Raw genomic sequence first — 56,506 nt, forward strand, 5'->3', positions numbered from 1 at the left:
ACAGCACACCACAAGAGGTGCCATGGAACACATACTAAACAAAATTTTTTAGTCAGGACTAAAAATTCAGGACAAAATTTTAAGTCAGGACTAAAAATTTGGAACAAATTCAGGGGGGCTGAATATTTATGCAATGTACTGTATACAGTCTTACAGAAGCAGGACATAGTTGTATTTTGCCCCAGAGATGATGTAATGGTTTGACTTTTGGAATGAAAAATATTTCGCAACTGATGAATGATCGGAAAGATATAAGACTATAAAGCTTTTATTTCATGTGTGTAGAAAACTAGATTTAAATGTAAACTTCAGTGCTGGTGATCTTTAACTTCTCACTGTTCTTCCCTCCTCGACAGCTTCCCCTCTCAGTTCTTATGTTAAAAGCCTGCCAGAGCTAGATTAGATTATTAGATTAACGTGTAATGTAAGAGTTCTTCAAATATTGATCAAGTGCAAGAGAGTGCTGCTTCTTTGGAGGTGTCTGCCCGGGCTACTTCCCATCAGGAATGAGGAGAAAAGCTTACCGATGCCCTCATCTATCTGTCACTCATCATTCATTTCACTGTGCATAGAACATGTTGCAAACTTCAAACATTCACTATTGAACATGATAACTGATGGGATTGTTTATAAATACATGCTGTGGGTTAATGGTGTTTTATAGTATTTCACAACACAAAAAAATCTATTCAAGTGGGCGGGAATTGTGTTAGAATTGTGCTTTTGCGAGTTGTCTGGCAGTTCTGCTTTGTCCTGGATAAAATGGAGTAAAATTGCACACGTTTGCAAACGGATCAATTTGTGGCCCCGGAAGTCCATGCATCATCAAAAAAATTGCACAAAGGGGGCTTAATTGAAAATGCTTGTAAAGTGGGAGATAAACACAGGCATTAGTGTTTAATCAATTCAAAAAGTTTAGTCTTTGAACCGAGCTGGTTCTCACATTCGCTCTCCAGCCCATCAGGACGTCTTCATCAGAGCATAGCATTTTCTCGCTTTTTTGTATTACGATTTTTGGTTTTGTCCCGGAGCAAATGTGCATTTAAGATCTGAGGCAAATTGAAGGAAAAGAAAACTGCAACCTGCATCCTGCAATCACCAATGAACTGAATAAGTAAGTTTTCTGTTATGCTATGTTTTTTCTTTTTTAACAGCTAAAGAATCCATAATTTTGTGCTGTAATAACACTGTCTTGTATACAATGTTGTTTTGGAGGCTAAAAGTAGCATTGCTATTTTTTTGACAGCTGAGATCTAAGAAAACACAGAAAATGTAAGATATCACAATGCAAAAAAAAAAATCTGGAATTTAATCATAATTTTGCATTAAATGATTTTAAGAAGCAAAATGCTTCATTTTGCTTCTATCTAGAAATATATGTTTTACATTTAAAATTAGTGGTAATAGACAATTTCAAGTTTGAAATTAGTAAAACAAATACATTTTAAAAATGAATTTAGAAATCTTATGTTGTAACTTTGTAACAGAAAATAGCATCCTAGATACACTCACTGGCCACTTCATTAGGTACACCTGTTTAACTGCTTGTTAATGGAAATATCTAATCAACCAATCACATGGCTTCTTGGGATTTTAGCATGTAGACATTGCCCAGACAATCTGCTAAAGTTCAAACCAAGCATTAGACTGTGGAAGAAAGGTGATTTAAGTGACTCTGAACATGGCATGGTTGTTGGTGCCGGACGGGCTGGTCTCAGTATTTTTCGAAACTGCCGATCTACTGGGATTTTCATTCAGGACCATCTGTTGGGTTTACTAACACTGGTCTGAAAAAGAAAAAATATTAAGGTCAGAGGAGAATGAACAGACAGAATAATTGAGTTCATAGAAAGACAACAGTTACTCAAATAACATCTTGTTTAAACTGAGGTATAATGAAGGGCATCTCTAAACTCACAACACATCGAACTTTGAAGTAGATATTCTACAGCAGCAGAATACTGCACCCGTGCCTCTCCTGTCAGCTAAAAACTGAAAACTGAGGTTCAACAAAATTGGACAATAGAAGATTGGAAAGCATTGCCTCATCTGATGAGTCTTGATTTTTTCATGTGACAATCGGATGGTAGGGCCAGAATTTGGTGTAAACAACATGAAAGCATAGATCCATCCTCCCTTGTATCAACAATTAAGCCTGCTGCTGGTTTAATGGTGTAGATGTTTTGTTATAACGCATCATGTCACAAAGCTAAAATGATCTCAAAGATGTTTTGTTAAACATGACAATAAGTTCACAGTACTCAACTGGCCTCCACAGTTACCAGATCTCCACGCACTAGAGCACATATGGTATGTGGTGGAACAGAAGATTCGCGTTGTGGATGTGCAGACAACAAATCCGCAGCAACTGCCTGATGCTATCATCTCAATATGGACAAAGTCTCTAAGGAATGTTTCCAGCACCTTGTTGAATTTAGGCCTTGAAGAATTAAGGCAGGTTTGAAGACAAAAACGGGATCCAACTCAGTATTAGAAAGGTTTACCTAATGAAGTGGCCGGTGAGTGTATATTTTAATTATAAATATTATAATTTTAATTCACTTACTAAGTTGCAATTTTTTTCCGATACAAGAAAAGTTTCATTTATTGCTAATTTCTTGTTACGCTTTTTTTTTTACGTAACAGTTTTTATGGTAAAATCCCTTACAATAAAATACCAACAACTTGACTGCATATTGTCAATGAAACAGACTTTGTTAAATGTTTTTAAGGTTAAAAAGAAAATCAACATAAACTGAAAGACTTTCAGATATAACAATTCACCTTCATTCAGATCAAAAGAAAAGATATACAGTATTGATCTCTGTGGAAGGATTTTGCAGGAAGGATGCTTGTCAGTTCTTAATGCATTCTTCAGTCTTTTGGCAATAATTGGAAAATAATCAGCAAGAAGTGAAAGCTATTTTGTTTACACTGTCCATGTTATGGCAGTGCCTATGACGTAATCAATCTATGGTGAGAAATATGTGCAATCTGAGAATCTGAGAAATAAAGGGGTGAAAGAGGAGATGTTAAGGCATCGCATTTTATCTTATTTGGCATGCCTGAGGCTGGAGCAGGATGGGCTCATCATGAGCTGCTGGATCATAGTTGTAGTCTAGATTGGCTCAGATCTGGAAAATCTTTCTATCTCTTCTTCTTCAAAAAAACAAACAAACACAAGAACAAGGACATTTTTGGTGCTATGACTTGAGAAATCTCTTAGAAAGAACACTAAACAGCAAGTAAGGCTTGCTCATTTCTGTCTCCTTTTTGAACACTTCAACATTGGACAATACATTTCAAAAAGTTGTGTCGGACATGAAGATGTTCTTGAAATTCACTTCCGCTGGAGAAGATGGATTTACACATACTGCGTTTTTCCCCCCATAAAATAGCTTTACCAGGATTTACCAGGTTAAATTGTAAAATATTTACATTAGTAATGGTTGCTCATTGATTACAGATATTTTAGGAACTTTTTGAAAATCAGATTTTATTTTATTATGCAAACTGTAATTGGTCTGTTAATTTGTTTCTAGGTTTAACATTTTTAAATCCTTTATTAGAACTTCTTTTAGTATCTCTTGTATTGCCACAAAACATTTCTAAGCACTAAAGAAACAAAAAAAAATTCCAGGCAAATGTACACAGGTTTTTTTTATTTTATTCCCACTAGCATATAATTTTGCTTCTTTCTAGAAATAAATAGAAATAATGCTAGAAATTAAAAAAAAGGATCTGCCAAAAGAATATAACATTTTCGATTTTTATATTAGTACTATAAGTTTAATTATCATTTATTTGGTTGAAAACAATAAACGTCTTAGCAATGTTTGAATTCTATATTTATAATGATTTAGTGTAACTATCATGTAATCAACCTACAAATGTAAAAACTGCATGACTGCAGCATATCAAAACAATATTAACACAATTTCCTAAAATAATAAACTCTGATTTTCTGCTTCATTATCCCCAGATATACAGTATTTCACTGCTTTACACTGGATATTATGGATATGTACGTACAGTATGTCATTAGGATATCATTAAATTAAATGCAAAAATAAAGTTTCAGATATTTAAAGAAGGTGTTACTTTAGTTTAATTTCTGATAGTTTAAGACATATTATCAGTAATATTCTTATTCTTGTCAGTAGAAGAAGAAACCATTAAATTGTTCAATGTTTTAAAAGAAATAGTTATGATATTAAGTGGAAACAACAATGACTCATTAAATGATTCAAATTGGATTTTGCATAACAATTTTCAACTAACTTTCAATTTAAAATTTTATTTTAAGACCTTCAAAAAGCTGGTGTGTGTGTGTGTGTGTGTGTGTGTGTGTGTGTGTGTGTGTGTGTGTGTGTGTGTGTGTGTGTGTGTGTGTAATGTGTGGGTGTAATGTGTGGGTGTGTCAGTCTGTGCATGATGAGTGAATGTGTTTTTGCGTCTTTGTGTGTAGTATGTAAGTCTGGAGCACTGTGTATTCTTTTTCATTTTAAAGATACAAAAAGCATCAAGTATTGTTTAATTGAACATGAAATCACATTGTGTTATCAAATCATAACCACTTTGACAGACAAGAAAGACATCACTCTCAACTTTGATGTGAAGAATTACTGCTCTGGCCAAAACCTCAAGTAGATCTAATTATAGACGTCCCGAGTGATCTTTCATACTGGGATATAATGACACTTGTTAAAGGAGCAGATGACATATCCTTGCATCTCCACTATGCACTTGTACCCGTGTCGATTTCAGCGCTCGGCCCTGCAATGTCCATGCTAATGCATTGGCTGATATTTGGGAAGCGCATGAGGTCATCTTGCAGAGGTTGTCTGATTGATGTCCAAACGCATATTGTTATTGGTCCTTCAGTGGCAGGTGATGTTTATTCGTGCCGTTGGTCCACTGACAGGATGCATATAGCCCAGGTACATAGCGCTGCGGGATCAATTGCCAAAGTAAATTGCAACTTCAAGTTTTATTTCATTGAATGACACCTCGGCGCTCATGCTTTGATCCACGTGGTTCCACAGACTGCCAGTACAGTTCCATGTCCAGTCTATAGACCACGCACATCTTTTCTAGCATATCATATTTCCATTCCTCATTCAAAACTACTTTTGCTATCTCACTCTTCCTACATGAGCAAATCATCACGTTCTACCACTGATCAATTTTTATAGTTTTTACATTTAGGCGACCTGTGAATCAGCTCGCGAGACAACAGTGATTTACCGCTGTCTTCCCTGTGAGTAATAAGACTCCTGTTTAACAGCTGTTGAATCACATCTAAAGCCTGGAAGAGAAGAGAGCTAGAGACTCTCACACAAATTGCATTGAAAGAGCAAAGTGGGCATAAAAGTTCACAACAAACTGAATCAAGCTGCAAATGGAAGTTGTGCGGAACACTTCAGGAGCTGTCAGGATGCAAGCAGATACTGTACATACAATCACTGATTTCAGTTTCGAACATGCATGACTCATTTTTTTGGTCTGAACTTCACATGACTTTTTTTTTTAGATTCTACAGTAGATCTACCTTAGATGGTATATGATTGATGAATGACATTGCTGAGTAGTGTCAGGGCAGTTTCCATTTCCATCTTTTTTACAGACAGCAACAATACCTTTGGGATATTTAGCGAACAACTGAAGCACCTTAGTAAAAACGACCAGGCACTTCGCATATTTCATTTTTACTGAAAATGGCACTGAGCCCAGTATAAGGAGCATGGCAATACATCAGTTAATTACAAACCCAGTTGGTCAAATAAAGTGCCACAATACAATACATTTAATCAGTCTATCACCGTTGTACATAACCAGCACAAAAAAAAAGGATGAGTCTTTTATATGTGCCCAGAAAGCATGTGACCACTTTCCAGTTGGTTAAAATAGACAGAGGCAACTGTTGTTGTTTACTTTCATTTATGGAAAGATAAGATGCTGTGGTTACAGTCAAACCCTCTCAGGAGTATTACTGTAGACCATTCGTCCATCATCTCCAACTGGTTTACTCTCTATTACAAGAGGATTTGTATCCCCAGTAGCGGTTAAGATTGTCCCAGGACAGCTGTCCCCACTTCAAGGTAACCTATTTAAACAGCGGAGAAAGATGATTGTACTATGTAAAGAAGATCACAAGTACGGAAAGTAGATGATGCGGTAATTTTTGTAGTCATGGAAGTGTAGTGGTACAGTACATCATCATGAATAATAGAGCATCACTGATGTACTCACGGTTTTGAAGTGTAATTGCTGGAAGGCTGCCGACTGGTATTGATTGTTTTATTACATCTGTTTCATTTACTTTCATTTTTTTGTTATAAAAACGTATTTAACAAAAATAATTGATTTTGATTGATGAATGTGATTTTTTTTTTTTGGAAGTCGTACATCTGAATCAGAATGTATTATTTCCAAAGTACAAGACACACTGTATACTATCTAAATACTGCCAGTGGTAAAAAAAAAAAAAAATTATACAAATGATGTAATTGCTATTATTAATACTAAGTGTTAATTAATAACAAAAATAATCCATCCATCCATCTAGTAACGTCTGTCGTCCAATGTGGAGGCCAAGAATAATTACCATTGTATTTATTCCTATTTTTACAACCATGGTAGGACAACTATGGAAAAAAAATTGTGCAATTTAATCACTTATATTGATGAAGAAGAAAATGTTCTGGTCTAAGAAGTAGTTGTTTTGTGTAGTTACATGTTACACATTACATCAGAGAGGAGGGATGTGGAAATGGTTCTAGTTTCATCGGATTGCCGCCTTGGGAAAGAAGCTGGGACAGGACTTAAAGCCATCGAGTGAAATGCTGGATTAGAGTGTGGGTGTTCTGCAATGTTTTTACCTCCTACTTCCCTCCTTGCTTTGGACAATGTAATGTAGCTTTTGCCTCATTCGTGAAGCTGCTGAGTTGAACCAGACAGGGATGTTCTTGAACCAAGATCCCTTAATATGGTTACAATACACTACACAATATTACAATTCTGCAACAGTATTCAATTTATTCTTTCAGTGTCCTTATTGCATGACTTCTCTCTCTCCCATTGCCCCGTTATCAAAGATTTATCTAAGAACATTGCCTCTAGATGCCTTAGATGACTTCCATATAGGACAGCTATTGTGTCACTAAGCGTTTACATTAAATGGTCACTTTAACAGGAAGGGATGTAAACCTGGTCATTCATGTAGTTATGTATTTAGCCTTAAATCATACAGATACAGTTCAGGTACATGTTAAATTAATTGAACATAAGAATTTGGGGAATGTAATTTATGAGACTTTGATCATTATGGGAATGACTGTTGGTACCAGATGGGCTAGTTTGATTATTTTAGAAATTGGTGATCGCTTAGGAGGGCGCCATGATGGCTTAGTGGTTAACACTGTCGCATTGCACCTCCTGGGTCCGGGTTCGATTCCATCTTTTTGATTGGTGTTCTCAAAATTGCCCATAGAGGTTGTATGTGTGTCCTTTAAGGGATTGGCAGCCTGTCCAGGGTGTACCCTAAGTCTAATGGATAGGCTTCAGGCCCCCTGTGACCCTGTATACAGGATAAAAGCAGTATGGGCGATGAGTGAGTGAGTGAGTGAGGGATATCTTAGGTTTTCATGCACAACAGTTTAAAAGGTTTACACAGATAGTGATGAGGAAAAACATTCAGTAAGCAGCAGTTCTAACAGGATGGCTACTGTAACTCAAATAAACACTCTTTACACCCATGGTAAGCAGATAAGCATCTCTAAATGCAGAACATGTCAAACCATGGAAAAAAAACAACATCTGGCACATCATGTCAACAAAGAAAAACAATCAGAGAGCACAATGCTCACAGTAGAAACAGTATCTCAACTCTCGACTATTGTCCAGAAAATCATTTAATTTCTGAAACACTCAAAGCAGGCCATTTGTATACTAGTATGCCAGTACTCTTAATTGACCAGGCTCATGATTACATCTGAACTGCAGTTCATAGCTTTATTGGCTTGATGTGAAGGCTTCCATTCCAACCACGCCTGTTTAATTCTTGGCTTTCAGTAGAGTATCAGGTGTAGTTTCTGCTTAGTTGGAATGAACCTCACACGGTCATTTCTTAATCCAGTTTGACACCCCTCCTCTACAAGGTTGCTGGAGGTCTGAAGCATATCCCAGGGGACTCGGGTTACTTGTTGGGTAGAGTACATAGGACAAGTAATCTGGAAACACTAATTAGGCTAATCTTCATGTCTTTGGACTGATGGTGGAAACCAGAGTATCTAGAGAAACTCCTCACAGACAGCCTCGAAGGTGGGACTCTGGAGGTGCAAGGCCAATGTGCCAATCAGTTTGCCACCATGCCACCTTGGGATTAAAGTAAATAAACCAAAGTAAATGATCATCATTGATTAGAAGATTAGATCAATTCAAAGGTGCACTAAGATGACATTTAAGGCAGAAATGTTGTTTCAAAAATAGTATGATTAACTTGAACCAGGAACTACATGAAGATGTCACATTTACTTATTTGTGGTGAACTTGTGGCTATTTTAGCATGCTGGAAACCGACTCAATTAAAATATAAAATGTGCTTTGAAATGTGAGGCTTGCTTGAAACAACATCAGTCTGTCAACCCAGGAACAACAGTGATTAGAAGGTCTGCAGGGAGGTTGTGACACAAGCTACCAGATGGCTTTTAAATCAGATGGCTAATGCTGGTATGTTCAGATCAGTATGTAGCAGATTGCAATATGACTCCAGGTTTAAGGATTTACGTCTGGCATGACAGAAGCATGTCTGGCACAAAAAAAGTTACCACAGGTATGCTGAGTTGAAAGTAACACTGCTACACACAGATAAACTGTAAAATAGTATAGAGTGTGTGTATATATATATATATAAATATACATTAAATACAGAGAAAGGCATAATGAGAGAAGGGGGATAAATAGACTATGCAGTGATGTGAAGGTGCCAGTAAAAAGTGTAAAATTTAAGGTTATATAATATATACAGTATTAAATTATAATTTATATATATATATAATGTTCCCAGAACATTGTTGTTTGTGCTCTTACAAAAAAAAGTCTAGAGCCTTTTAGAGATATTAGATTTTTTCAATTTAGATTTCATTATTGAGTGTTTAAATAAATCATTTAATGATGATGATGATGATTATTATTATTATTATTATTATAAACCAAACATCACAATGTTACATATAATTCATAATCTTAAAAAACAAAGTATAAATTGTAAAAGAATAAAAAAAAGTTATACTCAGACATTAAATGAAATGATAAACCACCATTATTTCTTAAGTTATTGTATATATATTTTCTCTTTATATTTTGCCATTACACTAAAACCACCCATCTAATCCTCTGTTCATATTGATGTGCATCTTAATTTCTAATTCTAAATTTATTTACACATCTTAACTTTTTGAAACTGTAACCAATTAACTTACAGTACTGTGCAAAACTTTTACATTAATTAAAATTATGCGGATTAAAATAAATAAATTTGAACAAGTGTTTTACTGCGTCAGGCTGCAAATTGCCTAAAGATGTGTTTTTTAAATCGGTTGTTTATGTAACAAACTCAGCAGCAACCTCATTTCCCCTCTCGTCTGTTCCAACCACTCAGCATTCAGCATCACCAGTGGTTTTACTAATCACCAGCCTGATCATCTGTCATCACCTGCACCTATTTCTCATACTCAGTGCTTAAATGATTCATAGGTCACAGTGTGGCTTAACAAACCGAGAACAGAAACAGAAAGCAGGAAAACTATTCCTTAAGACTACATTAATATATAAAGCTGTTTTGTGACAATGACTATTGTTAAAAGTGCTATATAAATAAAATGTAATTGAACATATTCCATATTTAACAGTTAAGTGAGATTCTAAATCACAACTTGTAAATTGCGTGTGCTTCGACAGAGTGGAGGTTTTACAGATGGTAAGAGGGATGACTGGTCCCTGTTTCTATCTCGGTAAATATTTCATAGAATGTCTCCGAAAACAGCCCTGCCCACGTCCACTGGAGGAGCAGTGAAATACCAGAAGAAGAAAAAAAGCAAGACAGAAACACAGCTAGCTCTGTCAGCCTGAGAATATCTGCATCGACCCCTCCCTTTATTTCTCTCTTGCTCTCTCTCGCTCTTTGTATCTCTCTATTTTACCCTCATGGTAGCACCTACTCATTTCTCCCCTCTCTAGTTCCCTGTCTGGCCCACCCTCTTTCACGGAAACACACCCGGTGCACCACTCTCTTAAAACTTGAAGGCAATTTGATTGAGTATCTTTTTATTTCTTGGGCGCTCAGCAAAGTCTCTCTCACACACACACACACACACACACACACACACACACACACAGCCAGCGACGCGCAGTGTCTATCTGGATAGAGTCCTACAGTTTGTGGTTGCCTCTTTGAATTCCACGGACCATTTACTCTAAGGTAGGAGATGGACACAGACGTGAGCATCACAGCGTGAGTGTCTATGTGCATGATTGTATCCTGGTTTCGGAGTACGCTAGCCGTGGAGGTTGTGGTAGTCATGTTCATGTATAAGATTTGCTTGTAACTGTGCAACTGTTTTGCTTGTAACTGTGCATGTTGTATACTTAAGATGACTTTTTATGCTGTGCATTAGAACATGTGCAACTGTACATGTGCAAGCTTGCGTACACCACTTAACGAATGGGCATAAATATAAACTTGTGAGTAAACCCATCGGTATAGCTCTCGAACATGCGCCGATGCCATTCCATAGAGATAGTGTAATACCCCTCGGGGTAATGGGATATGTGCAATAAAATGATGTGTACAGTGCAGTTCGGGTTTTTATGTTGATCTTGCAGCTGTAGAGTCAGCAGCAACTCCTGCTATCTGAATTAGGTTTAGCCTATTAAACTGTCACACAAATGTGTTTCTCCACCTCTGGCATCTAGACCGTCACACACACATAAAGCTACAAACAGACCACTACACACCATTCCCATATCATTTATCAGGTGTTGGCTTACCACTTAAATCTTTGCCCCTCTGTGAAATCTGATTACAACGTGTGGGTTGTCAGATCATTTATTTGTGCAACATTAGTAACATCAACATCATCGCTCAAGTGAGATACTCCGTGTCCCAGTGACAGACCATCACATTAACCCCAAGCTTATTCCTGTATGGACCTCCAGAGTTGTTAATCTGTTAAAATGCTATTCCCATTCTTCGAGTTTTGGGTAATTATTTATGCAAAGCTAACGTGCCTTTTTTTCCGTCACTACCCTGTACATGATCGATTAACTTTGCATGCCTCTTCTGACTCTCTCCAGAGCTGCTGAAATGCTTTTATTCTAAGGAATGGTTAACCTTTCTCATTGGATTCTGCTGAATGACATATGGTTTATACACCTTTCAACTTATCACAGGTGCATCTATGGTTGTTCCTGCACAATGAATGCTGTTCCAAAACATGACTCTCTAAAGAGGTGTCAAGCACGCCGTGTACAACAGTCTCAGAGACGCCTGACAATGAATTAAAAAAACAAAAATACACAGCTTTATTGCCACCCATGCAAGGGGTGGGATACAGGGCAGGACTATTGTGTAAATAGTTTCCAATGTATTTCATGAAAAGGTGTTACAACCCACACAAAGTTTTTTTTCCCTCTCCATATAACTTACAAATCTATTAACACATGCTTTTATTTTATGATGTGTTTTTATTTCTTTGGCATTAGTGTCTCCCCGGTCTGATTGCGAGGATTTCCCTGTCAATTACGGCTCCCGGGATTCCATCCTCAGCCACAAAACCAGCTGGAGAAAGCAGAAAAGAAAAGATAGGTAAATGCAGTATTTCCAGCCTTTTCAGTGTCATCTTTATTGAGTGCAGATGAAATGTATGTATCTATGTATCTATGTATGGATGGATGATTAACAAAACACTGCTTATCCTGTGCAGGGTCGTGGGGGGGCTGGAGCCTATCCCAGGGAACTTAGGGCACAAGGCGGGGTACACTCTGGATTGGGCACAAGCACATACACAAATTCACAATGATATGTTGGCAGTTAAACACCAAACAGTCAGCGGGCTTGCATTTGGACTGTAGATGGAAACCGGAATACCCTAAGGAAACCCAACTAACATGTGGAGAGCATGCAAACACCACACGCACAAACCGGAGGCGAGATTCATACCAGGATCCAAGGAGGTGCAAAGTGATTGTGCTAACCACTAACCTACCATGTCGCCATGGAGGAAAATCGTCTTTTTAAATCCATTTGTAAAAACTAAGGGAAAAATCCATATCTACAACATTAACAGATTATTAAAGGCACTGGTATCATATGTCAACGTCTTCCCATAGCTATTATTATGTGGTTTTAGCCACCCTTCCAGCAATGGAGTAATTATATAGTTACATGTAATTTCCAAGTGCTCTCACAGTATATCAGTAAGCGGGTACTTCACCTGCCATGCAGAAGGCATGAATTCCCAGACAATGCCCCAAACCCAGCCACTGGTTGCAGAGCATCCTTCATGCTGGTCCCAAGGCAAAATTTAAAAAAGAGAGATTAGTTCCAGAAAAGGACAAACCTGTGCCACGTTTAGTTCTTATTCCATTAACTTGCATAAATCCTTGTTAACATTAGTGGAACCTATCAGCAAGACTTACCTCAGCATGCCTTTTTAACCTCCTGAAGATGCTGTAGTTGCTTTCTAAGTAAGAAGGAGCTTTATACAAGCATTTAATTACTTCAGCATCTTCATCCTCAGGTTTAGGATTTACTCCTAGTTATAGCTCTAACTGCACTGAGTAGCATGAGCAGAGGTGGGTAAAGTAGAGAAATCCTGTACTTAAGTAAAAGTCGAGATACTCTAGGTCAGATGTTACTCAGATGAAAATAGACATTCTCTATTTATGTCAATCCGAGTGAAAGTACAAAAGTATTCGCCTCAAAATTTACTTAATTATGAAACGTTCTGAACTTGCACACAGTTATAGTAAAAGTCTCTTTCTCTCTCTCTCTCTCTCTCTCTCTCTCTCTCTCTGGTCTCCAAACATCTTTACTTCTGATTTCAAACACCTATAACATTATTAAGAATTAACATTATCAGCAGTTGGCAATTTTCCTGCTTCAAATACTATTCAATATTGTATGTAATGCAATGCCATGCAAATTTGTAGTGAAGTAAAATTACAGGTTTTCGTTATATGATGTAGTGGAGTAAAGGTTCAAAGGACCTTTTAATGAACTACTCATGTAAAGTATAGATACATAAAGTATGCATTTGCGTACAGTAGCTAAGTAAATTTATTTAAATTCCACCTCTCCACCATCTCCTCAAATTTAGTTAAATTCCACCTCTGATCATGTGAAGGTAACCAAAGATGATAATTCTTTCCTCACTGATAAGCTTCATTAGATGTTTTAAATTAAAAAATTAATTAAATGAGAAGGATCCACCTAAAATACTGTATAAGCATACAGTTATTGACTGGATGAGAGAAGGGACTAGGGGTGGGAATCACCAGTCACCACCCGATATGATTCAATTAATATTGAGTTTTTGTATTACAATTTTATTGAGATTGTGTATTACAAGTTTATAAATTCTCAATTCAATAATATTTTTGGTTAAAATTTTAAGACCTTAAATTTTTTTTTTTTAAATTAACTCAAAAGTTTTTTTTTTTTTTACCTAAGCTTTATTCCTCAGCTTCACAACTGAATTGAACGTGAGTAAGTAAATGTAGCCCATTCTTTATAATAGTTTTTTCATTTAAAAAACAAGTGCAGCATTTAAAGAATTTAACATTTAACTTGATTTTAAATTTAACAAAAAAAACTGCAGTTTTAATAATCAGCGCATATTTGCTGTAATTATTATTTCTAAACAAACATAGCTAATACTGTACTTCACTCCTAAAAACATGAGTTGCCAATATGTAAAAAAGTTTAAAGCGTACCACCTATAGGATTACAAAAAAAAAACCGTCATGTTTTACCGCCTTAAATGCCTCCAAATTCTTGAGCGCTTGTTGAGCAGTTCCAAGCATGTGGTGGGTGCATGCAGCGTCAGGCACACGTGGCTTCTAACACACAATTTTCTAAACTAATTAGCACTTGAGGTATGGTGTAAGCGTGGGCAATGACTTGGTCGGACATTGATCTTGTTGTTGGGCCTTTTTTTTTGCGTGCGATATTTGATCATATAGCCCTATAAAAATGTGTTTCTTTTGCGCCATTTGGAAGCTCATTCACTCAGCACTGAATCTGTTATATGAAAGGATGATCGTCATGACTGATCAAGCTGACAACTAGCCAGTTATGGTCACTGGCTGGTTGACCAGAGCATCTCTATTATAAATGTAAAATCTAAAAAAAAATCGAACAAAATACTAAACAAAAGAATCTCAATTCAATTTTTTTCCCATCTCTAGAAGAGACCTTTACGGCCTGTAACTAAAATGGCTGCCATGCATACCATGATAAATCGCCATCAAAATATGTGATAACAATAATTTAAAAAAAGGAACATTTCCAAAAGGTGTACTTAGTCACAGGACTAGGACTCATTATAATATCTGTGGATGAAACATGGCTGATATAGAGCTAAAAAGAAAAACATGCAAGTAAGTAACAGATTCTGCAAAGAAAAAACATGAAGTGGCACAAAACATTTTTTATTTAAAGTACAGATCACATAGGACAGCAGTTTGAAAAAGGGTAATAACATGACTATTACACACTCCACATACATTTGTGTAGCCTGTAATCTCCTGTAATACTCTGATATTCATTTTTGTACATAGTATCAAAAAACAATTTGTATTTATTTAACTTATTTCATGTATATGCAAAACAAAAATCCATATTTAAATATAGTAGCAAAGTACAAATATTCAAGTATTAATCATGCATGTATAGACATTAGACTAATGGCAAATCTATGATAAAATAAATGCCAATGAATAGACACTATAGAAATCTATTGGTAAGACTGCAAATAGACATTATACATGGACAGCCTCATTTCTTTTTTTAGTCTGTACAATATCAGGGAAAGATTTAGGCAGATTGGCGTATATAGTCTGATCCATGATCGATCTTTGGGTGTCGATGTAATAATCAAATAATCAAATGTCAACTCTGCTATCCTTCTGTGAATAATTTAAAAAAAGACTGGGTAAAAGGTAAAATCTATTAGTAAGCTAATTGGACTATCAGTCATTATTGACTAACTAAGCTGATGATATAACAAAAAAAAAGGGCAAATTTTTGAACTTGTTTTTGAGTGTGTTGTTGATTCTTGTTTAGGCCTGGTATAGACAGGAGCAGCACTGGCAGCAGGGGTAGAAGGCAGGTGCCCTCTGGCCTGAACGGAAGAACAGCCATGCGCTGCTCCACGCTAATATGCATCCTGACATCTGTGCTGGCCTACCTGGTCATGGGAGCGCTGGTGTTCCACTACCTAGAGACCCCGCGTGAAGAGGAATTCCACATGAAGCTTCTGGACACACGACGGAATTTCCTTGACAATTATACCTGTGTGAGCCCTGATACATTACAAGCACTGATAGAGGTACAGGAAACAGAAAAGCAGTTATTCTCATTAAATTAAGTGTGTCTAAGTGTGATGTAAGTGTTTAGTTAAATTTTTCATGCCTAAATGGAATACTAAATGTTTGCAGATGTAAAGAACATTGTCAAATGCTTGGTTTTAGTGATGTCTACATTGGTGTTCCATATGATGGCGTTTAAGTCAGACCTGGGTTTTTATTACATTAACCCACTTATCCCAGTGTTTTACTACTGATGAAATACTATCAAAGTAGAAAGTCATCTCAGTACACCGAAGCCATGATCAGACTGCCTGCTTCTTGTCTGAAATGCTGGCCTTTAATGGTCCAAACATGTGGCTTGGACTGAAGTCAAGACTGTGCGGGAGATGTGGCAAAAAATCCCAGACAAGTTCCTGTAATGTGCAAGTGGTGTTGGTGGTGTGTACAGTTCCCACAGACAGATGGGTTTCTTTTCCAAGTTGGCGAAAAGTTTTCCGCAGATTTTCAAGGATCAGTCATTCCACTCAATGAATGTTTAATGGAATAATTTCAATAGGGCCAGAGCCACCTCGGCCTTCTTTAAAACGTTTACATCATACAAATGTTTTATTACAACTAATAGTTCCATCATCATTTTGTGCTCGAAGCCTTCTGTTTTAGACCTTCATTCACCAGAAAGTCATCACAAGTCCCAGTTTGACTTGAACGCTCCTTGTACCACTTAAAACATGAACCTGCATCAATTTTCACAGGACGATTAATTCTTTTTTACACAATGCAAATTAAATAGAAATGCAATATATCTTTTAAATGTCACAATTCAGCAATTAATGTTGTTTTATTTTAAAATATTTCATACAGTAGATTACCTGTAAAATGTATCACATTTTTCTGATCATTTAATGGTATGCTTTAGTACTGATACTGAATCACATCTGCATAGACGTTGTCTTGTCCCATCGTGCGTAATGAAAGAATATGTTCAACACTGTACAAGCAGTTGGCACACTAAGGGTACATTTTCAGTGATCAATTTGCTCATCTTGCTTCCCAAAAACCAGGAGAATTTCATTAAAGAAAAGCACTTTGAGCGGCAACTGTCCAGATCCAGAACCAGCCAGAATGCCAGTCTAAAAATGCCAACCAGTCAAAATGTAATAAAAGAACGGCTGACTCTAAACAACAAATACTCTAATAAAATAATGAAATAAATATAAGTCTTGTTTATGGTGAAAACCTTTAGACGTTTGCACTTGAAATGTTTGTTCCAACAGTATGTGAGAGGAAGTTAAATAGCAGCGTCCATTTATCCTGTTTCTTTTTGAAGAGAGACCACCATAACGCACCATTGGGCACATATTATTTTTTATCAGGTGCTCCGGTTAGTTGTGATTTTACTTTTTTTTTACTCCACCATACATAATATATCAGGTCTACCTAATAAAATGGCCAAAATACACAGATGCAAGGTGACTGTACATACAGTGTACAGAGTGAAAGGAATCACCTGCTGTTAGGTTTATTTTAAATTGGCAGCCAGCTCTCATTGTTACATCCATGACATTTGTCCTAAGCTAAATAGAACAAAGTAAAAGTAAACTGATGAGTGGAGATATTTTCATAGCCACGATTTCAGCATGCGGTTAAAGGATGACGCCTTTTACACGGTAATCTCATCGAGTGGAAAGAATGCCAGCCTGGTGTGTACTTGGTTGCTGTCTAAACATACCAACCGTCTAAACTATTATTCTTTATGCCTCCGCAGAAGGTTACAGAGGCCATAGGGGCGGGTGTCGACCCAAAGAACAACGACACGTTCAGCAGCAGCTGGGACCTTGCGAGTGCTTTCTTCTTCTCTGGCACGATCATCACCACCATTGGTATGGCATTTCCACAATGTTGCATGAGCCCTGCTCCTGTGTAACTCAGAGGCATTGGCCTGTACCATGCATTGTGTGGATTATTCACCCTGTAAGTTCTCTATAAATATCAGGGCCTTAAATCACACAGTGTTTTCCTGTGGGCTCCAGGTTATGGGAACATCTCTCCAAAGACAGAGTGGGGAAAACTGTTCTGTATCTGCTATGCTCTGCTGGGGATCCCCATGTTTGGGTTCCTGCTAGCTGGAGTAGGGGACCATTTAGGAACTGGGCTGAGAAATGCTGTTACTAAGATAGAGATGCTCTTCCTGGTGAGAGACTGAGAATATGATGATAATGATGATAAAAAGCATTGCTGACTAATTAAACCTTTACTCTGGTATATATTTTCTTACACACCTTGTATGAATGTTATGGATATTTAAAAAAAATCCTTGATGTCTGTAACTTTTACATTTTCAAATGTTCTGATGCTGACAGAAGTGGAAAGTGAGTCCAACTATTGTTCGGGTCATCTCCGCTGTGCTGTCCATCCTGCTGGGATGCGTACTCTTCGTCTTTGTGCCCACACTGGTCTTCCAGGAGGTGGAACAATGGTCTTTGCTGGAATCCGCCTACTTTGTGGTCATCACGCTCACCACTGTGGGTTTTGGGGATTACGTAGCAGGTATACATCAAAGCCTCATTTTCGTCTATTATACGCAATATTACACATATGATATGAAAAGCTGCTATAAACTTCAATATATAATAATATTACAATATAACACTCTATTTTTATCCATTTCAGGGTTAAAATAATCATACTCGCATATTTTGGTTTATTTAAATTTTCTACTTAAAGTTTATTCACTTAAAACATTATTTATAATGATACAGCTAATATTATTATATTGTTATTTTAAGTGGGATAAATTAGTGAGGTAGAAGTAACCATTGTTTATTTTAAAGCAGTACTTCCGTCGTTCTGGCAGCAGACAGGACAGTTAATCTGGGCATTGGTTTCAAAACACTCGGCAGCTTCAAAGATCATGCTATTATCAAAGTGGTGACAAATGCATGTGTGAAAATGATTCCTCATGCTCCCAGAACCACTCTTTCACAATATGACACCTGGAATATATCCGTGCCATCAAGAAACAAAAATCCATTCATGGTATAACCTGGTAATTTATCTACATTAATCCTACAATGAATCCATCACACTGTGGGCACTAAACATAATAGGTACACCGCTTTGTGCGCTTTTCTTCTTGTCCTGACACACCCACTCTCCTCACTCTGGAAAACTGTCAATCTGGACTCATCAGCCCATACAACTTCTCCATTGCACCTAAGTCCAATCATTATGCTCCATAGCAAACCGAAACCTTTTCTTTTAATTCTACTCACTAGCAAGTTTTTTTCTCCTTTTGTGTGTGTATGAGGAACCGCTTACTATTAACCAAAGCTATGTTTTTTACTGTTGATTTTCTACCAAGCATTTAAGGAGATCATGTGGTCATTAATTATTAATTGTCATTAATTATAATCATTGATTATTTTTTACTGAACACATTTCTTCCACAAAGTTCTTCAGTCTGGAGAATGGTTCATTTCTCTCCTTGCAGGTTTTAAAGATGTATTGGACATTAACCCAATTCCATGCAGATCCTTCTGTGTATTTCCAATATATATCCCCAAATAAAGTTAAAGTGTTAATACCGACACTGTAATATCTATAATGTACACATTTCTATTCTATTCCATTTCTAAGGCACTGTGTATTGCAGTGATTGGCAAAGGGAAAGTGTGGAAGTGTGGAATGAATAATGCCTGCTTAACATTAGCCTATAGCATAAGTTAATTGTAATAGCCTTTCAAAATATTTTTCTTAAAGGTTAGATTTTTTTTTTTTTTTATCATATTGCTTCAAAATGTATAGTCACGAGCCATATCTGGTTGTCAGATTTTGCTCTGGATGACTACGGATATCAACAGCTACTGTAATTCTTCAGTGGCCTGCTGTTAGCATATTGAGCCTAATTAATTGCTTTCATACTTTTTCCTTAGGTGATGGAGGGGATAACGGCACAGACCACTGGTATAAACCTCTGGTATGGTTCTGGATCCTACTTGGATTGGCCTACTTTGCCTCCATCCTTACCATGATTGGGAATTGGCTACGAGTCCTGTCGAGAAAAACCCGTGCTGAGGTACTATACAGGCGGAATGTTGTGCACTCAAATCTCAATACTTCCTTTTACAACACCAATTCCAAAAACGTTGTGACGGTATCAAAATTGGCAATAAAACCAAAAGACCACCTTTTACTATATTGAAAACTCTACATTGATTTATAATTACTTGATTTACCTTGTGAATTTTATTGTTTCCTGAGAATATGCACTTCTTTTAAATCTGTTTCAAAAATGTTTGAAGAGTTAACTGTTTACCAATGTGTAACATCACCATTTATTTTAATAACACGTTTTAAGCATTTGGGGACTGAACACACCAGATGGTGAAGTTTAGCTAGCGGGAGTTTCTCAAATTCTTCCATTACGTGGGTCTTCAGCTGTGTAGTTGCACCACACATTCTCAATTGGATCAGGCAAGGCAGTCTATCACCTGTACTCTGTGTTTAGCAGACAAGCATGTGTAATCCAAGCAGAATGCAGGTGTTGCTCCAAAACTATATATTTTTTTGCATTAACTGTGCTCTCATAGATATGCAATTTACCCATGCCACAGGCACTGGCACATCCTCATACCATGACTGATGGTGGCTTTTGGACCTGATGCTGACAACAGCTTGGATGGTCTTTTTTTCTTTGACCTAGGGAACATGACAGCTGTTGTTTTTCAAAAACTATTTGAAATGTGACTCATCAGACCACAAAACATGTTCCCAGGGTGCCACTGTCTACCTCAAATGATACAGAGCCCAGAGAAGTAGTTAATACCTCTGGACAGTAACACTTATTTCTTAAACCTTAGGTTGCATTTGTAAATGCTGATAGTAATGATGTTAATGGATAAAGGTTTACCAAAGCCCACATCATGAAATCTTCTACAAAAGAATGACAGATCGGAGATTTCTTTGAAACTCCTTGTATACTATAACATAATTGATAAGAGCACTTATTTTTCATGACAATATTTTTAACAAATAATTAAATTCGCATGGTAAATCATCAAATAATGAGCTGTTGTAGAGTTTTTAATAGTACAAGGTAAAGTGATTTTTACAGATTGATCCATTTTTTTGTTTTTACTGCCAATTTCCAGACTATCCCCCTTTTTTTGGAATTGGGGTTGTAGATATTGTGTTATTCATTACTTTAATAAGAATGGTAATATATGGCATATTGAAACAAATGGAATTCTAGCACAGTTCAAAGCTCTTCAGGGTTTACCTGCAAAACATACAGAAATGTTAAAGGGGTAAATACTTATTCAAGGCAGTTTATGTACCTTGAATAAGTATTCACCCCTTTAACATTTCTGTATGTTTTTTTTCACATAGTCCATCATATTAAAAGGATGATAAAAGTATACAAACCTACTTCTTTTATTTTTATTTTTAATATATTTAAAAGTTGCGATTGCATATGAATTTACTCTCTGTTGCTGTGAATGACATGAATTCACTGAGTAATCCTCCCTTTGTGGTTGCATAATAGTATATATTTTTATCAACGGATTTATGGTGCTTCATACGACGTTCAGAATTTGAGATATCATTTATAACCAAATCCTGACTGATTCTTTGTCCTAGACTTGCTTTGATAGCTCCATAGATTTCATGATGCTGTGTACTCATATTAAGAACATTTGACATTTTAACTGCCCTCAGATGGACTTCGTTCAACTAATTATGTGACTTTTAAAGGCATCTGGTTGCGCCAGAATTAGTTTAGGGCCTTTATTTCATTAGGGATAAATACTTCTAAATACAATACAGATATAATGATTTTACTGTTTATTTCTTTATATAGTTAAGAGTTTGTTTGGGTTTTTTTTTTGTTCTTTTGTGGGGTTCGATTTACACAGCCACTGAATTATGGTTAATTTTTGCATAAATTCATATTAATCATATTTAATCATATTTAAATAATGATTAGTGGTTAGCAGTGTCTCCTTGCCCCTCCAGTGTTTGGGTTCGATTCCCACCTGAGGTCTGTGTCATGGAGTTTGCATGTCCTACTCATGCTTGATGGGTTTCCTTTGGGTGCTCCGTTTTCCTCCCACAGTCCAAAGACCTGCAGATTAGGCTGATTGATGTTCCTAAATTGCCCGTAGTGTGTAAATGAGTGTGTGAGTGTGTGTATATGTGTGTGTGTGTGTGAGTGGCTTGTGATGGATTGGCACTCCATCCGGGGTGTACCCTGCTTTGTCCCCCATGCAAACCCTGTATACAGGATAAAGCGGTATAGATGATGAGTGAGTGAGTAAATGATGATTAATATTAATAATCCTATATCATATTTAATCCAAATTAAGGTCATTTCAATACCAGGTTGTAACAATACAACATTCTGAAAAAAATTATAATAGAGGGTTAATACTTTATATAGTGAAAAGCACTATATAAATCTGTCATCATAGATTTCTATATAAAAGTATAGTTTTATATAACATATTTAAAGTATAGTAATATAAAGATATTTGTTACTTGCTAAAAGATAATATATAATTAAATGCAAACAAATTACATTTATTTTGACTCACTGGCAGCCTATAACTTTCCTCTTATGGTACCTATGGTAAATGATTGATCGTATGCCAGTATGTACCTCAGATGGAATTTACCACTCACTTTGGACTGCTTCCAGATCAATCTGACCAGACCTCATCCTGAATGGTGCTAAATTTTCGACATAAAATAAATCATCATAGCATAAAAACATCTGCAAATATGTTCCCCTTTCTTAGATGGAAGGGCTCAGAGCACACGCCACTGACTGGACCCAGAACATCCAGAACATGTCCGTGGACTTCCGCATCTCTGGCAAACTAGACGACCCATTTAAGCGGCGACGCAGAAAACGACGCCACGGTCACAGAAGTCATGGAACCAGCCAAAGTGGTCCAGGTAATGGCGGTCCAGGAGAAGGTAGGAGACAAGAGGATGGATATTATGATGACCAATCTGAATCTGGATCCTCCTCATACTCATACACATCCAATGAATCAGACTCGGAATCTGAGACGGGCTCAGAGGCAACTCAGACGGAGCAGGTGCCAGACATGGTCGGAAACAAGAAAGAAAAAACAGACCCCACATTCTCACAACCACTGGATTACTTTGGAGAAAACCTAGCCTATATTGATGAGTCCTCAGATGCTGTTAGCGGCAAGCTTCACCTGGACCCGCTCCTGGACAGGCCTGAATTGCAAAAGGCTGCACTGCGCAAAGCTAAGAGGAGGCGTCAGCGGAGAACAGAAAGGAAAACACCCAAAACTAGCCCCACAAAGCAGCAGCACACAGCACCTAATGGAGGAATTCTTCTAACACCACCTAATACCACTCCACCCGCATCACCACAGCCTTAACTAGCAAGCACCTAATGGGAGAGAACGGTACTCCCTCAAAAGTGCATTTAAAAAAATGACTGGAAAAACTTCACTAGTTTACACTTCCCCTGTCAGTGACTGTTAATGTCCCAGCATGTGAGAAAGGCCGATGACACCGGGTGGGAGATCAGACCTCACACGTGCATACACCAGACACCAAAGCAATGCTTATAGCTCCATCTCCTGCCTGTTCGTAGAGATGCAGCTGGATTGCCTGTGTGGTAAGTTTGGGCATTCAGCTCTTGTCATAGTGGCCTTTAGCCTGCTTTGTTGCTCTTTATGACAATTTCTTAATTAAACCAACTTCAGTGTACTACAAATCCAAAGATTTTCTGCCATTACATAAACGTTATTGACCCAAAGTTTGGCGCTTTTTGATATTTTGTGTAACACACTTTTCTCTTCCCCTCAAATCATTTAAAATGGACACAGAGAATATGACCACTATTATCAGTGATTACATTTTTGGAAATTGTTATGAAATAAATTTTAATATTTAATATCAGATTAAATGCGCCTCCGTGGTCGGTGATTCCGGCCTTGGGTCTGCAGGCTCCTGCGTGGAGTTCGCATGTTCTCCCCACGCTTGGTGGGTTTCCTCCCACGGTCCAAAGACATGCAGATTAGGCATTCCCAAGTTGGCCATGGTGAGTGTGTGTGCCCTGCGATTATCACCCCAACTAGGGTGTACCCCGCCTTATGCCTGAAGTCTCCAGGCTTTCTGCGACCCAGAACAGAATAAGCTGTATAGAGAATATATTAATGTTTAGCTGAGAGAGTCTATTTGTTTAATTATGAAAGTTAATAAGATTAATGATTTATTAGTATTTTTCTTTAACCCATAAACTCAGGGTTTTTTGCTTTTACTGTCTACTGATTGCAAATAATATGCTTATTGTAACTTTTTCCCACTAAAATTGTTTGTATTTATGAATAGAAAGCTCATATATTGTGATCTATAAACATCCTAACAACCAGTAAGATCAGATTGCATTAAAAGGTTTACATTATCGGGTCTTATTGATGAAGAAGTATGTGAGCCTCCACAATAATGGGTAACAAGATCTGATGTAGAATTACTGATTGCAGGTGTGTGGTTGACCAGCCTTGCCAAAAAAAAAATTGTATAGGATGTCAGAGGAAACATGGTTAAAGCTTTCAAAAGGACTTCCTGTGCTTCCATCAGCCCACAAACAATACCGGTGGAAAGAAAAAACTAAGCTTGAGGTTGTTTTTTTTTAACTCCTTCTGTAGAAGAATAACTGTTGGATCCTTTGGAGTATGTACACAAAGTGTTGCTTGTACAAAACAAACAGCGAATGTCATACCAACAGAAAACCCTCATCTGAGCACGGCGGAGGCGCTGAGCCATGGCCGACCCTGTCCACTGACTGCGTCTAGGAAATGCAAAGACAAAATAGTTGACTGTATAAATACTGTATGTGTATATGCCTTAAGACAGTAAAGTGTGTCTTTCTTCCTGAACAACCAATATTTCAATTCTACTAAAAAGCTGTGCAATCTACAGAAGGCCAGTCAAAGATGCTCAAAAATATGCAAGAAGCAATGTGGTTTATATTGAACACAGCACTGTTCACATCTTCATTCTGTTTGGTCAGTAAGTGCTAGATAGTTTTTGCAAATCACAGGTTTACATCAAAACACTCATTCTAATATGCTATAATTTCTATAGTAATAACTTATACAAGGGCTTCTGTGATGGGTGATTGACATGACTGGATTTGAAATGGGTTTAACAACTGACATGGTTTTTCTGAGGAAATCTATCTAGCATTTTTTGAAGATTTGATAAAGTTAACCCCCCAAAAAGCTTTAAGTTATATACTCTGTGATGGGATGAGCTGCCTTTTTTTTTTTAGTAAAGGAACGACTGTTATAACATATGTTGTAATATAATGTTCCACAAAACTATACAACATGCAATATGTCGTTCATATAACAACAAAAAATAAATTTAATGTTGTTAGTGCTGACAAATTCTGGTTGTATAAGAGAAATAAATCATCCTGTTTTAGGAAAATGTCCCAGGGTGGTAATGCATCACACCAACCTGTCATTGATTGTTTTTCTATAACAGCATAATTTATTGTGTTTTATTATCTACTTATACTTGACTTACACTTATGACAGGAACCATAGGATCACTTTAGGAGCAATATATGGTGAAATCTATATAAGTAAATGTAGCAAAAGTATTTGGCCAAACCTGTTAATTATTGAACTCAGGTGTTTCAATCGCCCAGTGAAGGGCGATCTTAATGCTTCAGCATACCAAGACATCTTGGACAATGCTAGGATTTTAAATTTGTGGCAACAGTTTGGGAAGGCCCATTTCTATTCCAACATGACTGTGCCCTAGTGCATTACAGTTCCTCACTCATCAGTGCTAGTGCACACAGCAAGGACTATAAAGACATGGTTTTATGAGTTTGGTGTGGAACAACTTGACTGGCCCTAACACAGAGCCCTGTGACCACAACCCCATTGAGAGCACCTTTGGGATGAACTGGAACTGAAATTGCCTGACCAAGATCAGTGCCTGACCTCATAACTGCTCTACAGAATAGGCGAATTCCCACAGAAACACTCCAAAATCTTGAGGCACCCCTCCAAGAAGAGTGAAAACTGTTATAGCTGCAAAAGGGGGACCAACTGCATATCGAAGAATATGTATATGAATACAACGATGCAGGACTGGCCGAATACTTTTGTTCATATGGTGCAATTCCGAGAGCTTCCTGAATATTTACGTCATGACAAACAATTCAAATTTACATTTGTGAAAAGTGAAAGCCTACCATTTGGGAAATATTAGTCCATTAGTATAGTACAGTCCATCCATAAGCCTATACTGTTGTGCCTCTTTTCTGATTATCATACACACATTAGAATCGTTTACTTTAATTGTTGATTTTATTAATGTAATTTAACTCAGTGATTTTTTTTTTGTGATACAGATCAAGTTTGTTTTTCCTCTGATTGTTCACTTATTTCATATCAGCACTGATGAGTGAGAAACTGTAATGCTTTTCTGGTCAGTAAAGGTAGTTTAAACAGAGGATCCTGTACTAGGCTACTGGTTTAAAGAAGAATGTACTTTATCTTTATCTTTAAGAAGCATGGTTTTCTATGGAAAAGAAATAAGCAAGTTTACATTTTAAACTGTCTATAATGCATGACAGAACTATAAGTTTTGGATATTCATATTCAGTTTATTGGTATCCTACTTTCTGAAGTTAGTGTTTCTGATAAACTAAAACTAACTAACTAAATAAATAAATGAATACATAACAGCAGAATTTTTTATCAGACTCCTAACACCTGCTAAGTGATCATATTTCCTTAAATAAAATGTTTGCTCTGAACACAGCCTTTTGTTTGTAGTGGTCATCTTTTGGACAACTGGTGCAGACATAGTGGTAGCTCTAGCTGGGTGCTCGCATGTTTGTGTGTGTGTGTGTGTGTGTGTGTGTGTGTGTGTGTGTGTGTGTGTGTGTACCAAGCATGCAGAAGCTTACGTCGTATGGTTTTGTGATAAACACAGCCTGACACATCCAGAAACACCTGCTGTTTTTCTCAGCCTAACTCAAACCAGCGCCTACTTATGATGCTCATTCTGCTTTGAAACACTAATTTTCTTCTTTATTGCACCTGGACATGACTCATTTTTCTTCCTCTCATTGTTGTTCTGAGTGGTCGGTGGCACAAAGCAAGCAAGTCCCTTCTGTCTGCAACGAATAAGTGCCACCTACAGTGTCAAGTATCATCTTGTGCTTCCTTTCTTCTTCAGAGTGGTATTTTACATATGTTGTCACCATGCAGACATTATGCTGAAATTGGACTTGATCTACAAACAGCTCTTCTGCTTCAAAACAAAAATGTTTGGCATAGTTTTATTCTAGGCTTTATGATATCTTTAGTATTATTATCAGTATTGAAGGTATTAATATTGTAAATATTAGTTCCTCATAGTATCAAATAGCCAACTGAATGCTAAAATCTATTTTGGTATTTCCTTTCATTTGACCTCATTTTCCTTCCTATATTACGAAAAAAAAAAAACAATAAAGCATTCCTATTTACAACATCTTATGTGACATATCCATATATATTATGATTCATAATGTAGATATAATGTGAACTGAAGCATAAATAAATTTCTGTAATATGCAGTATATAAACAAATAACCAAAACTAATATAATAATAATTACAATTACAATAATGTTACATTTTTCAGTAGGAATCGAGAGCCTAATGTGTGCCAAGAGAACTTTTATATTTATATATAATATATTTTAAATATATTTCCTTTTTTTTATATATTAAAGGAATTGACGAAAAGAAATGAAGTAAGTGTGAATAAAAAAGAAGAAAAACAGAGAGAAAAGGGGAAACGATGATTGAGCCCCAAGTCTTAGAACTTAACAAGTTTGAAATCATTCTGTTCGGTCAGTAAGTACTGATTAATTTCCACAAATAACAGGTTAACATAAATCCACTCATTATTATATCTTATAATTCCTATAATAATATCTTATACAAAGGCTTATATAATTGGTGATTGACATAACTGGATTAGAAATGGGTATAACTGCTGACAATTTATTTAGTATTTTTTGGAAAATTGGTAAAGCTAACCCCCTAAAAAACTAAAAGGGATTTGATTCCATGTGACAGGATGAGTTGTATTTTATTTTTGTTTTGTTTAATTAACTTCATAAAAGAAAAGAAAAACAGTCTCTGGTAAAAGAATGACAGTTTATAATGACAGTTGTAATGTCTGTTCTAAATGCGTTCCACAGCATATGCAACTATAAATGGATAAAATGTGTGTCAGGAGGATTTTTCCCACTACATCACAGTACCACTACTGGCTTTACAACAAACAGGTTAATTCCGTGGATCTAAGCCATTTTCACTTTGGCCAAATTCTGATGCAAGAAGAGTATGGAATTTTCCAACCCGGCAACTTTCTTGTTCTCTTTAAAGGTTCAGATTGAAGGGTTCTGTTCTCATCCAAATAAAAGTTTGCTTTTAATATTTTACCCCATCACATGCCTCTTTTTGAAAAAATATGGACTGTATGTATTTGATTGTTATATAACAAATCTGTAATAAATGTGTTTAATTGTTTTATAACTATTAAAAAGGATGGAATGTAATAGAAGAAAAAAGAAGAAAAGGGGAAGCAATGATTGAGCCCCAAGTTCCAATAATTTGAAATCCAGAAGTGACGGTAACTTTACAGCAGGAGGGTGGATTTTACACTCAGGAAGGGCTTTTCTTAGTTTCTTTTTATGGCACCCTGTGATGACATAGGAGCAGCAGTTTCAAACCCTGGCTGCCTGCATGTGTTTGGAACAAAGCATGTGTTAGCTGTCACTCTTCCTAGCTGGTGTGTGGGAGAAAAAGTGCCAGGAAATTTGTAAATAATGTACAAAACAATATAAATAAATATTTTTTATATTGCTTAAACATGTATCTAATTAAGTGGCAACTCATGGTATAACAGATTTGGTATATTCATAGTAAAACATAAGGTCAGTAAAACATAAGGTCATACAATGGCATGTTTATGGGCAAGCTGATGATGATTTACACCACACAGAAAAGACTATCATACGATGAAGGATGAATGAACTTGAAAAACTAAACTTCTTTCGTCATCTGCAACTCCGAGGACAGAGAGAGCACCAGCAGGCAGACAGGATCACACCATCAGCCGTTATCTGCAATGTGGAGTACAGATGATGTAATTGTACCATGGTTTGCATCAGACCCTGATCTTACATAATACCACCCAAAAGTGGGTTTGTGACAGAGGTCATATTAAGGTAGCAAGTCTATCCTGAAATGTTTTTTTCTTCACATAAGCTGTGTATAAAATAAAACTAAACAAGCTAATGTGTCATATGTACAGTATGTATAGAAAATTTCTTACAATGCTCCCGCCAAATTCTTGAGCTTAGCTGAATTAGCTTTGAATGTGATGCATTATGTATTTCTATGCACAAGGGCTTGTTTTGCCTCCTGGGAGCATACAGTACTTAGGCTTCATGAAGGACGTTTCTCCAACTCTGCTGTCACTCTGACCTCTACTAATCATTACATGGAGAAACATGGCCAACATTGTGCTCCACTCTGCCTGTATGCTCTCTCTCTCTCTCACTCTCTCTCTCTCTCTCTCTCTCCTGGCTCTCTGCTGGGGCAAGCTGCCAAGCTGTACGTAATGTAAAAGAATTTGAAATATGAGTATTGGTTTTATATATCTGCCAATAATATGTGTATGTGTCTGTATGTCAGTCTTGGTGTGTGTCTGCACGTTCTTGAATTTTTTAACTTGAGCCGGTCCAGGACTTCTAAAAAATGTGTTTGTGTTTGACATCCTCAATCTCACTAGGATTTCAAAATTTTACAATTCTGTTCAGAATACATAATTTTTATATATGTGTGTCTCTGTGTGTGTGAAGATAGATAGATAGATAGATAGATAGATAGATAGATAGATAGATAGATAGATAGATAGATAGATAGATAGATAGATAGAAGTAAACAGTCATGTACATCTGTAGATCTAAATACCTGTGCAATGTGTGGATTGAAAGAAAAAGTCACATGTACGGTATGAATTTTTACTAAAATTAGGTAAAGTTTAAGTTGATTAATTTTTTATTAGTTAAAATTAACTATGAAAGCATGTTATGACTGCCCATCCCAGCCCAATTTTTTGCTCATTATAATGTCGTTGTTGCTTGTTGTTTCTCTTTAAAATGAAAATCACAAGACATTTATAATACTGATGATATTTATTATATTAGAGCTCGAGACGTTATGCATTCAAACAGAACCAGCCCACGTGCATTAATGTCCCCTCAGCTGTCTCAGCCTCTCAAACGTGTGTGACCTTGAGCTGAAGGACGCTGGGCGATGACGTCATCCTTCGCCGACGTCAGGGTGATCCCTCGACCACTAGATGGCGCCTAGATTATATACAGTACTGCGCTTCTGTATTCTTCTCTTTACCTTCAAGTCTATTTATAGCGCGGGAATTATTGATGACTGGCGCGATTTGCTGACGACTGTATAACAAAGGAGACGTAAGAAGGACGAAAACATCGCATAAAGTGCGGTTAAAAAAATCTGTTTTGAGTTATAGTAGCTCTATAGCACAGAGTTATAAATAGTTGGAATAGTAAGTATGTTAATCCTAAACACACTTATTCACACCTTAATTTATAACTATATATATTGTATAGTTATTGTATAACTTAATATATATTGAAGTTATTTAGGCATGCAGGGATGCCACTTTGATTTGTTTTAAAGCATGCATGCATGCCTGCATTATAGACTATGGGCGTTATATTAGGCTACAGGAGACAAATAGGAAACTGGATAGTGTGGCCATGTTGTATAGACCATGTGTAGGCTGGAGTTGCACCTGTCTTGGGGGTCATGACCCCGAACCTCAGTCAGGAATCATGCTTAAATGACCCTCCTTAGGGCACAACTCTTTACACAATGTTTCCACCCTACATTGTGTTAATTTGTGTTAAACTGTTCAGCTGCACAAAGCAGATGTTTTTTTTTTCCATAAAAAAAATAAAAGGCATCTCTTGTCGTGACATGGTTCCTAATTCTCTGTGTGGACATAATGCAGCACTTGAGCAGAGCACTTCTGCTGAAATGCTGTGTGTGTGTGTGTGTGTGTGTGTGTGTGTGTGTGTATAGTGTTATGCAGCGTCTGGGAATGAATGACCTTGAATTCAAGGTCGCCTGCAGATTCTCAATGACACCAGGAACACTGCGTTCCTCCTCTGTAGGCTATATAAGGCACTTTTATTACAGGATCCATGTATACTCAGAGATGACTCATGAGCAATCGGTTTAATGTGTATAATTCAAGAGAGTATTGGTAGATCTTTTTTCCTATATATACTGTATATATCAAAACCCGCATAATCACAGAGGTCACTGGACAGCACGCGCCTGTGTTTCCGGTTCGAGTTACTGGTAGCACTAGGACCTTTTATGCTCTTTGTTCATGCTCATTCTGTACGGAGTGGAGTGTGTGAGCTGCTCGTGCTCAAGTCGAGCCAGCTGACCGGGGGAAGGCCGCAGAGCAGGGTCAGTGTCACGAGACTGAGAATTTTCCATGCCATCTAAAGCCATGCGGGATTTACACCAGGCCCAAACGCATTATCCGGCATTACAACACCACCTACATACAAACCTCTACAGACATCCAGAACATAAAATAGACTTTTTATACTATTTTGTCTAATTTAACAGCGTTCATCATGACTGTAGCATCAAATGGGACTAAGACATGACTTCATTTCTTTTTTACACAAGCATGTTGCAACAGTACCCTGAAGCCTAAATACTGAAAGTGATAAGTGACATTTTGTAACTCAAATCTTCCACACACACATCTGGAGGGTCCACACACATTATATCCAATATAATCAAATAAAATGTGCTACTAAATATTCAAGATCCAACTTAACTACTAGATCCCATCATTTAAAAAAAAAACTTAGTTTAAAAGCCTGAAAATAGAAACATGCCAGTTAAGCAACAAGGGGGAAAAAAAAGCTGCAGGATCAAAAGCATGTTAACTCGTGAGTCAGAACGACTTGAGTGTAGATCCAGAGTCGATCCCTACGCACGCGCACTAGGCAGGCTGTCTAATAATATCTTCTGCAGCCTAGCTAGTGCACTTAATGTCCAAAATGGACTCGTTTGGGGATCTCTCCGGCGTTGCGGCGTTGATGACGAAGGAGCAAGCGGCATGGAAAAGGACGTAACGGAGAAAGAAGGGGAGGAGAATGAGAGAGAGAGAGAGAGAAAGAGAGAGAGGACGGACGTAATCAGGATCAGCGGAAGACAGGATTCAGGCTTCCAGTGGCAACCGAATGCGCTTTATAAGAAAGCACCTCAGGAAGCCTTCCAGCAGACAAGCACTGGATTAAAACCCATGTCCTCCTGGTTGCACTGAAGCTCTCGAGGTTGCATGTGAGATTTGTCTCGTGCAAGCTGCTGTGAGATCAAAGTTGATCGAAACCAGGAGCCGCGTACAAGAAGATACATTTCTATCAGTGTGTGTAAGAGAGAGAGAGTGTGTGTGTGTGTGTGTGTGTGTGTGGATTCGACGATGTTGTGAGATTTGCACCTTTCACCTAATAACGACTTCAGCAATATTCATCTACAAATGCTGGTAAGTAGATGTAGTTCTAAACAATTAATAAACATCTTACACACTCCACTGCACCTATCTTGTCTATTCATTCTAATCATCTAAGCTTTTTTTATATATATATATATATATTTTTTTTTTTTAAATATATATCAAATATAAGTTTATTTGATTTATTTCACCATGTATAACCGTTTTCACAGACATATCAGAAAGTCTATTTACTGTCCCAGATGTTTTGTTGTTGTTGTTGTTGTGTTTGTTTTTTCCTCCTTCCAGTGGTTGTGTAGCATGGGCACAGTGTGTATAAAAGTAAAGAAGAAAGTCCGCATAGAGCTCGAGCGGTGTGTTGATGAGTGCTGACCTTGATCATGTTGTCCTAATCCTTAGTCCGTAATAATGTGTACACTTCCTTCCCACTACACCGGTCATTTCCCATCGGCCTTCGGGTTTGGAGTCCGAAAATAAACCCAGACCCACGTCAGAGCCGCCTTGTGAGGTGACCTGACATTCAGCCGAAAGTGTAGCATTGGTGTATAGAAATCACATGATTCTGTTCAATGACAGTTTTAATTCATTTACAGGACGCTCTGTAGTGACACATGGTCCACTCATTACTTTATTAAACTAAAGTGTTCTCATTGGTTAGGAAGCCTTTAAATAATAATAAGAATAAGAAGGATAAAACCGATCTGTACAATTCACGTCGGTCATTTATACAAAATGCACGTGTGCATAAACTTTTGAGTGCATTTTATATTATGTGTAAAAAAAAAAAAAATAAAAAAAAGCTCAGAACTTTACATGGCGGGTCAGGCCACGGGACTGAGATTGATTGACATAAGAAACCTTGTTAAGAAGTCGTAATCCAATTTTAGAAATTAACGTTTTGTCACTCACTTTGCAGTGTCACCTTTCGAGGTCTGCCTTGGCGATCTGTGCTGTATACCTTCGTTGCCCAAAAAACAAGAAACCCAGTAACTCTTGTTTCATATCTCTGGCGAGAATTGGTTTAACAAGCTGGCCTTCGGATAAGGCAATCAGTCGATCTGTGACTTCACTTCATGTGTGAGAAGTTTTACAGCACATTTATGCGGTTGCTGAGAATATCTCAGTCTGATGGCTCGTACGTCTCCTTCACCTTGGGCACAGTGCCACTTTTTTTCTCTCTACCCCCTTGATAATGTTAGTGGGCTGTATTTCTCTGCGGTGTTCATTTCTTATGAAAGCAATATACAGAACCAAACTGCCTTTAGGAAACTAATCTCTTTGTCTCCGTCTCTGGGCATCACATGGCATAATCAAGGAAAGGCTCGCCTTTATTATAAACCAGTGGCTTGATATTTTATATATCTTATTTTAAATAATTAATTGACATTCAGTTCTATAGTTTAAGGCTGTTAATAGTCGGGTAAAGGCAACCTTATTATCTGATATTTGGTAGATATTAAATCTGTTTAACCTTCGAATCTACTAAAGATTTTTGAATAACATTACATTAGTTGCTTATCAAGAGTAAAAAAAAGAATGAAAGAATAATCAGTCATTTATAAAAAAATAAAAAATAAATCACAATGGTTGTTGCAGGTCTTAAAACAGTTTGCCGTTTACACCTCTCCTGAGATTCCTCACCGGGTCATTACTCTTAATTCACAAAGTTGAGCACTTTTGCGTCTGACTGGAGTGCTTAAGCTCCTTGATCTTTAGATTGTTGGCAAGTGTTAAATGCATGAATTTCATTGGCTTTGGTAGAACAGATCTTTTGAGACTCTTCCATATAGTCACACTGAGTAATCTTACTTTTGAATTGAATTCCATCTTAACATGTAAGATTTTTTTAGATTCTTTCATTAGCAAAAAAAAAACTGCACCAAATGATAGCATCTTAATTTCCCTATTAAGGAAATGTTTTACAAGTAGAAATATGTGCAGATACTTGCGCCCATATGTTATTGTTCCTCTTTTAACTCACTTTGTGTTGTCAGCGTCTGTAATCTCTCTCTTTATATCTCTTAAAGCTTAGTAAATTATCACCCAGGTGGAACTGTTTTCTGCATGCGCATGCAGTGCGATAGAGTGAGTTGCCTTGTCTGTCCTTCAAACCCTCATGTGACTTTGACCTTTGGAATGTGTCGGAGAAGGGGAGGGGGGATATTATGAGCAGAAATGGTGTGTGTGTGTGTGATAGAGAGAGCGAGAGAGAGAGAGTATGTCCCCTTGACATGAGCGAAGAGTGTGTGAATGACAGTAAGCAAGAGCAGCAAATGTTTGCCTTTGAGAAAGATGAAGAAATAACCTACTTTCCCCATTCGTCAGCATTTTCTGTCTAATGGTGTTAATGCAGTGCGATACACAGACAGACGGTCTGTTAAAGGCTGCAAATCGAATTCTGCCCTGTATGACGTATAAGGGTGCATACTGAATATATCCTATGAAGTAGTCATCTTTTTAAGTGATGTATAAATTAATATATATATATATATATATATATATATATATATATTATATAACACTGACTGAGAACTTTACATTATACAAAGTCTGACTTTTAAGTGTCATCTCGTCAACTGCTTTAGTAATTTTTTTTCCGTAGTCTTTGCATGACCAGGTTTTGTAACTCGTTTATTGCTGTTCCTATTTTACAGTGTTCCTGATGGCTGGAGAAATCTGACCCATCATCACACATCTAAAGACAAAGGGAAGTGAGAGGACATTGTTCATAGCCCACGTGGGGCTAAACATAAAAGCAAAAAAAGGTAGGGCGCATCTCAGTCAAATAAACTGTAATCCATTAGACTCTTTGATCTCCATTAGTGTATGATCTAAACCATAAGAATTAGTTAAAGGGATGTTACACACAAAGGAAATTTGTCCTAGTGAGTTTAAATGGAACAGACGTAATAGTTACGCGGACTGCATGGGACTATTTTTACAGCCATGGCACTCCAAGGAGGAACCTGAGGGTCTCAAATAAAATCTTAGTATACAATCTTAGTATAAAATCAAATGTCAAGTAAAATCTAATGAAATAATTCCAATAAATCTAGGAGAAGTGCTCTTTTAAATCTACAGTGATAGCTAGGTTTTTGGATTGTGAATGGAAAAATCCTTAATAGATAGATAGATATGTTGGTACTTGTTATCTACTGTAGTATTCCGTGACAGAGGTATGATTAAAGGGGAATGCAGTGGTGTAGTAGGTCACATTGCTGACTTAGGGCTCTAGGGCTCCTGGATCAGTCCTGAGTTTTGTTTAAGGTTTATGTTTTTCATCCCTTCAACCTTTCGATCATCTTGTCATTGGCTACACTGAATTGATCCTAATTGTAAAAGAATGAATGTGATGCACTGTTATGGACTTCCATTCAGATCAAACAGCTACTGAGGATTGTTAAAATAAACTTTAATGGAATGGTGCGTAAGTCTGAAGATTTAATCATTTAGCTACGAAGTCATTAGTAGGGTGGTACTGATGTCCGAGGAGAAGGTCTATATTTTTTTAGGGGTGCAGTTGGCATTCCAGTTCATTCTCCTGTTCAAAAGTGGATTAGATCAGGGCTCTGTACAGGACAATCGGGTTCTTCTTCATTAGCCTTGGCTTCATGGATCTTTCTTTGTGCACAGGGGCCCTGACACGAGGTACTTTATTTCCAGTGAATGGAGAGTTCAATGCTACAACATCCAAATAAAGTCCAATAAATTCTAGACAACTATGTGCTTCCAACTTTGTTGCTGTATTGTTTGATGGCCAGGTGTCCACAAACCTTTGATCATAAACAGTGCTAGCACACGTGTTAAGACAACATGTGCCTTCTTCACTAAAACAAAAGGTGTCTTCACTAATTTGCCTGAGCCGATCTGGTGGAAAAGTTGCACTAATTAGAGCCAGCTGGTTTAGTTAATTGACGGAACAGATATTTGGTAGGACTGTTAGGTTCTAAAGCCAAGGTGTCCACCTCTGCGCAAAAAATCTCTAAAACTAGGGAACTCTCAAGTGAATTGCGAACGCCTGTGGCAAATTTCTGCATTACATGATCTTCAGGAAGCAATCAGGCAGGCATGGATTGCGCAAGTGGCACCAGAGTATCTTAGAGATCTTTTTATTTGACTCTACGCCCAGCTGGATCCAACAGGTTTTTGAATTACAAAAGACATCATACTAAATTAATTGTTGTATAGCAGTTTTATTGCATAAAATAACAAATTATTAGTTTTATCTTGATTACCGTTATTTAAAAAAAAATTCAATTACACATTTAATTTCACTTTGGTTTTTTTTGTTTTTTTGTTTCTATTTAACCCAATATATCTTGTATATCATAATGCGGTATAGTGCCGTAGTGGTTAGCACAGTGGCCTCGCACCTCCAGGGTTAAGGGTTCGTTCATACCTGTGGTCGAGGTGTATGTGAAGTTTGCACGTTCTCCCTGCGCTTGGTGGTCTTTTGATTTTGAATCTTATAGCACCGATTTAATATTAGACAACACCACAGAATTTTTTACAATATGATTTCAATTCTTATGACAATGATTCGAAGTTTGATGCTACCGCTAAATCTGCTACTTAAAGCACTGTTTCGTTATTTGACGATACCAGTGAATCTGTTCTGATACGATTTTGACTCTTAGTTGGCGTTCTTGTAATTGCCTGTAGTGTGTCTGTGTGTGTCCTGCGATGGACCCAAAGTCTCTTGTGATAAGCTGTACAGGCGATCCTGTACATGATAAGCGGTATAAAAGATGAATGAATATCTGGTCATGTATACACTTATCAGCCATAACAGTAGCCTAAAATTTACTAGGTCCTGCCTTTGCCACCAAAACAGTAATGCACTGATACCTTATTATTGGAACCAGACACATCAACTTTATGCAAAAAAGTATCACTTGCTGCCAAATATCTCTCACCCAGTTCCAACCGCCAATGTAATGATATATTGAAAATGTAGCTACTGTGAGGAGGGTTTAAATGTGATGGCTAGATGACGGGGTGAGAGAAACTCCAAAACTGCAGCTCTTGTGGGACGTTCTTGGTCTGCAGTGGTCAGGACATACCAAAAGTGATCCAAGGAAGGAAAACCCATTGAAATGGCAACCAGGTCATGGGTGGCCAAGGCTCACTGATGCACATAATGAGCGAAGACTGGATTGGGGCTTTGGATCCAATAGAAATGCTACTGTAGATCAAATTTAGTGCATCTGTGTTATGGGGCAAAAGAGGGACCGACTCAGTATTAAGCAGGTGTTCATAATGTTGTGGCAGATCGGGGTATATATCTTGGTGTTTTTGGTGCATTGTGAGCTGGTTTTCTTTACATCTTGGTGATTATTTAAGTTAGCCTTCCTCAGCTCAGGTATACTTTTAGATATATATTTTTAGCCATACTTTTTGTCAGACTTGTTCAGGTCATATATGTGTTTGTAATTACTGTATAATAAAAAGAGGGCCCTTCAATCACTATGACGTCACATGGTGTTTGGTCTAATAATAATAATAATAATAATAATAATAATGTAATGAGTTTGAGCTGCTCCTCCTCTCCTTCCTGGAGAATACCCAATGAGTACATCCCATGTGAGGGGAAGTGAAGTTTACAATGCTGTTAACTCGTATAGTAGATTTAGGCGTCGTAAAGTTGGATTTTTGATGCTAACATTACTAATAAGAGACGCATTTTCTGTCAGACATCACGACGGCTAGAGTAAAGAAATCTGGCACGCTTTGCCGCTTTCAGCAAGCTCCAGGAGGTGAGTTAGCAACCACACCGTTTAGGCTAAGCTAACTTTAAAGCTAACATGGGTCTAACATGCTAACGATATTAGCTCGTGTGAACATGCTAGCATGTTAGCGCTACCAGGTTGGTTGTGTTGGATTAAAACGCCGACGTGCTAACTACAGTCGAAGCTGTGATGTGGGAGGTTGTGTTTCACTGATATCACATAAAAGCCGAAATGCTAACTTGCTAAGCTATCCCAGGTTTATGAAAGACTTGGGCAAGTTAGCAGCCATATGTTAACTGTTAACCGGGTTGGTGGAAGTGACACTTCTGTGATGGTCGTTTGAAATCCTATTGGGGTTATTCACTCGAAACCTGGCGCACTGAGACACACGCACACACACACACACACACACGGTTCATTTGCATCAGGTCGTTTTTGAGATTTTGGTCATGCACCATTTGATCAACCGACGGTTATTGCGACGTGAACATGTGATGTGATCCACTGTGAGATCCCATGTGTGATCCCCTGATCCTTCCTATGGCCACGTTTTCATCATGGAACACTGTGGTTTCCCTTCACCTCAAGAACAAAGATTAAACACACTCCACATGCATGTGTCCTCATTAGATGTGTTTATCAGAAAGAGATATAAGATTTTATTGCTGATCTAACAAATCCAATGTGAAAGACTAGATTTAGGGGTTAAATCCAACTGCTGCATCAGATCTGTAGGTTCTAATTTGGGAACTTGAATTTTTTTTTTTAAACCCTGTTAAATAGGAGTGTGAACCTTAAGCTTCGATAAGACGATTTCACTTTAAGTGAACGATTCTATGTTTGACACTGCCTCTGGATCTAGTCTGATGCGATTTGATTTGATTTTAATACTTTATGGCGAATATGAAACAATAAAACAAACAAAATATAATAAAGAAGCAAAAACGAATATGTTCGAAAAGGAGTAGGAAGAAGTATAAACTTATTTAATTCTTCCCCTTTTGACTACTTAACAATTTCACAGCCAATTTATACCACACATTACACACATTTTATATATGTAATACACATACAATACACATATTATATATATTATACACATATAATTAATAGAATCTATAATAATTTATAGATTTAGATTTTTATAGCAATGATTCAAAGTTTGACGCTGCTGATTTAGATCCGTTTTGATACGGTTTTAATTCTTAACACGCGGTTTTGATATTTGACCTGGTATGACACGATTTAGATTCTTATGACAATGATTTGAGGTTTCAACGCTACTGCTAAACTTTCTACAATTTCAGGGTGCCACTTTTTGTTAAGTAGCAGCCGGTACCAAGAGGAATCATAAATTAAGGTTAATAAGTAAGGTTTATTTATTTAATATTTTACTTCATTTACATATCTTTTCTAAATGTTTTGATTGTTTTAATATGCGAAAATATGATTATAGTGTTGAAAGTTGGTAATATTTTGGGGGCCTGGAACGGATTATCTGCATTCACATTATTTCGTATGGGAAAATGCATTTTGCAGTACGAATTTTTGCCTTTTTTACTGAAATGGATTATATTCGTATGCCGAAGTACCACTGTATCGTAGAATTTGGTATGATATGATTTAGATTTTTATGGCACCGATTTAATATCGAACATCACCACTGAATTTTGTTAAATACGATTTCTATTCTTGCGGCAACAATTCCATATTTGACAATACCATAGAATCTGGTATAATATGCCTTTAATTCCTACAGCAACAGTTAGAACTTTAATGCTCCCAGTAAATCTGCTACAATGCAGTTTACATTTTTTGGGTTTTTTTTTAAATGTTTTTTTTATTAGGAAAGCATTGTACAATCACATTGTAAAATTGTCAAATCTGAACCATATAACTCTTCTACCAAAACCAATCTTGGCAAATCTAATGAAACAAAAAATAACATGATACTACAACTTGTCCATACAGTTTTAAATGCAGTGATACTAAAATTTTTATGCATTACTTTGTAGTTTGACACTACCACTATGATTTGGCTGAAATTCTAAAAGCAGTGCTTCGATATTGAATCTGGCATGATACAACTATGATTATTACAGCAACGATTCAAAATTTGACACTGATATGATACGTGATATAATACATCAAATCTGGTATGGTGCCATTTCAGATTTTGCTGCACACATTTCGATATTTGAAAATACCATCAAATGTGCTAGGATACAATTTAGATTCTTACGCTTCAAAGTTTGAACATTTTAAAGTTTAATGCTACCACTAAATTTGCTGCGATATGATTTTAATTTTTGAAGGAATGTCTTTAAAAAACCATCAAATCTGGTATATGATTTTGATTTTCATGGCAATGATTTAAAGTTAAACACTACTGCTGAAACTGCTACATTACAATTTCCATTCTTAAGTCAACTATTGGATATTTGCCCACTGAATATCACCTGAATGTGGCATAATATGATTTGATTCCTTTCAATAGCCTCTGTTGGGATATGACCAATGTTGTGGAGAATTTAGGGTAGATTCCTTGATGACATAGAAATTGATGAAATGATTTACATAGAGTTACAAGGAAATCATCTTTCTATTTATCAGACAGTTTAAAGCCATGCAATATATGTTTTTTTTATTATTATTATATCAGTAACCGTTGATCTGTAAGGTTTTGTAATTGTTGGCTTGAAGTATTTTACTTGCTGATGATATTTAAATAAATGCATCAATCCACGGCATCCAGTGGTTACACCCATATCTTTAATTAGAACAAGAACTCCACAGACTGGCTCAGCACATATTTATTTAACACAATACTCAAACGATAGACTCATTATAGGCATTATGTTTTGCTTACTCGCAGATCCCAATCTGAAGAACGAGTCGTCGTATGTTTATCGGACTTGTATGTAACCAAGAGATGAACTGATTCGATTTTGGAATTGATCCAAACAAGATCAAGGTTAGAGCAAAGTCAGTTGTCTAAAATTTTTTTTTTCTTTAATAGCCTCCCTCTTGTTTGTCATACAAAGATGCTATTATTAAATGTAAAGCAATTTCTGGCTGTTAAAGATTTTTTCATTAGTCCATTAGCTCAGTGAGGACTATCTAGCTTCTGTGTCTGTTTTATTTGTCATTCTAAGTGGAATGTAAATTTAGGATTTGTATGGAATTTATTTTCCCTCCACCAGATTAATTGATTAATTCCATACCGATTTTTATTTAAACATGGTCAAGACGTATTCTAAAGGCATACAAATAGGTGACAAGAAGGATTAGACTTCCGAGGTGCTGAATATTGGGCAGTGAATCAAAGTAAATTTTGAGACGTGTCAACTTTTTTGTGTTCGTGGCGAGGCAGAAAAGACTCTGCTTCTCATCATTCGTTGTGAAATTCTTGCTTATATGTTCAGAGATGGTCGATTGACTGTCTCTGTGTTTGTGCGTCCACATCGCCTATGCAATAGGCTGCTTTGCTTGTGGTCTCCTTCCAAGCATGCTCCGGCACCTCCCCCACCCCCACAGACAGGGGTCATTATTTTTCAGTGCCTTTTACTTTACTTACTTTATTCTTATACACTTATAAGAGTTCTTTGTGACTTGTACCTAACCATATTCAATTTTGAACAATCTGATCCTATCACACAGTTCCTTTCTCCCATTTTATCCCTGGTGCTGTAGTAAAACATCAAGTTCTACTTGTTATTCCAGAACCCTCCATTAGCAGAACAGGTCCAAGTAGCTTAGTTAAAATGAATAAATGGATGAATTTTGAGGTCACTCGATCATAATGTTCAGCCTAACTACTGGTGGCCAATAGGACAAAAATATTATATCATGATGCCAGATATTTCTTACCTACTGTAGTTGATATGTGTAAGAATCAACTGTTAAAAACATCTATAAAAACAAGTTATTTAAAGATCGGGAGTTGTGTAAAGATTTTAACTTTATTATTATTAACATCAAATCAGCTGCTTACAGGTAGACTTTGTTATAATTATAATAATACTGGCAATACATACAATACATTGGAGATGGGAATCACCAGGGGCCACCCAATACGATATTATCATAATAGCTGGGTGCCAATTCGATTTGTATTGCGATTCTATTAGTATCACGGTTTCATCTTATTATTTTTATATTTTGCTGCAATTCTAAGCAAATTTAATCCGCTCCTGCCACACAGGACCCTGTGCTGCCTGTCTGTGTGAATAGTTTAGAGTGTGCCATCTGCAGGATTACAGCTGAACTGCAGCATTTAAAAGATAGATTTTTATAATTCGATTTAGTCAGTGCAGCAATACACGAATGTAACAAGTCCTTGCTTGTGGTGTGTAATTAAATTGTTGATACATACTACAGAAGGAAGTCCCGAATGTGTTTGTGCTTGTATCCTTTATTACAATCAGAAAGCAAGTCATGCTTGTGTAGAGATTTGTGGAGGGGTGAAAGGGTATAATGTCAAAGTTCGTCAGGTTGCGCAAGTGCTGAAACACAGATTGGGAACATTGGGCCATAATTACACTCTGTACACTCCTGTCTCGCACTGTGACTCGTGTACTCATGGAACACAGTTTACACTTTTTGTCAGTTTTTTTTTCCTTGTTAAAGTTGTATCATCATCTGTGTACAAATAAAATAAAACGTGAAGTAAGGGTCTGTCTTAAAGGTATGACAAAAGCACAGTTAGCTGTTTGTACACCAATGTTACGGCTATCATTGCTGCTTGTTCTTTTGTATAGACTTTTCAAGATCCCAACTGTATCCACAAGCATAGTGGTGAATACTTTTCTGCTTCTGAAATCCCAAAATGCACTGCAGCAGGTTAGTGTTAAAACAATGAACCCTGGCTTCAGAGTGGCGCAACAGTCCTGATCTGTATTTCGAATCTTGATGATGCCATCTGTGGCCAGGAGCCAGGGAGCAAACTTGGCTGTACTGTCCTCTCACAGTGCTTTTGTTGTCCTGTGACGTGTCCTGAGCGAGAGTTTCTTCCCTGGTTAATAGCTGTCATACATGATGTCGGGAAGCTACTGTATCCACTAGTTGACCAAAATGAGTACAGCTACAGAATACCCATAATGCACCTACGGGTTTAAAAGAAATAGGAATAGGGCATCGAGTGAGATTTACACGGCCTCAGCTGTTCTAAGCTATTTTTTCAGAATCTAGGCAAACCTGTTAACTTAAAACAGCACAGTCATGATTTTTGGCAGTTACGAACGTCAGCCTAGCAAGTTCTTCAGCTAAATGTTTCCAGGTGCTAGTTAATCCCTTTTTTTGAATTTGCATGTCAAAAGACACACTGGCACAGCGGGTAGTTTTGCCAAGTCGCAGCTCCAGGGAGATGAGCTTGGGTTAAAAAATTTTTCTTGTTTTTCCTCTGTCACTGTAGGTTTCTTTTGGGTTCTTTGTGTTTTCTTCTACTGTACTTGTAAGCAGACTGGTTCTAGGTGTGACTAATTGTGTGAACGTGTGCCCGTGGTTTCCGTGGTGTCCTCACATCCATTCCAGGGGGAATCCATGCACCTCGCGCTCAGTGTTCCATGAATAGGCTGTGGATGCAACACGACCCTGATTAGGATAAAGCTGGATAAAACTGGAGGTGATGTAATGAATGAAATCTGCATATGGAGACCATGTTTGGTACAAACCAGTCAGCTCTAATTTGTGACATTACTGTTTTGACTGTTGCCATGCTTGCTGTATGAAACAATGAGTGGCATTTTTTTTCTTTCCCTTTAAAACAACCCATATCGTATATTTGTCCTTTTGACTATTCCTTTTGAGTGTCATGTTTTATCAGTTATTATGTCCAACTTTATTAACTATATCGGTGAGACAGGAGGTAAGACGACACACCGATGCACTCCAACACGTAGACTAGCCCGAGTTTCCCAGCAACACACTGTAATTAAGATTAACCGCGGTGTTGTCTGACATCGCCGGAGTGCTTTTATATACGATTTACACCACTGCTTGTCCTCGGAAAGAGGCCTGCTTTTTCATTTTCATCGTGTTGACACCAAAACAAGCGAGATTGGTTTCCTATAAACGCAGTGGCTGTCGTGGTTTACACCAACGATGATATGTATTATTAAATCTCTTGAAGTGGTTAAGAGCCCTCATCCTTCTCGGGCTCTGGTAACGCTGCGGCTAACAGCCTAATCCCACAGCCACAAGGAAGCCTCCAAATCTACTTCTGCCAATTTACTCTAGCTGCTTTGTTATTAAACTATCAAAGCTATATTTCCTATTTGCCAATCGGATCGTCTTGTGTAATATCGTGTTTAGTAAGGCCTTACTTAGCAGTTTTGAAAGATCAGCAGTTTCTGGGAAAAGGGGGCAGTGAGTCAGAGGTTTCTGAGGAAGGACAAGCTGTGGAGCCGCTAGAGTGCCCCGGAGACCGCCTGTCTCTGTCTGGCTTCTGTAGGATTGTATCTCATCCTCACTAGATTAATGACCCTAATCTGGTGTAGGCTGAGGCCACAGTGTTGGATTATCAGCCTACGTTTAACGGAGGATTCGCTCTGTTCTACATGTACATGTGTAGCTTTTTAGATTCCTGGCATGACATCTGTTTTATTATACTGCTGAATTTTTAAATGTATCCGCAGGCTTTAATTTATGTACAAAATATGCATTGTTGTGAAATTTTACCGTAAGACATACCATAATGTGACTGGACTTCAGCAAGATCATCAGTTAAAAGTTTTTGTGGCTGATTACAAAACCCCCTTCTTTTATTCATCTTTATTTGGTTATTTTTGTTTAAAAAAAAAAACGTAGGACCTTTACCGCTATATAGTGAGGCCTTTAAAGAGCATGTTTTGAGCGGATGTACTGATTAATATTTGCCATGATTCTTGCTTTTTATTTGTTTTGTTTTTTTTTCATCATGTACTGTAGGATAAAAACATCATCTTGTCTCCTAGTTTGTGTTAAATTCTGTTCACATACAGTATAAGCTTTTCCTGGTAACAGCTTTGCCTTGACAGTATTCAGCATCTGCATACGAATCTATACGATTTTCATCCCCATCTTGCTGCCTTTTTATTCTTATTTGTCTCCACACAGGTGTCATGTCTTCCAGAGAGCGCCGCTCAGAGCTGCACATAAAGGCCGAGCCCAGCAGTCCGGAGGGTGGAGGCGGCGGCGGGAGGACGAGTCCCGGAGGCGTCTCTTCTGATTCCTCTCAGAGCGGTGGCGGAGGCATACGTGGGGAAGGACCCGCACGTTACTCCTCACCTGTATACAGTCCGGCGCTGCGCTGCCACTTTAAGGAGGACGGAGCGGACGGTGCGGACGAGGGCTCTACGGGCAGCAGCGGGGGACGATGCAAATACGCCCTGAGCACACTTCCGAAGAGGCTTTGCCTTGTATGTGGAGACGTGGCCTCTGGCTACCACTATGGCGTGGCCTCCTGCGAGGCCTGCAAGGCGTTCTTTAAAAGAACCATCCAAGGTGAGTCCACCTGCCTGTCCGAATTAGAGCAGTGAATAATAGTAAGGCTGTATTCACACCAAGCTTTTCTGTATAGAATTCTGCTGCCTGATGCATTTTTGTTGTGTGTATGTGTATATACACAATACATTTTAGTTAGCTAAAAAATAATTCATATACACTTCAGGAAAATTAAAACTTGGGTAAATGTTTTAATACAAAATTTATTGCTATATGTTATAAATTAAGATATGAGATAATATTATGATAATGTTATTACTATTATGTAAACATAATATCATCATACTATTTTTCTTTTTCTGAGGTGTGTATAAATGTTTTTGGCTTCCTTTGTTATATGTACTGTACAGTATGTATGGGAGGGAAAAAGTCTATTCAGTTATGAATTGTGATCCCTATGTATGGAAATTCATGTATCGTCATACTGAATCCAAAATCTGGTTTTCGGTTTAATCCGCCATGACTGGTGATCTGCCGATCAACGTCAGATATAAACAATTCTGTAGCTTCTGAAGAAGCTTCTGAGGTGCGCAACAGATCCGCGTTTTTATGGTGTTGCATTATCAAAAATCGCACGTGTTAAAAGCCTCCGATCTGCCCTTTTCTTCAAACTCTATGAGCAAATTAGTCTCAAATCCACTCATTACACACGCTTACACCAGTGTCAAAACACCACGAGCACTAATTAATCAAAAATGACGTGCGTTAGAAGCCCTGTGTGCCCGCATGCTCACTTTTGAGTTTTGAGACTTTTAGAGGCATTTCAAATTCAAAATTCAAATTAAAATGTTATTTGTCACATACACAGTCATACACAGTACGATATGCAGTGAAATGCTTAGACAACTGCTTGTGACCTTGAGGAGGTAAAACATCACCGTTTCTTTATAATTCTACAGAAAAACTACACTTTTTTCATCCATTTTGGTAGGAGTAAATGATTTGCCAAGTTTGTTTAGAAACAATAATTATGGCGGATGACAAAGATGCTCAGTTAAATGCTAAACTCTTGTATTTGTAGTTGTTTTGTATTATTTAAATGCTGCATGTTGCTTTTAAGTGAGAAAATTAATGCTATAAGGAAAAGGATACATTTCATTAATCATTAAACGTTTTTCAAAGGTTTTAAAATTCTAATAAGATTGGGTGAAAATGTAATATCGCATTGAGATATTTATAAAATTACAATACTTATAGAATCACAATTTTAATCGTATCGGCACCTAAGAATCATGATATCGTTTTGGGACGTGATTGGGGCATTACATATGTGCACGTTGTACTAAAGCTACTATACATGTCTGTATTGTATCCGATTGTACAAGTTACCTTAGGGCATTTTCACATTAGGCACGATTGATTTATCCCTTCACATTCTTTTTCGTGCTCCATTCTCGGGTACGCTTGCATATTTCCAGTCTCGTATACAGCAGGTGGCAGTATGCACCTACTTTAAACACGTGAGAAGAAGAGAACAATAAAGTTAACATTCGCGCTATACCTAATAATATTGATATTTTAGGAAAAATTTCAAGAGCAACGCTCTCGCATGCTTTCCTACCGTATAAGCTATGGCTGTGTAGGTCAGAGGATGAAGATTAAACGGATGATGTCACATCTAAACAGCGATCTATTTCCCATCTTAGGCGATCTATTTCCCATCTTAGGCGATCTATTTCCCATCTTCCCATCTGATTCAATCCGTCCCTGAGACTACCTCTTCAAGCGGACTCGGGCCAGGTTCCCAAGCACAGAACGATTGTGTTCTCACTGATCAAAATTAACCAGACTTTCTCAGAAACGATCGCAGGACCATAATGTAAAAAAACACACTTAAAATAGCTTAGCTACCGAACCTAATTTTTAGCTTTACCATTATGCAAATAGCCAAAACCAGCACTCAACATTATATAAGCATAATATAATCCACCCCTTTTTGAAGCACTTTGTTTTAAAAAAAAAACTCCTCGTGGCCTTTACTGCTTTGGTGATTAAGAAGAAAAGACATCTAGCATGCCTGTACGTTCTATTTATTTATTTTTATATCCTTCCCCCTTTTCATTTCCTACACAGGTAACATTGAGTACAGCTGTCCAGCCTCCAACGTGTGTGAGATCACCAAGAGACGCAGGAAGGCCTGCCAGGCATGTCGCTTTACAAAGTGCCTCAAAGTGGGCATGCTCAAAGAGGGTAAGAGAATAAACATAACACAAATCGGGTGCTCTGTTGTATCTTACTTTGCTATTCCAGTTAACTGGAGTTTTCACGCAACTTTTTTTTCGTGTATGACGTGTGTGCGCTTGCAGGAGTTCGTCTGGACCGGGTAAGAGGAGGGAGACAGAAGTATAAGAGGCGGCCTGAAGTGGAAAACGCTATGTACCAGAGTACACCAATACCTGTAAAGAAAGAAGGGGAAAGAGGTAAATAATTTATTAAATATAAGGTGTATGTTCAAGACTAAACATGGCTCGTTATTAGATTATTAGATTGTATAAAAATAATAATTAAGGTTTGCTATTACTAGTGTGTTCGGATTTATAATTTCTTGTTCTGTGTGTGTGTGTGTGTGTGCGTGTGTGTGTGTGTGTTTTCCAGGCTCCCCCAGCATCATTGTATCCCATCTGCTGGTTGCCGAGCCCGAGAAGCTGTTCGCCATGCCGGATCCGCTGCAGCCTGACACCGCTCAGCGCACCCTTACCACGCTGTGTGACCTGGCTGACCGCGAGCTCGTCGTCATCATCGGCTGGGCCAAACATGTCCCCGGTGAGAAATGAGGAAGCAGACCAAGAGGGGAGAGATAAATCAGAGAAAGAGCGGTTTAGGGTTTGAAGGCGCTGATAATAGGCTGGCATTTCCTGAGGCCGTTAAAAGACCAGCAGTGTAACGGTAGAGAACCTGTCAGCCTGTGGTTTCGATTGCCGTGCCTGTGGAGAGAACGAGGACGTCTCGAGCACTAGAGAGTGCTGAGTAATCACACACCTTGCTGTGGAGAAACAGGTGCCTGGAGAAACGAGACTTATAATTGAGAGAGGAGCTGGAGGTGGGGATGCAGTGTGTGTGTGTGTGTGGGAGGTTTTTCACCTAATTGCCATCTAGCCCACAGCAAGCTTTCCAGGTTTTTTTCCCTGCCAGACATGAACAAACCCCGGCTTTTGTTAGTGCTGAGATGTTTTAAAGAGTGCTCTAAATTACAGTGTACAGTTTAGAATTCCAGGTTACATTTGTTTGCTTTCAAAACAATAATACCATGCACAACATTTATGCTTTCTCTCTCTCTCTCTCTCTCTCTTGATGCTGAGCAGGTTTCCTCTCTTTGTCCCTGGCTGACCAGATGTCTGTACTGCAATCTGTATGGCTGGAGGTGCTGGTGCTAGGGGTGGCGTATCGCTCTCTCGGCTGCGAGGACGAAGTGGTGTTTGCTGAAGACTTCGTGCTGGACGAGGAAATGTCACGTGTGGCTGGTTTGACCGAGCTCAATGCTGCCATCTGCCAGCTAGCGCGCCGCTTTAGGGCCCTGCAGCTGGAGCGCGAGGAGTTTGTCATGCTAAAGGCCATCGCTTTGACCAACTCAGGTTAGCAACTTTATCAATTTATCAAAGTCTTTACTGCGATAATGGCGTTTCGCATTTTTTGTACAATAATGTAATGCATGGGATGTGTTGGCATTTTATTTTTATGCAGGCAGGATCAAGCAGTCATTAACATGGGAACATATTCAGCAAACCACATCTGGTATAAATAAAATCTAATACATTCATTCATCTTCAGTAACGATCATACCTGGGCCTGGATCTGAATGCTTGTGACCTCAAAATCTGTTTAGTTTGGTTAGTGTGAACACTGTGTACCATAACCAGATATGAATTAACGACATGTGCCCGGATCCACCTAGAAACGTGGTCTTAAATGCAGTTAATTTCATACCTGGATATGGTTCAGGTTAGGTGTGGGAGCTAAGAGGCACAAGGGTTGTTTAGGTAGCTTAGTGGTTTAAGTGTTGGCATACCAATTGGAAAGTTCTAGGTTCAAACCCCAATACTACCAAGTAGCCAGTTTTGGACCCTTGAGCAAAGCCCTTAACTCTCAATGAGATAAAAAAAAATTTAAGTCATTTTGGATAAGGGTGTCTGCGTGAATGTAACGTTCTTGACAAAATATCAATAATGGTAGGAAGTAGGGATGGAAATCACCAGGAACCAGGCGATAAGATGTTATTACGATACCCAGGTGCTGATTTGTATTGTGATTCTGTAGGTATCACGATTTTATAAATATCTTCATTCTTTTTTTTTTTAGATTTTGTTAAAATTCTAAATAAACTTAACAATTAATTCACTCCTACCACACAGGATGCTGTGCTGCCTCTCAATACATTAATAATTTACAATGCACCACCTATATGGTTATAAAGGAACAGTGATTTTTTTACGACCTCAAATGCAAACGGGTAAAAAAAAAAAAAAAACATACAAAGAATTGTGATATGTTGCTGAATTGATCTCTAGTAGGCATAGTGCAAAGGTCGACTTCAAAGGTACGGGCTTGTGATCCTATGAATGCCATGCTTTTCCACACTGGACTGACAACATAAATAAATGCTGCCATTGATGGATGATCGCAAACTAAGTGCATACCGCCACCTAGTGTATGGGAGTGTGTCGATACACCACATGTTCCACGGTATTTAATACTCAGGCAGGGTATGAAGCAATAGTTAAGTTAAGCCTTTATTTGTCACATATACATTACTGCACAGTAAAATTCTTTCTTCGCATATCTCAGCATGGCTGGGGTCAGAGCGCAGGGTCAGCCACGAGACAGCACCTCTGTAGCAGATAGGGTCGAGGGCCTTGTTTAAGGTATTTGCTACAGTATTGTTATTAATCTTTACATCAATAATATTTTTTTTAAATACCCAGAAATAAACACAATACTTCATAACAAAGTTTATTAAATCTATTAGTGATAACCACAAGTAGTTAACATTATTTATGCATCTGTTCAATTACAGTGAACAATTAATAAATTGTAAATTCCCAGTTAAAAAAATATAGGGATCGCCGTACTTGTATGTTGGTGGGAATGGAATATATATAAGGTTTATGTCATATTACAGTGTGAAAATTGAAACCTACTGAAAATCAAATCTGTTTAGTGTCATTATGTGTAGTAGTAAATATTAAGCTGGTGTAGCTTAAGAAGTCACACAATGCATCTGTGATTTTCATGACTTAAACAAAACACGTTGTTGTGATTTATGGATGGCAAAGTTCTAACATGCAGGTCACTTCGTTATATGAGCTAGCTTTGCTAAATCTATCTGTCTATCTATCTATCTATCTATCTATCTACCTATCTATCTATCTATATATATGTCTATATATAAATCACCTTACTGCCTGAAAAATATGGTAATTGTTACTTGTGCATTAGGCTAAATACCATAATTCATCCTGCTGTTTTTTTCTCCAAAAATGTAGTGTAGATGGATAATCCGCCATGTTCTTTTATGTCTATTTTGTATTATATCCACATCAATTCTGTTTTGTAATTGTGTTGTAAAGAAAAAAAACTTTCCCACTGGTTATTTTGCCACCAGCAGGTGACCTGCACGCCATTGGTTACTGTAAACAGTCAGCTCAAATCCCCCCCACACACTCCCAAAACCTCTCTATTTGCTATGCAAATAATACAAGTCACATGTGACGGCCATCAATTTCAAAAGCACACCTCGGAGCTCTCACCACCGGATGTGTTGGCACACGTATTCTCCATCGCCTATTGTCCAAGTCTGGTTTGGTTAGTAGCTCATGCCTATCTTGTTCTTTTCTTTTCTCTCTCGCTGTCTCTCTCTCTCTCTCTCTCTCTCTCTCTCTCTTTCTCTCTTTTCCAGACTCGGTCTACATAGAGGACATCGAGGCTGTTCAGAAGCTGAGGGATCTCCTGCATCAGGCTCTGTTAGAGCTGGTGATGCAGCAGCGTCCAGAAGACCCTCAGCGTGCAGGTCGCCTTCTCCTCACGCTCCCCCTGCTCCGGCAGACCGCCAACCGCGCACTCACCACTTTCTACAGTATCAAGACTCGCGGAGGTGTGCCAATGCATAAACTCTTCCTGGAGATGCTGGAAGCCATGATGGACTCCCCCTAACGTCGAGATACAGAACTAGGTGTACAACGGGTCAGCGAAAGAAGACAAGATTTTTGTTTCTTTTTTTTTCTTTTGTAAGATTTTTTTTTATTATTATTATTATTATTTGTTAAAAGTGCAGCAACTGAAAGGCAAGTCAGAGGTCCCTGCAAATATCATTCATGTGTTGTAAAAGCTTTGATATCGAGCAGCTAGTCAAGGTTCTTGAATGTTCTCATTCGTTTGATTTTGATTGGACTTTTTTCTCAATTCAGAATATTTACTCGATTGTTGGAATAATTCACTCAGAAGTTACAAGGATATCAAAGTTAGTTAGTGACCATGACAGGTTTTTTTTTTTATTTTTTTAATAGATTGCTTTAACAGATGGGACCTTTTGGGATCAGTGGAAAAATTTGAGGGCTTCAGCGTTGCCAGGAATTAAATGTTTGGTTACTGCTATTACCCCTTGTGAAACTATAGCTAAGCCATACAAAGAAAACACCGCTCAAAATACATACAGTAAACGTTAGGTGACCTCCTAAAGAGCCATGTTTAACCTTCTTGCAGTCCCACTTGAGTGTGTATATGTGTGTGTGTGTTTGTGTAGACCATTTTATGGACAAGTACTTGCTGTTATATGTAAGTACTCTCGTGACTGATTTACCCAGATCGTTTTGTGGTTCGAACTGAAATATGCAAGACATATACAGGAACGTTAGACCTACAGGGTGAACAGGGGATAAAGTAATTTAGGAGTTACCCATGACCGGAGCAGAACTCTAGTACATGCTAGAACATGCAATATATATATTTAAAGCAATATGTACCTGTAGAACAAGTGCAAGAAGTCGTTCAAGCATTTTATTTTATTTTTTTTCCGTACAGAGGGGGGCGCTGTTGACTCAAGGCTTTTGTTTCGTTTAAGCTCTGTAATGTCGTGGTACACAAAGGCGATGCTGTCGAATAGGCCAGCACTCTTCTTCTTCACGCAGGTTCCACGGAGAACTTTGTACATGCATTTGTGTGTGTATGTGTGTGTGTGTATGTGTGTGTGTGCAGTGTGTAAGAGCACTGACGCAATGGTGCATTTAGATCAGGGTTAAAAGAGCCACCTCGGGCCCTGTAGGCCAGCTGGCTGTGTACATGGAGTCTGCTGCTGTGCTGTGGAAAGTCGTTGTTTTATAATCCACCTGCAAGGACTGAGTTCGAAGCTAAAACTCAAGGCTTCACCCGGTGTGGCTGGGAGGCCAGACAGGAGACATGTAAGCCCCGAGCACGAGACTGATAACAAAGCTGGTGAATCGTTATGCCTCTTTCGCTCTGAAAGCCTGACAAGGATCTGATCCAGGATCAACTTGAATCCTCATTGATGGACGTGTATGCGGCGCGCGGCCCTCGTCGGTCGCACACTATATGACTTTTATGACTGTATGAGAGCGTCACTTGGTACAACATGAAGAGCCTCACGATGGGAAAAAAACAACACAAAAAAAAACAATGTCTCACCTCACAACCCATGACCATTCTTGTAATGTTTCTTTGACATCATGTTGGTTTTCCGAGCCGTTTTTTTGTCTGTTTGTTTGTTTGTTTGTTCGTTTTGCAGACGTTTGTCTGGTATTATATGCAATCATTTTCAGAGCCCTACAACTCTGCTACCTTCTTATTTAATTATTTTTTTTAAACTCAAAAGTAGGAAGAAAAGCCAACTGCTGTCCAGACCAAGGCAGGAAAATACATACATATACATATATATAATAAAATCAAACCACTAATCAACAGTTTCAGACCTCTGAGATTGCAGTGTGTCTTCAGGGTGTTTTGCTTTTCACTGTATGTTTATGTGTACGAGGTACGCTCACTTCCTGTACGCAATTAATTCCCAGTTCTAAGCTGTGATTGAAATCTTTCTTAGATAATTTCCAACGAATATAAGCTCATCTCTTCTTGTAGGAATCCCCTCCAGCCCCGAAGTGCCATGGGAGCTTCTGATCTTCGAGCATGAGCTTCGGTTCACCTTTTGTGGTTCGTCAGAGTTTGGTTGACTTGAAACGTAGACTTCGAGTGTATTACTCGACTGTTACGTGTCCTCGAGCTTGGTACGGAAATAAAGCAATCTGGGTGAATGTTGTAAAATATGACTTTTATTGATTTTTGCCTCTCTTTAAATGCTTTGGTTTTGTCATCGAGTGCTGACAAACTGAAGAATAACAAAAGCCAGGGAAAGATGTGTTAACATGTTTTTAATGTGACCTAATAATAATAATAATAATAATAAAAGCGTTGCAGATTTCGGGCAATCAAATACGTGGTCTTGAACACTGATCTACTTCCTCAATCTCTTTCTAGCAAATTTCAGTCCTGTACTGTTCTCTCTGTTCAATCTTACTTAACCTACTTAACACTAAAATACATTTGGGATAGTTTTCTGTATATTATATTTAGTTTTTTTTTTTTTCTTGTCCTGTTTTATATACAGAGATGAACATGTCTCTGTGTTCACGGCGCAGAATGTGTACAAAACTATAGATGTCCATAGGGTCCATTCGAAGGAAGATGTAAACAATGTCAATGTTTGTGTGAATAATTCTAATAATAATAACTATAATAATAATAATAATAATAATAGCAATTATAATTCTAATACATTAGTGTTTTCATCCACTATCAACATTGTATGATGCCATTTTGTAATCGTCGACGTTAGATGAGATTTTGCGACAGCCATCATTTAGAAAAGGAAAAAAAATCACTTAAAGTCACGGGTAGCTGTTAGTGTGTCTGTGTATATTTATGTAAATGAGCAATACCAGAATTTACCAAAACTCTGTTTTGACCTTTCTCTGTATAGTGACCTACTTGTAAATCAAACCTTAGCAGTAATAACAGTGTTAAAAATCCACAGAAATGATACAGCTTCTAAAGTTAAGAACAAATCAATGTTTGTATTTAAAAAAATATTGTATTTAAAAGATTAAATTCTATTTTTTACTCAATTTGCTGATGTTTATTAATATTATTTGGTGGTTTTTATTTTCTGTGGGTTTTAGTAATGATTGTGGATGTCTCTGTGTGCTATTTCTTTTTCTTTCTTTTTTCATAAAAAGCTAAATGTTTCTGCAGTAGTGACTCTTTCAGCAGTTTGTTCATATTGAATCACTGTGATTAAAAGGCAAACACTAAAACACCACAGGAATTTAAGGGTATTTTAAGATGTTATCGGTGTCATGTGTTTTGTAATAAATTAACACCCGCCAGAATCTTGCCTTTGGTCTGTCCTTTGTCATGAGCATGCTTGTTTTATGTGAAAATGTTGTGTGTGGGGTTTTTTTTTTATGTGCTCTAGGTATATGGGAATGTAGGGACATGCAGTACTTTCACTGTTTAAGTTGTAGGAACATCGTCGAGGTATGGACACCCAGTGAACTAATGATATTTTAAAACACGTATTATAGGAAAATGAACGATGTAATAAAGGGACGATTATTGTGTAAACAGAAGTAAACTACCAGAAAAAGCAGAGTTTTTCTCCGAAGATATCGCCTTTACGGGCGATCAGGTTTAGCACATTTAATTTTATGGTGATTTCAAGAAAACGATATCACACTTTAGAATTTTGAACAAACGCAACTGATACGAAAACTTCTACAATTAGTGTCGAGGGTGGTCCTGAGTTAGAGGTTTTCATAAAAAACCTGACTGTAATTAAAATCAACGGGCTCTAAGTAGACAGCTAAATACCTGCAGTCTTACACACAATTTAAACTTTTTGGATCCATAAAAAAAAAAAACTAAATGATTAACTTATAAACAGCTCGCATCAATGCTTGCTAAAATATAAAAGCTACCAGGGCTGTTCAAGTCAAACCAGGACTAGTGATGACATTTTTCATGAATGAAGGTCTAATATTGATTTTAAGCAAATATAGTGATGGGACTCTTAGCAGAAGAATGAAAAGTGTCCGTGAACGATCCTGGCCAAGCTGGCTCGTAGCCCACTGCAGTAGAACACCATGTCCTTGAAAACCGACTTGCAGAAGAGATGCATGTGTCTGTGGGAACTGTGCACACAATCATTCGAACACCACTTGCACATTACAGGAACTGGGCTGGGAGTTATTGCCGCATCTTCCGTACAGACCTGACCTCACTCCAAGCCTTTTCCTCATATTTGGGCAATTTAAGGAGTTCCTGGGAGGCCAGCGTTTCATCTGCAAAGCAGTCAGTCCGGCTATACACGCAGTATACTAAGAAAACTTTCTACCCTGATTGTATTCAAGCACGAGTGAAACGCTGAGATTAATGCATTAGTGTAGCAGGAGCTTATAGAGAAATAAAGGTAGTTTTTAACTCTCATAACTGTTGTCATTCTCAAAAGTCTCGGTTTGACATGAACGTCAGTTGTATTGCAAATTGCAACTTTACAGTCATTCATGTCAGTTTAGATGAACCAAAAAATATACATATCGGGCTACAGTTAAAGTTTTCATTATGATGATTGATGTAAGTATTAAGTAAAGCTCATGACCCATATTTGTAAGATTTTATGGGAATTAGGTTAAGAAAATGAAGAAAAACAAAGGAGCAAAGAAAGAAATTATACTGCACCTTACTTTTTCTTAACTTTTTTTCCTTGTTCATGACAGTTTTACAATTTCTTAAAATTAAATGCTGTGTTTCAGTGGAGTTATAGAAATCTAAGTGGCTAATGGAACTACAGACATTTAATGAGCAAACAAAAAAATAAACAGATCAGTGCTTGACTTTTACCTTCTTAATCCTCCTTATCACGTGTTGACATCAGGCTTTAACAAGCGCTCTCCACCTACCCGTCTTGTGCTGTCTCTGGTATTTACCACATATAAAACTCATCTCTTTTAGCTCTGCCTCCACAGTCCTCCTCCTCCTCCCAGGCTGTTATCA

The 56,506-nt window shown here is 37.7% G+C and overlaps 2 protein-coding genes across 5 annotated transcripts; both read left to right on the plus strand.

Annotated features, from left to right (window-relative positions):
- Positions 1 to 6,020: 6,020 nt before the first annotated feature.
- Positions 6,021 to 23,575, plus strand: LOC128507783 (potassium channel subfamily K member 4). 3 transcript variants are annotated; one of them, XM_053478884.1, is made up of 8 exons: positions 6,021 to 6,101; positions 11,764 to 11,866; positions 15,347 to 15,611; positions 17,357 to 17,471; positions 17,622 to 17,782; positions 17,952 to 18,138; positions 19,524 to 19,666; positions 22,389 to 23,575. In XM_053478884.1, the coding sequence occupies exons 3-8, from the start codon at positions 15,423 to 15,425 to the stop codon at positions 23,007 to 23,009; spliced, it is 1,416 nt and encodes a 471-aa protein (XP_053334859.1). In that variant the 5' UTR covers positions 6,021 to 6,101; positions 11,764 to 11,866; positions 15,347 to 15,422; the 3' UTR covers positions 23,010 to 23,575. The 3 variants fall into 3 exon arrangements, with proteins under 3 accessions (XP_053334859.1, XP_053334858.1, XP_053334860.1); XM_053478883.1 differs by lacking the exon at positions 6,021 to 6,101 and adding an exon at positions 10,396 to 10,480; XM_053478885.1 differs by lacking the exons at positions 6,021 to 6,101; positions 11,764 to 11,866 and adding an exon at positions 12,080 to 12,234.
- An 8,350-nt stretch (positions 23,576 to 31,925) lies between these two features.
- Positions 31,926 to 54,843, plus strand: esrra (estrogen-related receptor alpha). Of its 2 annotated transcripts, XM_053478579.1 has the most exons (8): positions 31,926 to 32,273; positions 34,898 to 35,008; positions 45,068 to 45,454; positions 47,528 to 47,644; positions 47,761 to 47,874; positions 48,050 to 48,217; positions 48,757 to 49,026; positions 51,348 to 54,843. In XM_053478579.1, exons 3-8 carry the CDS (start codon positions 45,073 to 45,075, stop codon positions 51,599 to 51,601), a joined length of 1,305 nt encoding a protein of 434 aa, XP_053334554.1. In that variant the 5' UTR covers positions 31,926 to 32,273; positions 34,898 to 35,008; positions 45,068 to 45,072; the 3' UTR covers positions 51,602 to 54,843. The 2 variants fall into 2 exon arrangements, with proteins under 2 accessions (XP_053334554.1, XP_053334555.1); XM_053478580.1 differs by lacking the exons at positions 31,926 to 32,273; positions 34,898 to 35,008 and adding an exon at positions 37,843 to 37,999.
- Positions 54,844 to 56,506: the final 1,663 nt, after the last annotated feature.

Source organism: Clarias gariepinus, chromosome 19, assembly GCF_024256425.1.
Source record: "Clarias gariepinus isolate MV-2021 ecotype Netherlands chromosome 19, CGAR_prim_01v2, whole genome shotgun sequence".
Lineage (NCBI taxonomy): Eukaryota > Metazoa > Chordata > Actinopteri > Siluriformes > Clariidae > Clarias > Clarias gariepinus.

Coding starts and splice junctions, on each gene's coding strand:
- LOC128507783 (XM_053478884.1), top strand. CDS start 15,423: ATGCGCTGCTCCACGCTAATATGCATCCTGACATCTGTGCTGGCCTAC. Junction 17,783..17,951: donor AGATAGAGATGCTCTTCCTG/GTGAGAGACTGA, acceptor TGATGCTGACAG/AAGTGGAAAGTGAGTCCAAC. Junction 18,139..19,523: donor TTTTGGGGATTACGTAGCAG/GTATACATCAAA, acceptor CTTTTTCCTTAG/GTGATGGAGGGGATAACGGC.
- esrra (XM_053478579.1), top strand. CDS start 45,073: ATGTCTTCCAGAGAGCGCCGCTCAGAGCTGCACATAAAGGCCGAGCCC. Junction 47,875..48,049: donor AAAGAAAGAAGGGGAAAGAG/GTAAATAATTTA, acceptor TGTGTTTTCCAG/GCTCCCCCAGCATCATTGTA. Junction 48,218..48,756: donor CTGGGCCAAACATGTCCCCG/GTGAGAAATGAG, acceptor GATGCTGAGCAG/GTTTCCTCTCTTTGTCCCTG.